The following is a 69,993-nucleotide window of genomic DNA, read 5'->3' as shown; positions in this document are numbered from 1 at the left end:
AAACAGAAGCAATAAATGTTAAAGCGTAATATTTATGATGTTTTAGGCAGCAATCGTGTAATAACATCCTCGAATTATATACATTCTGCTTAAAAGAGGTCACGTGATGTTACCAGTTGTGCTGGACAGCATTTTCTTAAACTTCGATTTTGAGTACTTTTACCTTCATTGAGTCCTAATAACGGACGTTTTTAGTTATAAAATGAAGCAATGAATCTATTGAGGGCAAAATTTAATCATATTTGCACTTTCAAGCCGGGCATCCTGGCATGAACTTCGGCCGGTTTGTGTGTGAAGCCTATGGTGAAGGGAAAACTTCACGCCCGGCTGACGTCACAGACCTCGGCTACCAAATCGTGTCCGGTGGGGGTCGGTGCAAAAATCGACTAGGATCTTCCGTCCTGAAGATTGGCTTTCTTTTATCATACCGATAGCAAACTCGGCTATTGGGAAAATCTTCCAAACTCTCTACAATAACTAATTTTTCAGTTCGATTCATGTTAAAAAATAAAAATAAACAAATAAATTTACATAGCAATTCGTCCGTCTTTCATTACTTCAGAAAACGTTTCGGGCGACCCCGAGTTTCGAACCCGAGACCTTTGGCTCAAAAAGCGAAAACCATACCGCTGCGCCACCGCGGCACTCTGCCGCCATTGTCCTAAACTTATATATGAAAATAGTTGACAGGCAAATGATGCAACATCGAGAAAGTCTACATTTGTGCTGTAAGGGATTACACGGGTAATGAAAAAATGCTGGAAAAGATTGCAAAATTGATTTGCCATCTAACACCAACAAATAGATTAAGAATATTGGCACAATAGACCTTAGCTAAGCAAGATAACTGATGGGTGGATGCTGTTGCGCAACGGAATGCTTGGACAGTGGACACCGTGCAGGAGGAATGCACAAACAAATATCTCCAATGGTTTAAATCTTAAATAATATAGCCCAAATTTTGAAACATATCATTTTAGTAATAGTATAATTTAAATAAAATATTTCTAATGCGATATATGCATCCAGGCCCATTAAAACAATTAACATGAAAATAAGAAAATTAAAAAGTCAAACATTAATCCCTATCGTAACGGCTCAGCTTCTTTCGAGGCTGGATTAGAATCCGGATCAGCGGTAAGGGATTACGGGTGTTTCCATGGGCAGCCTAATCCCTTACGAGGCACTGATCCGGATCAGTGATGCCCATGGAAACGGGGTCAATGAATCACTTGATATCCCCAACTCAGACGGCATACATTAAGGGACGATATATCGGGGAAAACACGCGACTAGTGTACGATGTAATTGAACACGTGAATGCTTCATCCTCCTCCGGTATCATAATGGCAGTTGACTTCGAAGCCGCTTTCGACACGGTGTCGTGGGAGTTCCTAGCAGAAGCTCTCAATTATTATAATTTCGGGCCACATTTTGCTCATATGATCCAAACATTTTACCTAAACTCTCGCAACTTTTCTAGGATTCTTTTGGATGGATATTTAGGTCCCAAAATTAACATGGAAAGAGGTATACGACAAGGAGACCCCGTATCTGGATATTTATTTAATATGATAATGCAGCCCCTAACAAATCAACTAATGCAGTCGAGGGAGATGAAGGGGATACCCATAGACGTAGGATTAGAAGTACGATTATCGCAATACGCTGACGATTTAATAGTATTTTCAAGCGCGGAACCGGAATCTATAAATGCGGTAATAAATGAACTAGACATATTTCATTAAGTATCTGGATTACGTGTTAATATAGATAAAACAAAATGTCTTCAAATCGGCAAAACAGTTGACTGTTCGTTTTTGAATATGTCAGGGTTGCAGAAAGTAAGCGAACTGAAAGTATTGGGAATAATCTTTTGCAATACAACCAACACCATCGTGGAAAAAAATATGTCTGAGGTATTACCTAAAGTGAGACAGGAAATAGCCCAATGGAGGCGACGAAATCTCACCCTGATAGGAAAAATAACAGTCGTAAAATCAATGGTTATTTCTAAACTAGTACATATTGTATCGTCATTGCCAACCCCAAACGAAAAGGACATTTCTTACATTAATAATATATTGTTCAAATATATCTGGAACGATGGTCCTGATAAAGTTAAAAGAAAAAAGTTGGTACAAGATTATGATCACGGGGGTTTGAAAATGGTTGATATTAGGTCGTTTATAAAAAGCCTAAAAGTTAACTGGATAAAAAGACTATACTGGTCAACATCTGATGTTGTATGGGCTAACATAATCAAGAAAACTTTACCTCCTATTTGTGAACTAGTTTGCTACGGCACGGAAAAGTTGAGAAACATCTCGAATCATAGATTACGTAATACATTTTGGAAAGATGTGCTGAACGCCTGGGCGGATTTTTGTGCGGTCTTCCGAACAACACCAGAAAACGTTCTGACGGACAAACTGTGGTATTCAGATCACAGCAAATTCCAAACGAGCATTGTAAAAGATTGGGATAGAAAGGGTTTGAGATTTGTTGCAGATTTGTATTCTAAGGATAGCGGATCATTTTTAGAACAACGAACTCTAAGTGAAACCTATAACATCAAAATGTCGTTTCTATGCTATGAATCTTTAACCAGAAGTATACCGCATCATGTGGATAATACTGTTGTTGCCTGTAAAATCATTTACCCAATAATACCTCATAAAATAGCGCTACTCTCTCAGAAAACAAACACTTCACGCTTAGCATATAATGAATTCGTTTCTGCCCTGTTAAAACGAGAAACAAACCAGTCAACGCAAAATCATATTAAGCGTAAATGGAATAAAGATATAGGGTGTACGTATGAGGGCACGATGCATGATATTCGCCATGCGACAAGAAACACATACTTACAAACGTTCCATTATCGTATAATAAATAGAATAATATCTACCAACACTTTTTTGTATCGTATTGGAAAAGCAGAAAGTGCAGTTTGTACTTTTTGCAACGAGCGCGATGAAACGTTATGTCATATACTTTGGGAATGTAGAATAGTAAAAGACTTTATAAAAGATATAGTAGCATACTTTCGAAAAGAATACAATTTTATAGTAAATATCTCAACGCAGTCGTGGATATTTCCAAGGCTAGCGGATGAAAGCGAAATAAATATATTAATATTCACATTAGCAAAACAAGTAATATTTAGGGCAAGACATAACACTCAGTTTCCCAGCATACATCATTTTCATCACATACTTAAAAGAGAGGCTGAAAATGAAAGCAACTTCTTTTTAAGGCATAAGTCTACTGACAAGTTTTTGTCCAAGTGGGGCAACGTCTCGAATATTCTGTCACAGAATCTTCCCTCCGCACACAACCAACCTACATCCTAGACTTTTTTACCTATCCTTATTGGCCGGCCAATCTCTCCAGCACTCTCTGGGTCGGCCTGCGCTCGCGGGACGTCTCGGTCGCTGCGGGTCGTCGGCGGGGGGCCGGTGGTTGGCGCTGGGTGGCAGCCGCTGCCTGGTGGGCCGTGTGCCCTGGCCGCCCTTCGCGGGGCGCCCGCTGGCGCGTCTGCCGCCGCCGCCGCCCGTGCTGGCTTGAGCTGTCGTTCTTGTTTTTCGTGTTTACCCCGCGTGTCATGAGAACTGGGACGGCGTTTTAAACGTTCAAGTGTCACCGGGACAGTTTTTTTTTACCCGCCTCTGTCTCCATTGTGCGTCGCGAGGACAGGGAACTTTCGCTGATGTGTCAGTTGTGTGTTCCCTGTGGGACTCGTCTGATTGAATAAATATACGTAAAAAAAAAATTATAAAAAAAAACTCGAGATATAAGCCATGACGTGCTAGAATAGCGAAATCGCCTACTGTGGGCCGGCTGGAGTGCGCCATTCGCCTGCGACAGTGCCCCACCGCGCCGGGGCTGTTTGACAGGTCACCCGCACCGTGACCTCGCCACCAGCCTGGCGCGGGTTAACAAAAATGCTTATTGGATACGCTTATCTCTGTTCTATCGATCGGTGGCAACCCCGTGTCGCTGCAGCCCTCGGCGTTGCCGTGATGTAAGCACGGGAAGCGAGGAATGTCGGATCAATATTCGGTCGGTCGCCGTTTTTTCCGCGCCCATGTTTCTCTATGCCCTGCTCCGCGCCCCATCGCAGCATTCATACACACGGCTACAACTCCGTATAGGAAAGGTAGGGAGACGTTGGCTCATCTACACAGTCCATTCGGTACTAACTCCATCTCGACGGAAGTGGCGCAAGACGTGGGTATATTCGTAAATATTGAATGTGTTTGGGGCTCAGGCACATGGGAACGTTTGTGGTCAACGCCTGCAGTCAACAAAAAAGGTAAAACAAAACAATCAAAACTCGGGCATTTTGCAAAATGCCCGAGTTTTCACTTTGCCTGTAACAATGCATGTAACATGTAATACATGTAACAATAATGCCTGTACAATGCGTCTAGTAAAGATCTCCAGACGTAACTAGATGGCGTTGAGCCTTAATGTCAAATTCAAGGAGAGGTCACTACCGAGCTGGGCCCGATGGGGAGGTGGGTGAGGGCAGGGGCGCAGCCAAGGGGGCGCACAATGGGCTTTAGCCCCCCCCCCCCCAAATCTAGCAGGCGCCCTCATCCAGGGCGCCGGAGGCGCCCTGGATGGCGCCTTTCACGATCATTTCGGGGCGCCGAAGGCGCCTTTCTAATGTCCAGCACTCTAGGCGCCCTCGACGGTTAGCCATTGCGGTACACCATGCGGCACTGGCGCCCAGGTTTACAATTTTATATCTCTTTGTGGGTGAAGATGCACCCACAATCCTGAACTGCCAGACATCCACCCCCAATCTCCTGACCATCTAGTGCCCTCATCATCTTCAGCGCCCTTCTGATCTGTCGGCGCCCTTCTCGCCATTCAGCGCTCTTAAGGCCTGCCGGCGCCCTTTTCACATTCGGCGCCCTCTGGGCTGACCAGTCGGCGCCTTCATGGTCCTTACCACACAGCATCCTCCTGATCTGTCTGCGCCCTCCACACTTGTCGGCGCCCTCCTCACCTGTCAGCGCCCTCCTTATCGTATTATAGCGCCCTCCTCACCGTACAGCGCCCTCCTGACCTGTCGCCGGCCTCCTCACTGTATAAGTGTATAGCGGCCTCACCTAACCATACAAAGCCCTCCAGACCGGCGCCCTATGCGTTTAGCGCCCTCCTGACAAGTCGGTGCCCTTTTCACCGAAGAGGGCCCTCCTGAGCTGTAGGCGGCCTCCTGACCGTACATCGCCTTCCTCACCTGTCCGCGCCCTCCTCTTTAACCCTATTCCTGGCGGGCTCCGCCGGGACAAGAAACTGGCGGGGGGGGCCGATTCGGCCCCCCCTTCAGATCTCAAAAACTACACATCGCAGCGACAAACGGTAAACGGCATTGGATACGCACGGTCAAGATCTACAATTTTTACAAAGGTCATTTTCAGGTCAGGTCAAAGATGACGTCACAGGGGTCGAAAAAGTCAAAATGGCGGCGCTAGATATGGAGAGTTTTTCTCGAATAACTTTCGAATTAGTCAAGAAAGGAACAAACTAAGGACATCATCGTGATCCTCTCGTCAATCCGCATCGAATGATATATATGTTGACCTCGAAAGGTCAAGGTCAAAGGTTGACCTCAGGTCACGTGACCTCGAGGTCATCATGTATATCATTCGATGCGTCTTGACGAGCTGAACACAATGAGACCATCCACGCGTCTGTATCTTGTTCCTGTACGGAGTTATTGGCCAAAAGCCTTTGGTGACCTTTGATGACGTCACATGACCTCACAGCTGCCCAACAGCAAAACAGACCTCAAGGTAGGGAAGGTTGATCGTATATGAAGTCATGTATGGTATATGGGGCCATTCCGACCCGTTTTAGTGGTAAAAACAGGGAGTTGATTTTTTCCCCATTGACTTATAATGGGGAGGTCGCGAAACTGACCTGACCTTAAGTCACCGATATCAAAATTCCGAGATATACAAATTGCACATACTGGTACCCTAACTAAAGCCTGAAGAGAAGAAATTGATCGGTCAAAAACTCCAGCTCTGGCGTGATTGCAAACTTTTCTGAGGTAGGGTCACCAAACCGCCTCTGCCCTCTGGTGACCTGACCACAGAGGTCAGATCAACTCAAAATTTACAGGCATGTTGCGTAGAAGCCTTTTAGGAAAAGTCAGAAAATTTGAGCTTCCTAGCTTAACGCGTTTGGGAGAAATAACCAAAAAACCTCAGGGGGGGCTCCTGAGGCCCCCCCCCCGCCAGGAATAGGGTTAAGCAGTACCCTCTTGACTTGTCAGCGCCATCTTCACTCGTAGTGCCCTCCTCATCGTATAGCATCATCCTCACCATACGGCGCCCCCCTGACCTGCCGGCGCTCTCCTCATTATACAGCGCCCTGCAGACTTGTCGGTGCCCTCTTCACGTAGCGCCCTCCAGATCTGTCGCAGCCCTCATCACCGTGCAGTGCCCTTCTCACCTGTCGGCGACATCTTCGCGTTCAGCGCCCTCCTGACCAGTCAGCACCCTCCGCAATGTATAGCGTCCTCATCACCATACAGCGCCTTCCTGACCTGCTGACGCTCTCCTCACCATACATCGTCCTCCTGACCTGTCGGCGCCCTTTTCACCGTAAAGCGCCCTCCTGATCGGCGCCCTCCTCACATTACAGTGTCCTCCTCACCGATTATCGTTCTTCTCACCATACACTCCGGACCTGTCAGCGCCCTCTTCACGTTACCTATGTTGGTTACTGACCGTGGTAAGCTCTGACCACTATGTTATGCGTTTAGTTGTGTATTATGGTTTTCCATGATCCGTCATATTTTGTGAACTGCCGTAGAAGCTTGAGCTTGAGAGAAGGTGAGCTTGACAGCAAACCAAGCTCAGTTTAAACTCATTTTGTTTAAAGTTTTGTTTAAAATTTTGGCTTCACACAATAACAAATGTTGCCTCGCACGTAAAATATCCAGTTTCTTTACAACTATTTACAATTAGAAAAGCGTTAGGCGCCAACGATTTAGGCGCCAACTAGAAATAGAGCAATTTCCGGAAAATAAAGGCATGACAACGTATCCAAAGCCTTATTTTGGAGCTTACTGCATCTAATTTGGCAAACATCCATCGAGCACGTCAGTGCCACTGGCCCGACCGGCAAACTATTCACTCATCTTATTCACTCTCATTCAACTCATTCACTTATCACTTTCGTCCGTTAGGCGGCACGGGCGGACATCGATAGCAGCGCCTCTATCGGTCACTAGGGAAAGCTTGGCTGTAGGCGACGAAATACCGGCTGAGTTGTCACACGTTGAATAGGTTTATAGACATCCGTCTTGTGAAAAAGTTGAACTTTTGCCTTCAATATTTCTACAGGCAATTTTAGAAGTGTCTTCACATAGATTACAAAACCATTTAGATTATTCTATTCACTTCAAGCCTTTCCTATTGTTCTTGACGAGATGCGGGAACTATTTCTAATTAGTGTTTCTAGCTTAGTAAAAGAACATCTTATGCAAACGATGAAAAAAGCATAAATGGAAGATTTTATATGCAATTTTCTCTAACAATTAATGGTAAATTATCTACATATCAAGGAAAAGATGCATGCTAACTGATAATTTAAAGTTTTTGGGGCCAGTTGTCTTCCTCTTTTCTTACGTCGCCCCAATGGCCGCGAATACACTAGTGATAACGCCTATCGCCTTTTTGGGTCGGTCGTAAGCCAGACGACGCTTGACACTAGAATTTGAGATCTAAATTGGAACCGAAGGACAGAGGAACTGAGCCAGGCCCATGGGGTCGAAAAATACACCAGTAATGCAGACATTCGCAGTCCGTTTGTGTTTGCATGCAAGGCTGCAAGAATGCCGAGCCTCGCTTCCGTTTGAAATGCGCAAAATGTAAAGGCAGTTTTCATCTGGAATACCTAGAATAAACCGTAATTTGAGAGGAATAAGGTCGAGTGACAATGTAAGGGAAATACGAGAGTGTACATTTTGTCGTCTTTGCTCGGCATTGATAGCGTCCTCCAGAGCCGAAATTGGCGCCCTTCTGACCCGAAGTTGGCGCCCTCCTGACCCAAAATTGGCGCCCTCACCAATTCTAGCCCCCGAAATTTTTTCCTGGCGGCGCCCCTGCGGAACCTACCACCCGTAGGGGGGGGGGGCGTTTCGCCCCCCCCCCCTAAGATCTCGGAAATTTACCGGCCGATTTTCAAAATTCAAACGGCGTTCGATAGCCCAATCCGGGAACTACCATGTGATCAAATTTCATTGACCTAGGTCAAACCGATGACGTCACAGGTCAGGTCAAAGGTCGGATTTTCACCGTTCACAGGCAATTCAAGAAATGTGTTGTGAAATCGAGTAAATTGGTAATTTATTGAAAACCATCGGTGGTATATTGTTCGTCAAACACATACTTTGCTATCTGAGGTCACTGATACCAGGTCAGGACACAGCGAGGTCAGGTCACCGGGGTCACAATATGAAAGTGTCGTGTGATACATGTTTTATGGTCCATTTTACATGACAAATGCGATTTTGTGGGTTAGGCAGCCTTTGGGGCCAGCCTAGGTCACGTTTTGGTAAAGGTCAGGTGAAGGTCAGGTCAAATTAGGTCAAATTTCAAAGTTGATATTTTTGCATAAAATGGGTATCAATTCGATGCAACTCGTCACGGGGAGTCTAATGGTGATCATTGTTTTGCTCTACGAGGTCTAGAATTGCCAAAACTTGAGTTTGAAAATTTGGCGTTATCATTTTTGAGCAGTTTTTGGCTATAACTTGGCCAAAAAACGAGGCATCGATCTGAAATTTGGTATGTAGATAGAAGACGGTAGGTGCTATCACATATATTCCGGGTTTTTCGAAACTCAAATTCTTTTTTGGATTTTTTGGCTAATATATCCAAAAATGCTTTTTTGGATTTTGGGGGTCAAAACTTTAAAAAATAAAAATCAGAGATAATAGTTTTGTAGCCCTGTCAATTTTACATCTTTTATGTTTGATCATTTTTCTGTAGCTTCAAAGCTGTAGGCCTGACAGGTCTTCTCGCGAAGGTCTTTTTTCGGTCGAAAATGACAGAACATGACGTCATTCTGACGTCATTTGTGGCCAACCTATCATAGCCTCTGGAAAAATGTTTGGTGACAATGTGTAAAATTGATGCCCGGAGGGGTCCTGAAAGTTTGATACCTAGCGATATCTCCAGCCGTTCAGGAGATATCGACGGAAAAGGACAGTGGGGCTATTTCGGCCCCCCCCCCTACGGGGCGTGGGCTAATCACGTGTCACGTGGAAAGAAAAAGTCTCTATAACTTGAGAAATCGGCAATTTTTGGTACATTTCAGGAAAAGCATTGTCATTTAAAAACAATGCATTGTAATGTGATGAGATGAAATGCATTCCATGGACTTCAAGAGCATGCGACTTTTCAAGAAATGAAGTTTGTGGTCGTCCATGACCCACGTGCACACCTTTATAATGAAAAGACGCTTACATATTACAAGTTTTACATGCAATGGGCATGTTCATCATTACACGGTCATTATGCATTGATAATGCAGACGTGTGGCCCGCCAATCAATCTACCATACATCGGAAGCACATTTTTTTCTGATCAATATCAACCCAAAGTATTTTCAAAAAGCCATCAAGGCTCTTAGAAACATTGTAACGTGTTTAACGCGTGTTTACCGATAAAACCGCGCCGGGCGCCCGGCAGCCGGCGCGGAGGCCGGGACGCTGCCTGGGGCTCAGTGACCTTGAACTCGGCAGCGCTACCCGGAGAATGTCTCACTGTGTGTCCTCCCACTTGGTGTGCCAGTGCATCGCTTGTGATTAACCTCTGTAGGCGGCACTTACAATATGTTTACGTATTGTCGCTGGTGTGAGTTCGATGTCAAGTTTTTTTCAAACTGCCTGGGAAAATAATTTCAGGCAGTTTGCAAAATGCCTGGTGGGCCAGGCAGTTTGCAAACTGCCCAGGCATTTTACAAAATGCCTGGCGGGTCAGCCATTTTGCAAATTGCCTAGGCATTTTGCAAAATGTCTGGTTTTTCACTTTGCCTGTAACATATACATAATATTTCTGTTATCAATCGCTGAAAGATTCAAAGCGATTGGTCATTCGGTGTAGATATGACAGGCATTGAAACTTGTTAGGAGATGAGGTCACTTGACGTGACTTGGTGACCTGACCTTGAGTGAAATTGGTCTGAAATTTTCACTGAAAGATCAATAATGAGGTGTGGCAAAAACAGCGGCGCTTTTGAGATACCGAAAAAACGCACAGGGGCATTCAACTGTTCACCCCCCCCCCCCCCCCCCATCAGGGAGCGGGTCACGCAACGCCTTTTCACGCAACATAATCAAGAAGCTAGCTGACAAGTGTTTGGCAGGTGCTTTGAAGCACGTGAACACGTGAGATGGCAGATCTGTAGCGCATTGGGGGTCAAATCACCCTCTCCGAGCTTTTGGGGATGGGGCCATGACCCTGTGGACTCTCCTCCCCCCCCCCGCCAGGATCCGCCACTGGAAGAGCTGGAGCGATCATTGGGCGGTGGTGCTGCTGCGATGGGCCCCCGTGCCGGCTAGGTAGACCGGTGGGTAGCTCCAGGGGCGCGGCCGCCGCCGCCGGCCGGCCGGGCAGGCATCCGTCGATCGCTGGCAGCGTGCCCGAGGGCTGCCTGCCGCCGCCTGGCGGCCCCTCAGGCAATCAGCGCTCTGACGTCACAGCTCTCGTCTCGTCTGTCCTGCCGCCCCCGCTGGTTCACTTCTCCTTCTGTCGAGCTCCAGGTAACGTCCGCGCCGGCGGCTAGTGCGCCTGTTCCCCCGTTGGTTCACTTCTCCTTCTGTCGAGCTCCAGGTAACGTCCGCGCCGGCGGCTAGTGCGCCTGTTCCCCCGCTGGTTCACTTCTCCTTCTGTCGAGCTCCAGGTAACGTCCGCGCCGGCGGCTAGTGCGCCTGTTCCCCCGCTGGTTCACTTCTCCTTCTGTCGAGCTCCAGGTAACGTCCGCGCCGGCGGCTAGTGCGCCTGTTCCCCCGCTGGTTCACTTCTCCTTCTGTCGAGCTCCAGGTAACGTCCGCGCCGGCGGCTAGTGCGCCTGTTCCCCCGCTGGTTCACTTCTCCTTCTGTCGAGCTCCAGGTAACGTCCGCGCCGGCGGCTAGTGCGCCTGTTCCCCCGTTGGTTCACTTCTCCTTCTGTCGAGCTCCAGGTAACGTCCGCGCCGGCGGCTAGTGCGCCTGTTCCCCCGCTGGTTCACTTCTCCTTCTGTCGAGCTCCAGGTAACGTCCGCGCCGGCGGCTAGTGCGCCTGTTCCCCCGCTGGTTCACTTCTCCTTCTGTCGAGCTCCAGGTAACGTCCGCGCCGGCGGCTAGTGCGCCTGTTCCCCCGTTGGTTCACTTCTCCTTCTGTCGAGCTCCAGGTAACGTCCGCGCCGGCGGCTAGTGCGCCTGTTCCCCCGCTGGTTCACTTCTCCTTCTGTCGAGCTCCAGGTAACGTCCGCGCCGGCGGCTAGTGCGCCTGTTCCCCCGCTGGTTCACTTCTCCTTCTGTCGAGCTCCAGGTAACGTCCGCGCCGGCGGCTAGTGCGCCTGTTCCCCCGCTGGTTCACTTCTCCTTCTGTCGAGCTCCAGGTAACGTCCGCGCCGGCGGCTAGTGCGCCTGTTCCCCCGCTGGTTCACTTCTCCTTCTGTCGAGCTCCAGGTAACGTCCGCGCCGGCGGCTAGTGCGCCTGTTCCCCCGCTGGTTCACTTCTCCTTCTGTCGAGCTCCAGGTAACGTCCGCGCCGGCGGCTAGTGCGCCTGTTCCCCCGCTGGTTCACTTCTCCTTCTGTCGAGCTCCAGGTAACGTCCGCGCCGGCGGCTAGTGCGCCTGTTCCCCCGTTGGTTCACTTCTCCTTCTGTCGAGCTCCAGGTAACGTCCGCGCCGGCGGCTAGTGCGCCTGTTCCCCCGCTGGTTCACTTCTCCTTCTGTCGAGCTCCAGGTAACGTCCGCGCCGGCGGCTAGTGCGCCTGTTCCCCCGCTGGTTCACTTCTCCTTCTGTCGAGCTCCAGGTAACGTCCGCGCCGGCGGCTAGTGCGCCTGTTCCCCCGCTGGTTCACTTCTCCTTCTGTCGAGCTCCAGGTAACGTCCGCGCCGGCGGCTAGTGCGCCTGTTCCCCCGCTGGTTCACTTCTCCTTCTGTCGAGCTCCAGGTAACGTCCGCGCCGGCGGCTAGTGCGCCTGTTCCCCCGTTGGTTCACTTCTCCTTCTGTCGAGCTCCAGGTAACGTCCGCGCCGGCGGCTAGTGCGCCTGTTCCCCCGCTGGTTCACTTCTCCTTCTGTCGAGCTCCAGGTAACGTCCGCGCCGGCGGCTAGTGCGCCTGTTCCCCCGTTGGTTCACTTCTCCTTCTGTCGAGCTCCAGGTAACGTCCGCGCCGGCGGCTAGTGCGCCTGTTCCCCCGCTGGTTCACTTCTCCTTCTGTCGAGCTCCAGGTAACGTCCGCGCCGGCGGCTAGTGCGCCTGTTCCCCCGCTGGTTCACTTCTCCTTCTGTCGAGCTCCAGGTAACGTCCGCGCCGGCGGCTAGTGCGCCTGTTCCCCCGCTGGTTCACTTCTCCTTCTGTCGAGCTCCAGGTAACGTCCGCGCCGGCGGCTAGTGCGCCTGTTCCCCCGCTGGTTCACTTCTCCTTCTGTCGAGCTCCAGGTAACGTCCGCGCCGGCGGCTAGTGCGCCTGTTCCCCCGTTGGTTCACTTCTCCTTCTGTCGAGCTCCAGGTAACGTCCGCGCCGGCGGCTAGTGCGCCTGTTCCCCCGCTGGTTCACTTCTCCTTCTGTCGAGCTCCAGGTAACGTCCGCGCCGGCGGCTAGTGCGCCTGTTCCCCCGCTGGTTCACTTCTCCTTCTGTCGAGCTCCAGGTAACGTCCGCGCCGGCGGCTAGTGCGCCTGTTCCCCCGTTGGTTCACTTCTCCTTCTGTCGAGCTCCAGGTAACGTCCGCGCCGGCGGCTAGTGCGCCTGTTCCCCCGCTGGTTCACTTCTCCTTCTGTCGAGCTCCAGGTAACGTCCGCGCCGGCGGCTAGTGCGCCTGTTCCCCCGCTGGTTCACTTCTCCTTCTGTCGAGCTCCAGGTAACGTCCGCGCCGGCGGCTAGTGCGCCTGTTCCCCCGCTGGTTCACTTCTCCTTCTGTCGAGCTCCAGGTAACGTCCGCGCCGGCGGCTAGTGCGCCTGTTCCCCCGCTGGTTCACTTCTCCTTCTGTCGAGCTCCAGGTAACGTCCGCGCCGGCGGCTAGTGCGCCTGTTCCCCCGCTGGTTCACTTCTCCTTCTGTCGAGCTCCAGGTAACGTCCGCGCCGGCGGCTAGTGCGCCTGTTCCCCCGCTGGTTCACTTCTCCTTCTGTCGAGCTCCAGGTAACGTCCGCGCCGGCGGCTAGTGCGCCTGTTCCCCCGTTGGTTCACTTCTCCTTCTGTCGAGCTCCAGGTAACGTCCGCGCCGGCGGCTAGTGCGCCTGTTCCCCCGCTGGTTCACTTCTCCTTCTGTCGAGCTCCAGGTAACGTCCGCGCCGGCGGCTAGTGCGCCTGTTCCCCCGCTGGTTCACTTCTCCTTCTGTCGAGCTCCAGGTAACGTCCGCGCCGGCGGCTAGTGCGCCTGTTCCCCCGCTGGTTCACTTCTCCTTCTGTCGAGCTCCAGGTAACGTCCGCGCCGGCGGCTAGTGCGCCTGTTCCCCCGCTGGTTCACTTCTCCTTCTGTCGAGCTCCAGGTAACGTCCGCGCCGGCGGCTAGTGCGCCTGTTCCCCCGTTGGTTCACTTCTCCTTCTGTCGAGCTCCAGGTAACGTCCGCGCCGGCGGCTAGTGCGCCTGTTCCCCCGCTGGTTTACTTCTCCTTCTGTCGAGCTCCAGGTAACGTCCGCGCCGGCGGCTAGTGCGCCTGTTCCCCCGCTGGTTCACTTCTCCTTCTGTCGAGCTCCAGGTAACGTCCGCGCCGGCGGCTAGTGCGCCTGTTCCCCCGTTGGTTCACTTCTCCTTCTGTCGAGCTCCAGGTAACGTCCGCGCCGGCGGCTAGTGCGCCTGTTCCCCCGCTGGTTCACTTCTCCTTCTGTCGAGCTCCAGGTAACGTCCGCGCCGGCGGCTAGTGCGCCTGTTCCCCCGCTGGTTCACTTCTCCTTCTGTCGAGCTCCAGGTAACGTCCGCGCCGGCGGCTAGTGCGCCTGTTCCCCCGCTGGTTCACTTCTCCTTCTGTCGAGCTCCAGGTAACGTCCGCGCCGGCGGCTAGTGCGCCGTGTAGCGCGCCGCCGCCTGCTCAGTGTATGTACGGGGTGACGGGCGACAGACTCTGCCCGGTTTGTAGTGGTGCTCTGCCCGCTGCTCTGCCCGCTGCTCTGCCCGGGCAGAGCAATGCAGCCTGCTCCACCAGTCACCAGTCACTAATACAGCCCCCTCCACCAATACCGCGGCCCCTCTGACAGTCACCGGTCACTAATACAGCCCTCCCCCTCCACCAATACCGCGGCCCCTCTGACAGTCACCGGTCACTAATACAGCCCCCCCCCCCTCCACCAATACCGCGGCCCCTCTGACAGTCACCGGTCACTAATACAGCCCCCCCCCCCACCAATACTGCGGCCCCTCTGACAGTCACCAGTCACTAATACAGCCCCCTCCACCAATACTGAGGCCCCTCTGACAGTCACCGGTCACTAATACAGCCCCCTCCACCAATACCGCGGCCCCTCTGACAGTCACCGGTCACTAATACAGCCCCCTCCACCAATACCGCGGCCCCTCTGACAGTCACCGGTCACTAATACAGCCCCCTCCACCAATACCTCTGACAGTCACCGGTCACTAATGGCGCTCCTATCGGGTGCAGTTGTTCCCAGCTCAGCCGGACACGATGGTTGACGCCGCCACTCTGGAGAAGCTGGAGGCCGGCTTCCAGAAGCTGCAGGCCGCCACCGACTGCAAGTCGCTGCTGAAGAAATACCTCACCAAAGAGGTGTTCGACAGCCTCAAGACCAAGAAGACCTCGTTCGGCTCGACCCTGCTCGATGTCATCCAGTCCGGTGAGTTCACTGGCCGCTGTGCTGTCCGTCCCCGCCCGTCGTCCGGTCCCTGTCTTGGCATCCTATGAAAACAAGATGGTTTCGGATCATGAGTATTGTTACCGAGATGAGTGTTTCCGCACTTCTTTATCACTAATTAGCAATGCTCGCATCTGTGATCGAGAAGTGCTTCACTTAATTTTGTACCTGGAAGTTAGGCATCAGAAGTGCCCGACATGGGGCACGCGAGTGATAAAAATGACTGATCAGTAAGAAAACTGTGAAAAAGAGATCATCAAGAAGCGAAGTAGAACAAATATGTAATTAAGTAGCACATATTGAATCATATTGCGTTAAGATCAAACTTTGTGATATCATCATTTAGATATGAAGGCATAGTCCTAATGTGAGTTTAAAGACAATGCAAAGTCTATGTGAGCAAAGCAATCTTTTTCCTAAAGATTTCTCATTAAGAAACACAACGCGAGGAAACTATCACAACAAGTATGATAACCAGTAAAACGCCTTTTGGGCGAAGAACGAACGAGCGAGATAGTGAGCCCTGCACGTGCGGAAGGGCGAGAGGGCTTTTTCAACGGGCTTGTGCAAAGCACCCTTCTAACCGGTCGCTAGCGGTGTACCGAATTTGAACGCAATTGGCCCAGCCGTTCCTGAGATCTCGAAGCGGCATTCTGCACGTGCGCACGTGGGAACGGAGTCCAAACTGACTTTTGCACGGCACCCTACTAACTGGTCCCCAACCGTGTACCAAATTTGAGCGCAATCGGCCCAGCCGTTCTCGAGATCTGGAAGCGCCCCCTGCACGTGCGCACGTGCAATAGCACCTTAACCCGCGCACCGACGGGGGGGGGGGCGGATATCCGCTCCCTGAGGTTTTTCGTAGATAGCGAGAAAACCGAAATTTGGTACGACTATTCTCTCATCAATTTTACACATGGTGGGCAAGTTTGAACCTCCTAACTTTTAAGGTCAGGTCACCAGGTCACTTTGAATGATCCAACCTCAAGTCACCTTTTTGCACCTTTGTCACCGTGCCAGAGCTACAGTAGATGTCGGAGACCTTTGAAAGTCGCAGGATGTTATAAGGTCATTAGTGGCTACAATTTGTATATCTCGAAATTTTGATATCGATGACCTAAGGTCAGGTCAATTTCTCTACCTCCCCATTATAAGTCAATGGAGAAATCAACTCCCTGTTTTTACCACTAAAACGGGTCGGAATGGCCCCATAAACCATATATGACTTCACACACGATCGACCGTCACTACCTTGAGGTCTGTTTTGCTGTTGGGCAGCTGTAAGGTCATGTGACGTTATCAAAGGTCACCAAAGGGTTTTTTTGCCAATAACTCCGTACAGGAACAAGATACAACCACGCAGATGGTCTCATTGTGTTCAGCTCGTCAAGGCGCATCGAATGATATACATGATGACCTCGAGAGTCGCGGTCACGTGACCTGAGGTCAACCTTTGACCTTGACCTTTCGAGGTCAACATATATGTTGACGAGAGGATCACGATGATGCCTCTAGTTTGTTCTTATCTTGACTAGTTCGAAAGTTATTCGAGAAAAACTCTCTCCATATCTAGCGCCGCCATTTTGACTTTTTTGACCCCTGTGACGTCATCTTTAACCTGACCTGAAAATGACCTCATAAAAATTGTAGACCTTGTCCGTGCGTATCCCATGCCGTTTGCCGCTTGTCGCTATCTTGCTTTGTTCTCGAGATCTCAGGGGGGTGGTCATCCGCCCCCCCGTCGGTTCTAAGTTGGCGCAGATCCCCGTCGGTGCGCGGGTTAACCGCAACACATGGTCCGTGTTATGGAAAACCCTCGCCGTCTGTGTTATGGAAAAGGCCCTCGCCTGGCGAGGTTTAAACGTTTACCTTAGGTCAAATCTGAGATAATTAATCAGAAAGAGTTATCGAATGCGCTATGCTGCGGCGCTGTAGCTCAATCTCTTTCTGAATCCTGACTTATCGAAATACACTTGCTTTATCGAAAAAAAAAATATCAAAATCGGCGAAATTTGATTTTCGGTTGGCTCTGGTGACCTGATTTTCGACCAGTTCGACCTAACCTTAAAAATAATCTAAGTACTTTTGTCATAGTTTTTGACGCTCTTTCGAACGCTGCCTACTGCGTGTCTCGACGTGGCCCACAAGCTGAGTTAGAAGTGGGTGTTCAAACACCTCCAGCAGGTTCAATTAAAAAACGCGTACGCTGAGGGTGGCATCGCACTGCTAGGCGGGGGCGGCATCGCAATAATAAGCGGCACTGCGCTGGAGGGCACCACTTGCATTGAGGAGTGGCATTGTACGGTGAAGGGGCGGCGTCGCATTGAGGGGCGGTATCGCAACGAGGGGTGGCACTAACGAGGCTGCCTTATAAGAAACGCCTGGCACATCCTAGCCCAGCTCGACGCCGCCTGGATACTGCATCTTGAAACGGGCCCTTGGTGTCGATGAGAAAGCCCCATTGTAAAATGATTACCTACTGTCAGTGGTTTCAGGGGGTGGGGGAGGGGCGCTATCGATTTTGAATGGGGCGGGGCGACTGAAGCCTCCATTCAGATGGGCGTCAATGACTACTGGAGTGCGCCAACGACCTCGGATAGGGCGAATGTGATCTTCAGAAGGGCACCGGGTGCTCTAGAGGCGTGCAATGCTTGGACGGGGTCACTGCTGCCTTCAGTAGGGTGTCGCGGACTCGGAGGGGCGCCATTGATCTCGGATGGTCTGACTGTTATTTTCAGAGGGGCATCAGTGGTTTCAGAGGGGCGGCATTGATCTAGGATAGGCCGACTGAAATCCCGGTTCAGATGTGCGCCAGTGACTCTTGAGGGGCGCCAGCGACCTCGGATTGATGGGACGACTGTGATCTATAGAAGGGCGTTGAGAGACGCCATTGGGCATGGATGGGGCCACTGTTGCCTTCAGCAGGGCGCCGGACGCTCTGGAGAGGCGCCTTGAGCATGGGTGGGGCGACTGTAGTCTCAAAGGTCGTTGTCTCGGATGGGGCGAAAGTGATTCAGAGGGGCGCCGAGTGCTCTAGAAGGGCGCACATTAGTTTCAAAGGGTTACCATCGATCTCAAGATGGGGCAGCTGTGATCTCCGTTTAGATGGGCGCCAGTGACTTTTGAGGGGCGCCAGCGACCTCGGATGACGACGACTGTGATCTTCAGAAGCGCGCCGGAAGCTCTGCAGGTGCGTCATTGAGCTTGAAAGGGGCGACTTTAGTCTCAAGCGGGACGACTTAAGTCTCAAGGGAGGGGGCGCTAATGGCTCTTGAGGGCGCTATTGATCTTGGATGGGGCGACTGTGATCTTGAGAAGAATGCGGGTGCTTTAGAGGGGCGCCATCGATCTTGGATGGGTCCGATTGGGGCAGCTGTGAACTTAAGAGAGGCGCCGGATGCTCTAGAGGGGTGCCAACAACCTTTAACCCGGCAGTTGCTGGGGTATTTCGCCACCCACCGTTTGCTGGGGGGGGGGGGGGCGTTAAACGCCCCCAGCCGATAACTCGAGAACCAATAGGCGCAGCGAAACGCACGAGGCGGCAAACGAAAGAACGCGACGAGACGCTTCAGATGAGTACTTTAAAGTTGAATTTTGAGGTCACAGGTCGGGTCAAGGTCAGGTCAAACACCTGAAATCGGGCTTTCAGTAGCATGGACTTCAGGACTTCGAAATGGGCGCCTCTCGTCATAAACTCTGTCAAAACGGTGCACAATCCATCATATAAGGCCTACAAGAGTGTCAGCTCCATGTAGGGGTCAGTCAAGCATAGGTCAGGGTCAAGGTCAGGTCAACCGGGCAGGCACATATCCCCGAAAATCAAAACTGATATTCGCAGCCTGTGACACATGTTTTATGGGTAATTTGGGGCATAGAACACGATGGTGGCATTCATTTTATCATATGTGTACGTGTTTGGCTAAAAAAGTTCAATTTGAGAAATACATGTATCATGATTCATGGTCGTGAAGTAGTCACGAGAAATTGCCAAGATTCAGTTCAAGATTTTGGAAAATGCGGAACGCTAATCAATAATCGAAGATAGCCATTTGATTGTTCATGGTATTGGCAGTGTAATGGCGGTTACGGCATGTCTGTATGTCTATTCTGTGATTTTATATGATTTTTGGAACATATGCCGTTTTTGGTCGAAAACTCAGAAATCATGACGTCACTAAAACCTCGATATCTCAAAACTTTTCAGGCCGATTTTTTTGAAACTTTGTCACAATAAACTTTAATCAATTCCCTACAGGTACCCAAAATTTGGCGCGCCCGTTTTTATGCTATGGCCCGGCGAAAAAGTGGGGGCGTTTAACGCCCCCCCCCCCAGCAACTCGCGGGTTAATGGGTTGGCTCTTCCATTCAGGTGGGTGCCAGCGGCTTTTAACCCGCGCCCGGCTGGGGGTCCTGGATTTCCACGCCCTGCTGGGGGGAGGGGGGGTGTTTGAACACCCCTCCTTCTAACTCGGCTCCTGGGCCACGTAGCGATACGCAGAAGGCGGCGTTCGAAAGAGCGTCAAAAATAATGAGGAAATCACTTCGGTCAATTTTTTGGTCAGGTCAAAGGTCAGGTCACCAGAGGTCATTGAAGACAAAATTTCGCCGATTTCCAGGTCGAATGTCGACAATTTCCAAGAAGCCAACGCATAACTCGGGAACCAATAGAGCTACAGCGCCGCGAAAAAGCGCATTCGATAGCCCTATTAACGCCCTTTCTGAGCAATTCTCTCAGATTTGACCTAACGTCAACGGTTTTGCCTGCAGGGGGCAAAAACTGCAAAAATAACCGATTTTTTCGGAAACAGTTTTTCTGCAATAACTTTTGACCCAAGCCTTGTATGAGCTTACTTTTACCGGCATCGTGTTCCTCTCGTCAAGACGCATCGAATGAACTATAACTTGACCTTGAAAGGTCAACTTGGAAATTTGACCTCAGGTCAAGGTCATGACCTGACCGGAAAGGGTCATGTTGCATATCAGTCGATCCGTATCGTCGAGCTGGACACATCTAAGGCGTTTTCATCGCTCTAGCATGCCTCTATCAAAAGTTATTTGCGAAAAACTGTTAGATACCATTCGTGACCTAAGATGACCTCAGGGCATAAACAGGGGTCACGGACACCATTTCCATGTTCAGTGTGTCTAAACCACTTGTAATTCAGTGTTTGGGAGTGTTTATAATGTCTTTCGTCCAAAAGAGGCGCATTTCAATTTTCTCCCATTGACTTATAATGGGGAGGTCGCAAAATTGACCTGACCTTAGGTCATCGATATCAAAATTTTGAGATATACATTTTGTACATGCTATTGCTCTTAGCAATCACTGAAAGTTTCAAAGCGATCGGTCACTCGGTGTAGCTATGACAGACATTGAAACTTTTTTATGAGGTGAGGTCACTTCAAGTGACCTGGTGACCTGACCTTGAATGACCTTGGTCTGAAATTTTCACAACATGTGTAGAATTGATGTATGATAAGGTGTACCAAAAACGGTGGCGCTCCGCGCCGCAGTTTTTGAGATATTCGCGAAAAACCACAAGGGGGTGTTCAAACACCCCCCAGCAGGGCGCGGGTTAAGGGGCGCCATCGACCCTGGGGGTTCGAAATATTCTGGTTTCCGGAGGGGCACCCTTCAACATTGGGGGGCTCAGGTCCTATGGGTGCCTCGTAGAACATTGGGGTGTACAGGCACCCCAAAAGAGGTAGAGTTCGATCTCTGCCTGCACATCGCTTTTTAATTCATGTTCACTCTGTAAAACAGCATCAGCCTTGTCGGCGCTTATTGGGGCGCCATCTGGGCGGCTGGGCGGAAAGGGGGGCCATGGCGCCTATGACCCCCCTTGTCTACGCCACTGGGCCCGCCGCCCACTCGCGGCCAAACACAACAGGCTGCGGCCCGGCCGGGCGCCGACCGCCACCACTGCCAACGGCGCCGTCTCGGCCACACTGCAGCCGCGAGAGAGAGAGAGAGAGAGAGAGAGAGAGAGAGAGAGAGAGAGAGAGAGAGAGAGAGAGAGAGAGAGACAGACAGACAGACAGAGACAGAGACAGAGACAGAGACAGAGACAGAGACAGAGACAGAGACAGAGACAGAGACAGAGACAGAGACAGAGACAGAGACAGAGACAGAGACAGAGACAGAGACAGAGACAGAGACAGAGACAGAGACAGAGACAGAGACAGATAGATAGAGAGAGAGAGAGAGAGAGAGAGAGAGAGAGCCAGAGAGAGAGAGAGAGAGAGAGAGAGAGAGAGAGAGAGAGAGAGAGAAAGAGAGAGAGAGAGAGCCAGAGAGAGGGGGGCAACCTTTGTGCACATCTTTCTTGAAAATTTAAAGTCCCAATCTTTTTAGGTCAGGTCACCAAGTCACAAAAACCGGTACAAGGTTAGGGGAAAATTGGACTAGCTTAGCGGCAACTGAATTCCAAAGTCCACTTAAATTGGTGACAAAGTATATCATTCGATTCGCACGGACGTCCTGAGCTCACTGGTGCTTTTATTTTTGCTCTATCTTTACTAGGTAAAAAGTTAGAGGCGAAAAACGTTTGACATGATTTAGCAAAATTTTTGCACTCATACCCCCCAAAAACCCCCTAAATATTGACTTAGAGTCACCAAACTTTGACAGAAGCGAGATCTCCTAAGGACCCACCTACCCTGTGAATTTGGTGTTTCTAAGTGCCATAGGAGCCAATCGCGAGGGGGTCGTAACAACCCCCCCTCGCCGTCCGTGTTATGGAAAAGGCCCTCGCTTGGCGAGGGTTAAAGGGCAATTTGAGAATTTGACCTAAGGTAAAGGTCATCACCTCACCGGGAAAGGTCATATTGCATATAAGTCGATCCGTATTGTCGAGAAGGAAAATAGTTATATAAGGTGTTCCATTGCTCTACCTGTTGAATATTGCTCAGTACCGTATCGTATCGTTTAGCGCCTGTACCGTACAGTGATTGACCGCTAGCGACATCTATTAGTTGGATTGGGTTGTGCGGATTGTGGCCGCTGCCGACTGTGGCTCTGTTAGCTGCGACTTTGGTATGTGGCGCGCGGTGATTGGCCTTGACCCCGAGCAGCTGTGCCACGCCCGCGCACAGACAGCTGTTTTCGTTTTTTGTGTGGCATTGTGTTTTTTTCTGTTGGCACGGTTGGAGGCGTTTCCCCAATACAGTGCATCGGATTTTTGATTCTGCTTGGTCTTCTTCGCCTGCTACGGCCCGGCCCGACCCTGCGATTCAGCGGTCGACTTTATTCGGAAACATTGGTGCCGAAACTGTCGGGATGGCGGAGGAGAGGAGCAGAATAGCGGCTAAGGGCTGGCTGACCCGCGCTGGGTCCAAGATGGAGGCGTTGTTATGCCGAGAAGACGCGGGTTCCGACGAGTGGCGTTTGGAGGCGCAGATCGTGGAATCTGAATTCCTGAAGCGGCTCGATGCGTTTGATGCTGCTCAGGCCGCGTTTGAAGCCAGCCTGAACGACGAGGAAGAGCTCATGAAAGATATCGAGCGGAGTGCAGCGTTCCGTGACACCTTCACCAGTCTGCGCGCTCGCTTCCGTAAGGCTCTGACGGCTGATCAGGAGCCGGCTCTCAGCTCGTCCTCACATGGACAGGCAATGAAGCTCCCCAAGTTATCACTGCCGACCTTTGATGGTGATGTGAGGGGCTGGCCTATGTTTTGGGAATCATTCTGTGCTTGTGTGGATCAAGCTGAACTTCCTGACGTGTCTAAGTTTTCTTACCTTCGGTCACTACTGAAGGGGGAGGCCTTGAAGGCTATCAGTGGCTTGGTGCTCACTGGCTCAAGCTACAAGGCGGCCTGTGACATCCTCCGTCAGAGGTATGGCCGCCCAGAGAGACTCGTCTTTCTTCACATTGAGGCGTTGCTGAATGTGAGCCTGAACCAATGTGATCTGCAACGTCTGCAGGATGAACTGATGTCCCACATCAGAAGTTTGGAGGGCCTTGGTGTTGAAGGGGAGAAGTTCGGAGTATTCCTCACCCCCTTGGTGCTCTCTAAGCTCCCTGAAGAGGTCCGACTGGAGTGGGCAAGAGGTTCGGAGGGAAGAGAGAGTGATCTGGAGTACCTCCTCCAGTTCCTTGCCTCGGAGATTCAGAGGAGGGAGCGCTCTGGCAACTACTGCCACCTGGAGCGGGTGGATCACTCTGCTGCTGCTGCTGCTCCTGCTGAGGGTGGCCGCCGATCGTCTTCTGGACAGCCTGGTGGTCGGCTGGGTGGCCGCCCTGCTCGGGCTCCCGGCCGCCTCAGGCAGTTCACTGGGAAGCCATCACCTGCTGGTTCTACAGCTGCTGCTCTGCAGGCCTCATCTGAGACCACCTGTGGCTTCTGTCAGGGACCTCACCTATCAGATAAGTGCAAAGATTGGCTTAAGTTATCGCGTGAAGAAAGATTTGAGAGGGTCAGAGGGGCTAGACTGTGTTTTAGCTGTCTGTCATCTAGCCACATGGCTAGATCTTGCTCTGTTAGATGTAAGGAGTGTGGTCGTAGACATCACACCATGTGCTGTCTCAGAAGGGAGGGTGTCCGGGACTCTGATCAGAGTAGGGCTGGACCTGAGGCACCCACTGAGAGGCAGCCCCGTGACGCTGACACAGCCTCTGCCTCTCTGTCTTCTCATACGGGAGGGGATCATGTGTTGCTTCCCACTGCTACTGTGCGGGTGATTGGGAATGATGGGAAACCTGTGTTTGCTAAACTGATCATGGATTCTGGGGCTGATCGCTCCTTTGTGTCCGAGGGGCTACTGAAAAGGGTCAAGGGGACATGGAAGGGCTCTGTCGAGATGGCATATGCTGCCTTTGGTGGTGGGAAACAGGACGGTGTTTATGATAAGTTCGAGTTACAGCTTGCTGCTGCAAATGAGTCTGTGTCATCTGTTCACAGGATTGAGGCAGTGCGCGTACCAGTGATATGCGCACCTCTGAGACGCCCTGTTGTGCCAGCTCAGCTCCTGAGTGCCTTCTCACACCTGCCGCTAGCTGATACGTACTCAGACGACCAGGACCAGCAGATACGAGTAGACATCCTGGTGGGACAGGACCAGTACTGGGATCTGGTGAGAGCTGGCCTGTTCCGCAGTCCGGATGGCCTGGTAGCTCAGGAGACTGTCTTTGGGTGGGTGTTGTCTGGCAGGGCTGAGGGTCCCCCTGGGAGCCCGTCTGTTGGAGGTGGGGCCTCATGCCAGCTGCTGACCATGACAGATGTGCCTGTGGGTAGAAACCTGTGGTCTATGGGTGGCTCTGGGGACACTGTAGGCCTGGGGGATGCCACTGGTCTGGAGGACACTGCTGAGCCTGATTTGATACAGGAGTTTAAGGAGTCTGTGACCTATGATGATGGCAGGTACGTTGTGAAACTGCCCTGGAGATCTGATGGTTTGGTGTCAAAGCTGAGTGACAACAGAGAGGCCGCTGAGGCTCGTCTTTCCAGTTTGTCCAGGAAGTTAGATGGGAACCCCCTGCTGAGGGAGAGATATGATTGTGCCTTGAGGGAAATGGAGACCTCTGGTGTGATTTGTGAGGTCCCAACTGAGGAGATGTGCTCTGAATTCCCAGTCTATTACATGCCACATCGCCCAGTGGTGAAAGAGACTAGTAGGGGGATGAAAGTGCGCCCTGTCTTTGATGCATCTGCCCGAGGCTACAATGGTTTGTCATTGAATGACTGCGTGGAGCTAGGGCCGGCGTTGATTCCCAGTCTGCCGGAGGTTCTCCTGCGGTTCAGGAGATGGCGATTCGGCTTCTCCGCCGACATCGTCAAGGCTTTTTTGCAAGTCAGGCTTGCACGTGAGGACCAGGACGTGCACAGGTTCTTATGGCTCTGTGAGGGCAGAGTTAGGGTGATGCGCTTCCAGCGCGTGACGTTTGGTGTTGCTTGCAGTCCCTTTTTGCTTAATGCAACTGTTCAACACCATCTGTCCCAGTATGGTGATGAGCCTGTGGTGCAGGAGATGAAAGAGAACTTCTACATGGACGACCTGCTTTCAGGAGCGGACTCGGAGGCAGAGGTTGTAGCCATGTTCAGGGAAGCGCGCTCCATCATGGGAGCTGCTGGGATGGAGCTGTCAAAGTGTTCGTCCAACTCTGCTGTTCTCTTCGGTGAGCTCGAAGGTGGCTCAGTCAGTGACAGCGTGAAGGTGCTTGGTGTGACTTGGTGGCCCGACGACGACACTTTCTCCTTTGTAGGTCAACTCCTCCCTGATGATGTTGTCCCAACGAAACGTGTCCTGCTTAGTCTGATTGCTAGACTGTTTGACCCTCTCGGGTTCCTGACTCCGTTCACAATGCTCGCTAAATGCCTTTTCCAGGACCTGTGGGAGCAGGGTTCTGGGTGGGACGAGCCGCTTCGGGGCGGCGATGCTGAGTTGTTCAGGAGCTGGGTGGACGGTCTTCAGCTGCTGCAGCGGCACCGGATCCCACGCTGCTACTCAGCTGGCGGTGGACCTGACTGGTCCTCTGATGCACGTAAGGAGTTGCACGTTTTCGCTGACGCGTCGCCTAAGGGCTATGGTGCAGTGGTGTACATTCGCCTCTCACTGCCTGATGGGTCCAGTTCTGTGTCAATGGTGATGTCAAAGGCCAGAGTGGCTCCTCTGAAGAGGCAGACGTTACCTCGGCTGGAGCTGATGGCTTGCCTGATGGCCAGTCAGCTGGTTGAGTTGGTACGAAAGGCTCTGCGTTTGCCTGACGGTGCCTTGTGTACATGCTGGTCTGACTCGATGATCGCCCTCGGATGGCTGACAGGTGATCCTCGGAGGTGGAAGCCCTTCGTGGCCAGCCGAGTGCGCCAGATCCAGTCTCTGACGCCTGTGGCGTGCTGGCGTCATTGCAGCTCATCCGACAACCCCGCAGACCTGCTGACGCGTGGCATGTTGGCCGATGATTTGCTCGTGTCTCGGCTGTGGCGCTCTGGTCCTGACTGGCTTCGTGTAGCCGCCCAGCCGCTCCAGGTCAGCGACGGGACGGCGTCCTGGGTGGACGCCTCGGAATCGGCGCAGCTTCTGATCCGAGAAGAGATGGTGGCTGTTTCTGGTGAGCCGGCGCGTGAGGTCGGTGACCTCCGCGGCGTCCTGTGTGACGCGAGAGTGCAAACAGTCCTTTCGGAGGATGCTGCTGCACCATGTGCCCCCACTGATGTCGGAGAGGGGAAGTTGCTGTGTTCTGACGACGCAGTGGCGGCTGATGGGGCACCAGATCCGCGGGTGAGCCCGCCACCTGACGGAGGAGTCGGTGCGGCGGCGCCGCCCCGTGCCGATGGTCCAAGTGACCGTGCTTCTGTCCAGACGAGGTTGTTAGACCTCGACAGATTTGGATCACTGAACAAGGCCACCCGAGTGATGGGTTGGGTTCAGAGATTTGTCCGGAACGCTCGTGGTGTGAACCGCTGCAGCGAGCAAGACCTGACGTGTGCTGAGATGACTGATGCGCGGAACGCTCTGTTTCGCCTTGTACAGGTTGAGAGTTTTCATGCTGAGATGACAGCTCTGAGGATGGGTGGTAGAGTTCCAGCCAGCTCGCCACTTCACAGGCTCTCGCCCTTCTTGTCTGATGGTCTGCTGCGTGTTCAAGGGCGACTCCAGTTTAGTCAGCTATCTTATGAGGAAAAGCATCCTATTATTTTGCCCAAGGGGCACTTGTCGTACTTGCTCGTTCGTGAGCAGCACCACCTCATGCATCATGCTGGTGTAGCCACCCTGCTGACTGCTGTGAGATCTGAGTTTTGGGTGCTGGGGCTCAGAGCCATTGCTCGCCGCGTTGTTCGTAGCTGTCTGGCGTGCCGTTGGCAGGATGCCAGGGCCGGTTCGCAGCAGACCGCCCCTCTGCCGCGGGATAGGGTGTCTCCTGCCCCGCCATTTTCAGTCACTGGCGTGGACTTCGCAGGGCCACTGTTTTCTGTTGATTTCCCACGGAAGAAGTTATACGTTTGTCTATTTACCTGCGCGGTCACTCGTGCCGTGCATTTGGAGCTGACCGAATCGCTGTCGCTGCCGCATTTCATGCTGGCGTTCCGCAGGTTTGCTGCTCGGAGAGGTGTGCCGTCCACTGTCTATTCCGACAACGCGACCACCTTCAAAGGCGCCGACGTTCAGCTTCGCAAGTACTTTGGGCGGCTCTCTCCTTGTTGGAAATTCATCGCCCCCCTCTCCCCGTGGTGGGGGGGTTGGTGGGAACGTCTGATACGTTCAGTCAAGGTCGCGCTTCGTAAGTCACTGGGAAAGCGCTGTCTGACGCGCATTGAATTGGAAACCGTGCTGAGTGAGGTCGAGGCTTGCATTAACTCGCGACCACTCACCTTTCAGGGTGACACTCCAGATTGTCCGGGACCTCTGACGCCAAACCATTTTTTGACTGGGCGCAGTGTAGGGTTTCAGGCCAGGGCGGCCGAGGATCCGTCTGCCGTGACTGCGCGGGCGTTGAGTGACAGGGCACGGGTCTGTGAGATGCGCCTGTCCAAGTTTTGGGCTGCCTGGAGGAATGAATACTTGAGGACTCTACCGCCCGCAGTGAGCGGTAAGGGACAGGGTAAGCTAGAGGTGGGCTCACCTGTTCTGGTGCACGAGGAGGGGACCCCCCGGCTTAAGTGGGATATGGGGGTGGTTACTCGCGTGTTCTCTGGGAGGGACGGCTTGGTCCGGTCTGCTGAGGTGAGAACCCCTGGTGGTCTGAGAACGAGGTCTGTACAGCGGCTTCATAACCTTGAAGTCCTTCCATCCTCTCTTCCTTCACCCGGGTGTCCTGCCTGAGTGCCTCTTGCAGGTCCCTCGCGCACTGCCTCAGTGGTAGGCATTTTAAATATCAAGTCGTGTTACGTTTCAGTGGTGTGTCTGTATGAAATGTTTGCACTTTATTTGATGTAGGTAGTGAACATATGCATTGTTCACGGCTCTGTTTCTGTTATTCATTGGCTCTGCCAAGAGTCGGCGGGAGGGTGTTGAATATTGCTCAGTACCGTACCGTATCGTTTAGCGCCTGTACCGTACAGTGATTGACCGCTAGCGACATCTATTAGTTGGATTGGGTTGTGCGGATTGTGGCCGCTGCCGACTGGGGCTCTGTTAGCTGCGACTTTGGTATGTGGCGCGCGGTGATTGGCCTTGACCCCGAGCAGCTGTGCCACGCCCGCGCACAGACAGCTGTTTTCGTTTTTTGTGTGGCATTGTGGTTTTTTCTGTTGGCACGGTTGGAGGCGTTTCCCCAATACAGTGCATCGGATTTTTGATTCTGCTTGGTCTTCTTCGCCTGCTACGGCCCGGCCCGACCCTGCGATTCAGCGGTCGACTTTATTCGGAAACACTACCATATATCTCTATCAAAAGTCATTGTCTAAAAACTACTGGAGACCGTTTATGACCCGAAATGACCTCAGTAGCATAGAAGCGTCACATCACGAGTGAAATTTCCCGATGAAATGTGTCAAAAAACGTGGAGGCGCCCGGTATATGTTACAGACCGTATGAAAACCCAGTCCGTTTGCAAACGGCCTGGCCCAGTCAGTCCGTTTGAAAACGGCCTGAAAAAGCCGGCCGTTTGCAAACCGCCTGAAATATCAGGCCGTATGAAAACGGCCTAGGCAGTTTGAAACGGCCTAGCCCTAGACAGTTTAAAACGGCCTAGTCAGTTTTCAAACGGTCTGACGAAGTACAACAACCTCTGAAGATGACTTAATGGATCCAAGTTGGTCGATGATCAGGTTGTATCCATGAACGCTTGCTCTTATACGGCCTTGAACGCTTGCGCATTCTGCCGAATGACTCGTCTACGTCCAACATTTTCTTACTGTGCAGCTGCTTGGCCCGGCCGTTTTCCTCGACAATATTACTACCTACTAATACAATTTCTCGGTCCGCCTGTTTATCGGCCATCCAGTTGATGGAGCGTGAAGCCACCACAGGCAGTACGTAGGGCGACGTAAGCAAATTGTGTTGCTGATGCACTTCTGCTTTTTGTTTGAGGATGCCGTTTCGTATTTATTGGTGTGTGGGGAAGGGGAGGTGGAGGGAAAACTTCAGGCCCGTTTGGAGAGGGAAAAGGGAACCCTGATTATAAACGATAGAGTGGTTTAGTCGGGGTAGAACCAAGACAAATTAAAGTATGGTGGTGTTGGTACTGTGTTGGTAGGTAGCGTTGGTAGTGTTGGTACGTTACTATGGTAGTGATGTATGAAAACTTCATCATATCCCGGTCCTCACCGCGCCCGGTCGACCGTCGGGGGCTGGCCGGTGGCGTACGCCGGCAATACACCATTGCGGTGGAAGGCGAAACTTTGAAGTCCGGGGGGAAGCCCGGATCGACCGGGCGCTATACGGGCCGGGCCTCAGTTCTGCTAATCTCTTCCTGACAATGATTTCATTGTGCCATGTAATGTCATGAATTGGTCGCGCTTAAACAAACTCAACATTGTCCAGCTATCTTCATGCAGACCAGATTGTTTTCAAAGTGCCTAGACCGTTTGCAAACGGCCTGGTGTCTCGAAAGTTGTCATACGGCCTAGACGGTTTCCAAACAGCCTGAAATTTCAGGCGGTTTGCATACAGCCTGGAATTTCAGCCCGTATTCAAACGGCCTGACTTTTCAGTCCGTTTGCATACTGACTGGGCTGTCCAGGCCGTTTGCAAACGGCCTGAATCGGACCAGGCCGTTTGCAAACGGACTGAGTTTTCATACGGCCTGTAACATATATGTTACGGGGAGTTTGAGAAATCCGTGAGTTTGCAAACTCCCTAGGGAGTTTGCAAACTCCCTGACCCATCAGTGAGTTTGCAAACTCACTTGGGAGTTTACAAATTCACTAGGGAGTTTGCAAACTCACTGACCGGTCAGGGAGTTTGAGAAATTTCAGAGCGATTGGGCCAAATAAAAACAAGTGTGCAGCATATGGATGGCATACGTGCCGTCCATGATGTTAAAACAAAGGAGGCTAGTTGTAGGGCCTCGCACGCTGACAAAAAGCTTATAGATCATATGCACATTGCACACCATAAATACTTTTTATTTTAAACTGCTCAATGATCTATCCATGCATTATTTTTTATTATCCACGCCGCTTTATTTAGTCATACATTTATTTAGTTCACGTCCCAATTAGATCTGTTCCACTCAAATGTGGCTATTCTACAGTCAGGCTCAATATATCAAAGTAGAAACAGCTCACTGTTGGTCACTTATCCTAAAGTACAGGCACACGCACCAATTCACCGCACGCTATAACGGTCGCACGCTGACAAAAAGCTTACAGATCCTTAATTGTTTTACCGCCAAAAAATGCTACTCGCGGCTATGTAAAGGGGATGTTCGGTGCAACGTGCTCCTCCGTTCCGTCGTTTCCATCCTCAGGAATCAGGATACTGAAATCCTTCTCCACGCCGAAACCCCCACTCCGGGCTGGACAGGCACCTTTATCTCATGCGGGCTGCTCCCTTGAAGCGGCACCGCTGCTCCCGAGGGAGCGAGCGCACCCCGTAGCCGGGTGCAGAGAGTGCTTGGGGGGCTGGTCGGACTGTCCATTCGGACGGGCTAAGCCCCGGCGACTCTCTAGGGTGTCTGCCCAGACCAATGTCTCCCCCTAATTCCTATCATTCTTCCGGCTCTGAAATGGTCTTGTCAGACCGAAAGGGGCTAACCCAACAAAACAAAAACAAACAAGCAGCGTGCGCCAGTCGCAGCTGGGCTGGCTCATGGCTGCCAGCAGCGCCGGCTCTCGATGTCACGTCTGTTGTCTATGGCGGAGTGGGAATGGGCGTGAATTGGTGCATGTGCCTGTACTTTAGCATAGATGACCAACTGAACTGTTTCTACTTTAATATATTGAGCCTGACTCTGGAACAGCCACACTTGAGTGGAATGGATCTAATTGGGACGTGAACTAAATAAATGTATGACTAAATACAGCGGCGGTACATGCTTGGATAGATCACTGAGCAGTTCAAAATAAAAAGGTATTTATGGTGTGCATATGATCTATCAGCTTTTTGTCAGCGTGCGAGGCACTACAACTAGCCGCCTTTGGTTTAACATCACGGACGGTACTTATGCCACCCACATGCTGCACACTTGTTTTTATTTGGCCCAATCGCTCTGTAATTTCTCAAACTCCTTGACCGGTCAGTGAGTTTGCAAACTCCCTAGTGAGTTTGCAAACTCACTGATGGGTCAGGGAGTTTGCAAACTCACGGATTTCTCAAACTCCCTGTAACATGTATAGTATACTGATGTGTGCACCGATTGTTTATGTGTCCATATTACATGAAATCATGATCTGAGAAGCTTTTGCCAAAAATGCAGTCAAAAAACTTCACAAAAAGTAAATTCCGGTTGCCTAAAACACAATTATCTTAGATGACCTATGTTGACCTTGACCTTGACCTTGACATCTGTACATCGTCGATCAACATGTTCCATGATAGGTGGGAGGTAAGACTGGTAAAAAAGGCCGAAATCAAGGTGTCGAAAGCTCACAAGGCAGTGGCGCAGCCAGGGTGGGGTCAGAGGGTCAGCTGACCCCCCCGAAATTTATGTCAGGGGCCCGCTCTGGTCTGAAACCTTCGATAAAAAAGTATGCATCGCGCGCGCGCGCGCGCGCGAGAGAGAGAGAGAGAGAGAGAGAGAGAGAGAGAGAGAGAGAGAGAGAGAGAGAGAGAGAGAGAGAGAGAGAGAGAGAGAGAGAGAGAGAGAGAGAGAGAGAGAGAGAGAGAGAGAGAGAGAGAGAGAGAGAGAGAGAGAGAGAGAGAGAGAGAGAGAGAGAGAGAGAGAGAGAGAGAGAGAGAGAGAGAGAGAGAGAGAGAGAGAGAGAGAGAGAGAGAGAGAGAGAGAGAGAGAGAGAGAGAGAGAGAGAGAGAGAGAGAGAGAGAGAGAGAGAGAGAGAGAGAGAGAGAGAGAGAGAGAGAGAGAGAGAGAGAGAGAGAGAGAGAGAGAGAGAGAGAGAGAGAGAGAGAGAGAGAGAGAGAGAGAGAGAGAGAGAGAGAGAGAGAGAGAGAGAGAGAGAGAGAGAGAGAGAGAGAGAGAGAGAGAGAGAGAGAGAGAGAGAGAGAGAGAGAGAGAGAGAGAGAGAGAGAGAGAGAGAGAGAGAGAGAGAGAGAGAGAGAGAGAGAGAGAGAGAGAGAGAGAGAGAGAGAGAGAGAGAGAGAGAGAGAGAGAGAGAGAGAGAGAGAGAGAGAGAGAGAGAGAGAGAGAGAGAGAGAGAGAGAGAGAGAGAGAGAGAGAGAGAGAGAGAGAGAGAGAGAGAGAGAGAGAGAGAGAGAGAGAGAGAGAGAGAGAGAGAGAGAGAGAGAGAGAGAGAGAGAGAGAGAGAGAGAGAGAGAGAGAGAGAGAGAGAGAGAGAGAGAGAGGCCTAATCTCATCGGATCCGAGTCCGCTTTGATAAATGCCTACTGGGACACGGGTGAGGGGCCCGGTACCCCAGGTGGACGGGGCCCGGGGCCCGGGTGGATGGGCCCGGGCCTCCAGGTGGATGGGGCCCGGGCCCCCGGGTGGACGGGGCCCGGGCCCCGGGTGGATGGGCCTGGGCTCCCGGCTGGACGGGGCCCGGGCCTCCGGGTGGACGGGGCCCGGGCCTCCGGGTGGACGGGGCCCGGGCCTCCGGGTGGACGGGGCCCGGGCCCCCGGGTGAATGAGGCCCGGACCCCCTGGTGAACGGGGCCCGGGCCCCGGGTGGATGGGCTCGGGCCCCCGGGTGGATGGGTCCGGGCCCCCGGTTGGACGGGCACCGGACTCCCGGGTAGACGGTGCCCGGGCCCCCGGGTGGATGGGGCCCGGGCCCCCAGGTGAACGGGCCTGAGACTCTCAGGTCTAGGGTCCTAGGCACAGGAGCCCAGTTCTCTGAAGTGATTAGGTACTGAGCTGGCAATGTTTGAAAGGGCCCGGCTCTAAGAAATAGCGAGGAACAGGGGTCCGGTTGAAACAGGGCACGGATCTGAAAAATGTAAGAATACAAAGGCCTGGTTAAACGGGGCGGCTGGTTTTTAGATATGCCTGGGCACAGACCTAGAAAACAGGGGCCAGTTCTAACAAATTCGTGGTCTTTGGACCTCCTCGAAAGGGGCGCGGATGTAGGTATCAAACTCTTACCAGAGGGGCATATTGGGATAGGGTTCAGTTCAATTCTGCTAAAACCTCAGTCAAAAGGGCCCGGTCTGAGGGGCGAGCCCCTACCGAGACACAAGGCCCCTGGTGGACGCGGCCCAGTTCTAGGGCCAAAAATCTACGCAAGGGGCCCGGTCGGACGGGGTGCAGTTCTCCGAAATGTCTAGACACAGGGCCCCAGTTGAAAAGGGATCAGTTGTAAGAAATGGTTATGAACAGGACAGGGGCCCGGCTAAAACAAGACCTAGCTCTGAAAAAAATGTGCGAACTTAACCCGCGCACCGACGGGGGTCTGCGCCAACTTAGTACCGACGGGGGGGGGCGGATGACCGCCCCCCCCTGAGATCTCGAGAACGAAGCAAGATAGCGACAAGCGGTAAACGGCATCGGATACGCACGGTCAAGATCTACAATTTTTACAAAGGTCATTTTCAGGTCAGGTCAAAGATGACGTCACAGAGAGAGAGAGAGAGAGAGAGAGAGAGAGAGAGAGAGAGAGAGAGAGAGAGAGAGAGAGAGAGAGAGAGAGAGAGAGAGAGAGAGAGAGAGAGAGAGAGAGAGAGAGAGAGAGAGAGAGAGAGAGAGAGAGAGAGAGAGAGAGAGAGAGAGAGAGAGAGAGAGAGAGAGAGAGAGAGAGAGAGAGAGAGAGAGAGAGAGAGAGAGAGAGAGAGAGAGAGAGAGAGAGAGAGAGAGAGAGAGAGAGAGAGAGAGAGAGAGAGAGAGAGAGAGAGAGAGAGAGAGAGAGAGAGAGAGAGAGAGAGAGAGAGAGAGAGAGAGAGAGAGAGAGAGAGAGAGAGAGAGAGAGAGAGAGAGAGAGAGAGAGAGAGAGAGAGAGAGAGAGAGAGAGAGAGAGAGAGAGAGAGAGAGAGAGAGAGAGAGAGAGAGAGAGAGAGAGAGAGAGAGAGAGAGAGAGAGAGAGAGAGAGAGAGAGAGGCCTAATCTCATCGGATCCGAGTCCGCTTTGATAAATGCCTACTGGGACACGGGTGAGGGGCCCGGTACCCCAGGTGGACGGGGCCCGGGGCCCGGGTGGATGGGCCCGGGCCTCCAGGTGGATGGGGCCCGGGCCCCCGGGTGGACGGGACCCGGGCCCCCGGGTGGACGGGGCCCGGGCCCCGGGTGGATGGGCCTGGGCTCCCGGCTGGACGGGGCCCGGGCCTCCGGGTGGACGGGGCCCGGGCCTCCGGGTGGACGGGGCCCGGGCCCCCGGGTGAATGAGGCCCGGACCCCCTGGTGAACGGGGCCCGGGCCCCGGGTGGATGGGCTCGGGCCCCCGGGTGGATGGGTCCGGGCCCCCGGTTGGACGGGCACCGGACTCCCGGGTAGACGGTGCCCGGGCCCCCGGGTGGATGGGGCCCGGGCCCCCAGGTGAACGGGCCTGAGACCCTCAGGTCTAGGGTCCTAGGCACAGGAGCCCAGTTCTCTGAAGTGATTAGGTACTGAGCTGGCAATGTTTGAAAGGGCCCGGCTCTAAGAAATAGCGAGGAACAGGGGTCCGGTTGAAACAGGGCACGGATCTGAAAAATGTAAGAATACAAAGGCCTGGTTAAACGGGGCGGCTGGTTTTTAGATATGCCTTGGCACAGACCTAGAAAACAGGGGCCAGTTCTAACAAATTCGTGGTCTTTGGACCTCCTCGAAAGGGGCGCGGATGTAGGTATCAAACTCTTACCAGAGGGGCATATTGGGATAGGGTTCAGTTCAATTCTGCTAAAACCTCAGTCAAAAGGGCCCGGTCTGAGGGGCGAGCCCCTACCGAGACACAAGGCCCCTGGTGGACGCGGCCCAGTTCTAGGGCCAAAAATCTACGCAAGGGGCCCGGTCGGACGGGGTGCAGTTCTCCGAAATGTCTAGACACAGGGCCCCAGTTGAAAAGGGATCAGTTGTAAGAAATGGTTATGAACAGGACAGGGGCCCGGCTAAAACAAGACCTAGCTCTGAAAAAAATGTGCGAACTTAACCCGCGCACCGACGGGGGTCTGCGCCAACTTAGTACCGACGGGGGGGGGGGGCGGATGACCGCCCCCCCCCCCCTGAGATCTCGAGAACGAAGCAAGATAGCGACAAGCGGTAAACGGCATCGGATACGCACGGTCAAGATCTACAATTTTTACAAAGGTCATTTTCAGGTCAGGTCAAAGATGACGTCACAGGGGTCGAAAAAGTCAAAATGGCGGCGCTAAATATGGAGAGAGTTTTTTCTCGAATAACTTTCGAATTAGTCAAGATAGGAACAAACTAAGGGCATCATCGTGATCCTCTCGTCAATCCGCATCGAATGATATATATGTTGACCTCGAAAGGTCAAGGTCAAAGGTTGACCTCAGGTCACGTGACCTCGAGGTCATCATGTATATCATTCGATGCGTCTTGACGAGCTGAACACAATGAGACCATCCACGCGTCTGTATCTTGTTCCTGTACGGAGTTATTGGCCAAAAACCTTTGGTGACCTTTGATGACGTCACATGACCTCACAGCTGCCCAACAGCAAAACAGACCTCAAGGTAGTGAAGGTTGATCGTATATGAAGTCATGTATGGTATATGGGGCCATTCCGACCCGTTTTAGTGGTAAAAACAGGGAGTTGATTTTTCCCCCATTGACTTATAATGGGGAGGTCGCGAAATTGACCTGACCTTAGGTCACCGATATCAAAATTCCGAGATATACAAATTGTAGCTACTAATGACCTAATAACATCCTGCGACTTTCAAAGGCCTCCGACATCTACTGTAGCTCTGGCACGGTGACAAAGTTGCAAAAAAGTGACTTGAGGTTGGGTCATTCAAAGTGACCTGGTGACCTGACCTTGAAAGGTAGGAGGTTCAAACTTGCACACCATGTGTAAAATTGATAAGGGAATAGTCATACCAAATTTCGCGGCGCTACGCGCCGCGGTTTTCCCGCTATTCGCGAAAAACCTCAGGGGGGGCGGATATCCGCCCCCCCCGTCGGTGCGCGGGTTAAGGGCTTGACGGGGCCCGGTTCCTAGAAATGCTTGAACACAGAGACCCTGCAAACAAGAGCCAATTTTAAGAAGTTCGTAGATTTTGGGCCATCTCATGTGGAGCCCGCCGCCCGGCTATGTGAAATTTTTGACAGATGGTCCCGTTGGGAAAGGGTCCAGTTAAGTTCTACTAGAAATCGGTCACAGAGCCCAGTATAGTTTGTCCCATAGCTCAGTTGGTAGAGCACCGGACTCCCGGTAGTGAGAGCCCGGGTTCGAGTCCCTCCGGCGCTCGATATTTGAGACTCCTGGCGGGGATGGTCTGCGGTTGGGGGGAGCAGCCGCAGCCGGTTGAAGTCAGTTGAGTGGAACAGGCCGTGTCCGGCTTTGAATGGCACGCTAAAGTTTGGCATCTAAATTCTCCCGTTACCCGGAATTGCGCGATCGGACGGTAGGGGTCGGGGTCTACGCAACAAGCTCTGCTTAGCGTGGGCCCCGGCTCTGTCAATCCGTCCATTCAAACATTCGAGCTAAATTTATAAAAAAAGTATGACGGGCACGGGGTCCAGTTCAGATGCATGTCATATTACAGCTGGGCCGGTGAGACCGGCCCCAAAATTTAAAAATAAATGCAAAATGCATAGACTCGGATGACAGGGCTAGGGGCCCGTTCGGACGGGGCCCGGTTCTGACAAGTGGCACGGGTGCCGTTGCTGGGTGGGACAGTACACTGATAAGCATGTCTTCAGTGATCACATTAGAGCCCGAGGGAGGAAATGAAAGGATGAGCACAGGGGCCTCGGACGGGCTGCTCCCGCTCTGAGAAACGCCACCTTAGACACAGACGACAGGGCGCAAAAAAAAAAACGGGACCCAGTCGGACGGGACCCATTTGGCTCTCCGGCGGTTGTAAGCAATGCCTTTAATGGGCCCGGTACTTAGAAGTGCCAAGACCTAGGTGCCTGGTCGGACGGTCGCACACGTCTTGGTTCTCAGTCAGCTCCCATACTCCGATGCACTATGCAGAGTCCTGGCTGGAACCGTTTAGATAGGCCCACTTCAGACTTCTATTCTCATGTGCAGTCACGGGGACAGGGCCCGGTTCATCCGAGGCCACATTCTGAAAATGTCTTTACATCCTAGCTATAATTGGTAGCATTTTACGGCCTTGATGTGGACGCCTTTTTCATGAATCATGTGCGCCTTTGTCTCTTGACGTCATGAACTCATACCGAATGTGCCAGACTATAAGGATTAGGAAACGTTACACCTGTAATCTTGCATTACGACCCTATTTAGGAGGCATGCTCACAGGGCTCAATATCACAGGGCTGGTGATCGCCGATCGGTTTGCGTAGAAATTGAACGCCGGGTGATTACCGAGCTTCAATCAAAATTTTCCGATTCAAACTCTCTCAGGGTTATCGTGCAGGTAAAGGGGGCCCGCTCAGCAGGATGCGTATGAAATATGGAGATATTTTGAAAATGGGTGGGGGGCCCGCACACCAGGGGGCCCGCTTTGAAGGCGATGACCCCCCCCCCCCCCGAAATGAAATCCTGGCTGCGCCACTGTCACAAGGCCCATAGCCAACGCAAGATATTGAGAATTGGCCATTTGGGTCATGACATGATCTGAAAAACAAGGTCATATCTCCAAAACCAAATACCACAGAAACTTGAAATTTTCAGTGGACATCAAGAAAGGATAGTGGAGCAGCTATACGAACAATCAGCCTTCTAGCTCTAAAAATGTTGAGTGCAGAGCAGAAAGACTACCTGGGGGGGGGGGGGGGGTGGCAACCAGGGCTGCGGAGTCGACAGATTTTCGGTGACTCCGACTCCGACTCCGGCTCGGGTTTCTAAAATCGACTCCGACTCCGACTCCGACTCCGGTCACAACTGTCGACTCCGACCGACTCCGACTCCGACTCCGACTCCGCAGACTTAGCAGGGCTGCGGAGTCGACAGATTTTCGGTGACTCCGACTCCGACTCCGGCTCGGGTTTCTAAAATCGACTCCGACTCCGACTCCGACTCCGGTCACAACTGTCGACTCCGACCGACTCCGACTCCGACTCCGACTCCGACTCCGCAGCCCTGGTGGCAACCCCCCCTCCCATGTGCGGGCGAGGGTTAAAGGGACCCTCCCACCTTAACCCTCGCCCGCACATGCCATTTTCCCATCCTAGAACGCACATGGGGGGGGGGTGGTTGCCACCCCCCCCGCGCCATTTCGTTCCTGTTGGAGATAGAGCTTAGCAGTAAAGACCAAAAAGATTCTTTGGGAAGAGACGAATCCAATGATACCCAGTTTTACCTTCTCAGGTCAGTCACTGACCTTCCAGGTCAGGTCAAACTAAAAAATGTTGCTGTTTTGGGTCACCGTTGGATATCAAGTGCGCTGCTTATCAAATACCGATGACGATGCTGTTTTCTGGTGCCAAGCCAGCTAGAACCTCTTTGTCACACTACCCGACCAGAATTTTGTGGCTGAGGTCATTTCAGGTCAAGTTAGGTCAAGGTCAATTATATGTGTTTGTATGTCTGTGTGTGTCTGTGTGTATACTGGTGTGGTGCACCGATTGTTTTTGGGTCCATATTACATGAAATCATGATCTGAGAAGCTTTTACCAACAATGCAGTCAAAAAACTTCACAAAAAGTAAATTCAGCTTGCCTAAAACGCAATTATCTTAGATGACCTAGGTTGACCTTGACCTTGACCTTGACATCTGTACATCGTCGAACAACATGTTCCATGATAGGTGGGAGGTAAGACTGGCAAAAAAGGCCGAAATCAGGGTGTCAAAAGCTCACAAGGCCCATAGCACACGCAAGATGTTGAGAATTGGCCATTTGGGTCATGACATGACCTGAAAAACAAGGTCATATCTCCGAAACCAAACATCACAGAAACTTGAAATTTTCAGTGAACATCAAGAAAGGATAGACGAGCAGCTATACGAAAAATCAGCCTTCCAGCCCTAAAAATGATGAGTGCAGAGCAGAAAGACTACCTGGGGGGGGGGGTGGCAACCACCCCCCCCCCCCATGTGCGGGCGAGGGTTAACATTAGATTTGAGTTGAGATAGCCAAAATGGGGTCCCTGGCTCACAATTACCGGTTTCGGCACTCACAACATCGAGAAATGCCTTAAATCGGAAATATTGAATTTCAAAATTGCAGCATTTTGATTCAGAGGGGCTAATGCATAGGAATACCCCTCTGAATGTGTGACGTCAGCGCAGATTTCTAGCGATTTTTAAATGTTTGACTAAAACGTTTTGTAGCACGCGGTGGTATATGCTGCTTTGCGCGCAACAAGTGCCGCACTTTCAGCTGCCAAGCTATTGCTTCCAAATAAAGTCGCTAGGAACAGCGGAGATCCCAAAAAGTAAACAAAAGTAAAAGTCTAATATCTTGAAAACCGGTGAATATTTTTCGGTGAAATTTGGTAGATATTCGTTTTCGCTCTTTCTGAACAGAGCGACATCACTTTCATGCCAATTCATAAACTTTTTTGAAGGTGGGAGGGTCACTTTAACTATTGGTCAGCTTACAAGTTCGATGCTCGCACGGAAGTGGAAAATAATGATGGAAGGTCATTTTCGAAGGTGCTTGAAGAAATGCTGGAAGGAGAGAGGAAATCATCGGACTCAAGATTTTAAATAAGTATGTCACTGTGTTCACACATTCAGTTACATTTGACATGGCCAGGCAGCAGCTGCTGATAGTTAATACCAACTACTTTTCAAGGCCTCCTCTAACATACCCACTGGGTGGGCAAATGCCTACCCAGTCACCACAATTGCCCACCCAGTGGCGTCGATTTGCCCACCCAGAAGCAAATGCAAAAATAAAGGTCCGGCCAGACGTCCGGTAGGAACTACCACTTCGGTTTCCCGGGAAAAAAAACTTGCTAGCAGCCAGTGCCCCAGCCCCCAATCACTGCAGTGCAGGTTATTTTTTACAATGGATGCATCTGAATGCAGGGGCGGTAGCAGACTTGGCGTTTGGGGGTGGGGGCAACTTGGCAACTTTGCCAACTCTCGGAGGGGGGGGGGGCGGTGCTAGCTTAAGGGGCCCATGGCCATAGCGGCCTAAAAGGCCCGTATGGAACCCCAGAGGCCGATGTGGGCTCTCAGAGGCCAGTGCGTGACGCCTAAGGGTGTAAGCCATGGGTCCCCAGCCACACAACAAAATAGGGCCATCAGAGACCTTATAGGCTGATTGGGGACTAAAAAGGGCCTCAATTTGGAGCCATCAGAGGTTAATGTGGGCCTCAGATGTCAGTGTGAGGCCCTTATAAGACTGACATTGGTCCTCAGAGACCGGCATCGATCCTTCAGAAGCCAGTACGGGGCCCTCAGAGGCACAAAAGGGTCAGTCTTGGATCTCAGAGGCAGAAAATGGGCCATCAGAAACCGGAATGGGACCTTCAAAGGTCGGTTTGTGCCCTCAGAGGCCAGTTTAAGGCCCTCAGAGACCAGTACAGGGCCTGAAAATGGCAGTTAGAGGCCATCAGAGGCCGACTTAGGCTCTCAAAGGCTAATGCGGTTCCTTGAGGCAAGGATGGGACCCTCAGGGTCCCATCCACCCTAAAAGACAGGCTTGGGCTGGTGTTGGACCCCAGAGTCCAGAAAAGGCCAAGTTGAGCCCTCAGAGCCGATGCAGGTCCTTAACCCGGCAGTTGCTGGGGTATTTAGCCACCCACCGTTTGCTGGGGGGGGGGGGGGCGTTAAACGCCCCCAGCCGATAACTCGAGAACCAATAGGCGCAGCGAAACGCACTAGGCGGCAAACGAAAGAACGCGACGAGACGCTTCAGATGAGTACTTTAAAGTTGAATTTTGAGGTCACAGGTCTGGTCAAGGTCAGGTCAAACACCTGAAATCGGACTTTCAGTAGCATGGACTTCAGGACTTCACAATGGGCGCCTCTCGTCATAAACTCTGTCAAAACGGTGCACAATCCATCATATAAGGCCTACAAGAGTGACAGCTCCATGTAGGGGTCAGTCAAGCATAGGTCAGGGTCAAGGTCAGGTCAACCGGGTAGGCACATATCCCCGAAAATCAAAACTGATATTCGCAGCCTGTGACACATGTTTTATGGGTAATTTGGGGCGTAGAACACGATGGTGACATTCATTTTATCATATGTGTACGTGTTTGGCTCAAAAAGTTCAATTTAAGAAATGCATGTATCATGGTCGTGAAGTAGTCATGAGAAATTGCCAAGATTCAGTTCAAGATTTTGGAAAATGAGGAACGATAATCAATAATCGAAGATAGCCATTTGATTGTTCATGGTATTGTCAGTCTAATGGCGGCATGTCTGTATGTCTATTCTGTGATTTTTATGATTTTTTTTAACACATTAAGTTTTTGGTCGAAAACCAAGAAATCATGACGTCACTGAAACCTCTATATCTCAAAAAATTTCCAGCCGATTTTTTGAAATTTTGTCACAATAAACGTCAATCAATTCCCTACAGGTACCCAAAATTTTGCGCGCCGCGTCGTTTTTTTTTTTTTGCTATGGCCCAGCGAAAAAAGTGGGGGCGTTGAACGCCCCCCAGCAACTCGGGGGTAACCCTCGCCCGTATAGGGGGAGTCGAACGGACCCCCTCGATTTTTTGCGAATAACACGCGTAAAAAGCGGCCGATCGCGACGAAACATTCAGTACCCTCGCGTTGATCAATTATACACCTACCCTGCAAATTTCATGACCTTGACCTTAATGACCTTTGACCTGTGACCTACTTTTTGAGACCATGTTTGGCCGGAATCGCGATTCGGTGTGTCGGCTCGCATTAGCCACGCGTATGCAGTCTTTTCTGGTTTCAAACGTTCAAACATGGGATATGATGTTGCCCCCATGCATTAGGGTGGGTGTCAAGGTCACTTGAATTTTAGGTCAGGTCATGTACCTTTGATGACCTCGGTTCACTTTTTCGAGTTTTACATGTTTCTAGGCTTTTTTTAGCTGAAATCGAATTTAGCAGCCATTTGAACATTTACGAAGTATTTTTGGTGCCTTCGTAACATGTTACGAAGCTGTCAGAGGAGGTTGCCACCTACTACGAATACCCGGCAAAACCCTTACTGGTTGACCTGACCTGACCTGACCCGACCTGATCTAAATGCATGAAGACATCATTCATGATCATAACTAACATGATATTCGTGATCAGCACCCCGAAAAACCATAGCCACCCTTTACGACGTTCTAACAGCCAACGTCCCGATTTTCCCAACTTTTGGGTCCATGACCTGACCTGGAAGGTCAGCCGATGACCTAGGACCTTAACCCTCGCCGGCACAGGGGGGTTGATGCAACCCCACTAAGGTTTTTCGCGAATAACTCGCGTAAAAAGCGGCCGATCGCTATGAAACTTTCAGTACCCTCGCATTGATCAATTTTACACCTACCCTGAAAATTTCATCACCCTGACCCCAATGACCTTTGCCCTGTGACCTCTTTTCCGTGACCATGTTTGGCCGAAATCGCGATTCGGCATATGTCGGCTCGCATTAGCAGCGCGTTTGCAAGCTTTTCGTGGTTTCAAACGTTCAAACATGTGATTTGATGTTGCTCCCATACATAAGGGTGGGTGTCAAGCTCACCTGAAGGTCAGGTCAGGTCATTGACCTTTGGTGACCTCGGGTGACCTCGGTTCACTTTTTCGAGTTTTTTCATGTTCTAGGCTAGTTTTTTAGCTGAATTCGAATTTAGCAGCCATTTGAACATTTACGAAGTAGTTTTGGTGCCTTCGTAACATGTTACGAAGCTGTCAGAGGCGGTTGACACGTAATACGAATACCCGTTACAACCCCTACCGGTTGACCTGACCTGACCTGACCCGACCTGGTCTAAATTCTTAAAACATCATCTCTGATCAAAACTAACACTATATTCGTGATCAGCACCCCGGAAAACCACATAGCAGCCACACTTTACGACTTTCTAACAGGTCCCGATTTTCCCGGTTTTCGGGTCATTGACCTGACCTGGAAGGTCACCAGATGACCTAGGACCTTAAAATTGGGTATCATCGGCTTCCTCTCGTGACGGGGAACACGCTCGTTTTTTCCGTGAAGCTCTAGGTTGATCAGGGGCCAAACGCGAGGGGGGGGGGGGTCGTGCCGCCGAAGGACGCAATGGCCTGTGCCGGCGAGGGTTAAAATTGGGTATCATCGGCTTCCTCTCGTCACGGGTAACACGCTTGTTTTTTTCCGCGAAGCTCTAGCTCGATCAGGAGCGAAACGGCAAGGGAGGTGCAACGCCCCCCCCCCCCCTCCTATACGTTTGCGGCTGGAAAAACACCAATACAGGGGATGGTTAAAGGCCGGCATCAGGTCTTCAGAATCCAGTGCGGGGCCCTCAGAGGCTAATATGGGCCTTTACAGGCCAGCATGGGGCCTCAGAGGTCAGTGTGGGACCCTCAAAGACCGGCATGGGCCAGCAGGGTAGCGCACTACAAGGCGAAGGATGTATTACAAGTAGATTAAGGTCAATAAAAGACGTATTTAGATCAAGAGGACGCGCCAAGAGTAAGCTGACCATGCCTCCTAAAAAGAGGCAGCGAGCATCACCTACCTATTCGTTTTCTGGTTCAAGGAGCAATCATAGTAAGTTTAACTCTGCACATTTAATTTTAAAAATTTAAATGTATGTAGACTAGAGATGTCAATCGGATACCAACTTTTTGGTATACCGATACCAAACCGATACCAACTTGGTATTTGGTATTTTGATCCTAATGTTGTTGGTATTTTGTTGGTATTACGAATCCGGCTAATGTATAAGAGGATACGAATTCGGTAATAAGTTGGTATTTCCCTCATGTTCCCAAGTTGGTTTGGTTTCGGTATTTTTCATGGTTTTGGTTGACATTTGGTTTGGTATCGGTATCCTGATTTTCCGTTATTGACATCACTAATGTAGACAATAGGCATACCTTTAAGGTGAAATACACACGAAATACCATATCACACACGACAAACGTTAAACTATAAATGGCACAGTTGGTTGACTGTGAAAGTGACATAGGCCTAAAGGGACTGTCCCACAAGTTCTGAGTTGAGATAGCCAAGTTGGCGGCCAGGTTCAGAAACCACTATAATCCTGGTCGCAATATCCTCAGTTTCGTGGTGTTAAAGAAATCCGTTCCCTTCATTTGAAAAGTGGGCCTTCGCTAAGGCCCTATCTCTTAACTATTAACGGCCATTTGATGACGTCATCAGCCGTTCACGCGTTCGACCTGCTTTACGAATAAGTTGAAATCGGCGCCGGGGAAATCTTGTTACTTGTTATTGTATGAGCCGCGTCATATTTGAGAGCAAATACCTATATTTGCTGCCAAATTTCCTCCACATTGACATGAAGTAAATCCTTCATTACGTCACGGATCCGATCTAAATGACGTCACGATGAAATATAAAAGTCGCAATATCTCAAAAAGTATACAATGAAAACGCGTAAAAACTTGCAGAATTCGTCACAATATCATGAGTAACATTTCCGAATCCTAAATGGTACTTTTTTGAAGGTGGGATAGTCCCTTTAACCCCCCCCCCCAGTCGCAGGTGAAAATGGTTGCACCCCAACACAAGTGACTGGATCTGCCCTTGGGCAGGGGAGCGGCGAAAAATTTTGCCCACCCAGTGAAAAATCCTGAGAGGAGGCCCTGCTACTTTTGGGTGGATCTTGAGTTGTGCGGCTAACAGCGAAGGTACATTGACAATGCTAAGACCAAAATGACAAGATTTTCCAGAGCAATGACGACTTGCCTTTGAAGTATGAAGACTTGCCTTTGAAATAAAAACTACGAAGCACTACCTAGTCATGCTTGTTAACCCCAACAAATGTATTTAATTTAATTTCAAAGTTCTTTTTTTCTTTCCTTCAAACCTTCGGTCCGGCGATGCTAGGTATTGCATTGCCACTTCGTATATAGGAGCGACTGTGATTGCCTAGCAAGGTCCAGCAACGTTGTTGCACGCCCTGTGCAGTGCACCGGCACATACTCGGCCTTGCCGTGGCCCCGGTCGGTGAGAGGGTGGCTGGACTCTGTGGTGCTCGGGCGTGCTCGGACCGCTCGCCGCCGCCCGCCGCCGGGGTGCTCGGGCGTGCTCGGATCGCTCGCTGACGCCCGCCCCGCCGGGGTGCTCGCCCACAGGTGTGGAGAATCTCGACTCCGGTGTGGGCGTGTACGCGCCAGACGCAGAGGCGTACACGCTGTTCGCCGATCTGTTCGACCCCATTATCGAGGACTACCACGCCGGCTTCAAGAAGACCGACAAACACCCCAACAAGGTCCGTGTCCACCCATATGCCGTGCATCCAGATCAATGACAGTTCCTGCATTTAAAAAGTTTAAGAAAAAAAAGCTTTAGATTCAAAAAATTTGCTTGCCGGAGCCCTTGCTGTATGTAAGACATATCATATAGCCATAATTAGTTCAGCAGGTTAACTCAATTCATGTATTTTATTTATTGCCTTTGTCCGGGTGGGGGCGTTTTTGGCCACGCCTACCTTGGCCACGTTTTGTGCGTAAAAAAAACTGCAGCGCACAGTGTCGCAACCTTGGCTTTGCTTATAATACGACAATTCTGCATTGTGTGTCAAATTTGTTTACCTCAGGTCATATAAGGACAGGCCATCAGAGGCCTGTTTCACTAAAAACTTGTGATTGCAAGTGTTTGAACTTCACCATTCATAAGTATTTTTGCAAACTATGTAAAATCGGTTTTCACTAAACTTCACCACCAGCGACACCTCCGATAAAAGAGTTTGCAAATAAACTTGTAAACAGTAAAATTGTTTTAAGTCAAAAACTATTACATGTTACAGATATTGCTTCTTTTAATCAAATTATGTCTAGTATTCATGTAAAAAAATGAATAATTAAATTATAAATAATGATGCTGTTGCAAAATGATATGAATGATAGTTCACAATATCCTATTATTGAAAGAAAATACCAGGGTATAATATAATAATATAATAATATAATAATAATAATACCAGGGAACAACGAAAATAACACGCATAACATTTGACAGCAGAAGGCTGTTGAATGCAATTATGGCGCGCAAATGACAAAACATGACGATTTTTAAATATTGCTCTTAGCTGGTTCGTAGGGATTGTTCTAAGTAAAAAAACAGCATATAATGACTCAGCATAACATATTTGTTTAAAATAATTGATGACTTTGCATTATTGCGCAAAAAGTAACAAAATTCCAAACGTAAGGGCCACTGGAATTTCGGGTTTGTAAGTACAACGTTTTTTTTTAAGTTTTTGGTCTTCGTGAAACAGAAAGTTTGCGATTTCGATGTTTCTTACAACCTTTTTTCATGTAAAAAAGTTGGTAAATTGTAAACTCAAAATTCATGCTCGGAGGTTTCATATGAAATCCATATTTCACATGTTGGTAATTATTTATTTTAAACTGAAGTTTTTTCTCTGTAATTACAAAGTTTATTTGTTAGCGAAACAGGCCTCTGGTTAAGTTAAGTGACAATACCTCTACAAAAAATTGTGCTCCTGTCATTCTTACAGTTGATATCCAAGACCTACTGTTAACGCCAGACGCTTTGAGACCCTAATTTTTCGCGATTATTTTTAAATGCGTGGAATAATTTCAACCATATTTAGGAAATAGCGGTTTCAAGACCTGCCGAAACTTTTTCTTCAAATACATTTTGTTGTCACTTAAATATTTGTGGCACTTGTCATTGACTCGTAATGTTAACTGTTTTTCCATCCTAGATAGAGGCTTTCATACGTCATATGACATTAGGCTCCGCCCACGACTGCAGCATTGACCCGTGCCCATCAGCGACCTCTGTACAAACGACACCCCTGCCATCTGTAAAGGACTATGAATTTCGCTGACGTTTCACGTGCAATTGCAATTTTTGCTTGTCTGCGGACCCCTTTTCCTAAAAATGTCATATTGGGGTAAATTGGCCGCCCCATACGGGGCGAATTGGCCGCCCAGCGACTCCGTTGATTTTTTGCCTAGTCTGCGAGCGACGCGCTGCGCTGGCTAAGTTCTGCCGCTGAGGATGGTAATGCGGCGCAGTCTAAATGCAAGGGACAACCTAGCCAAGGTGTCCGCTGATTGGCTTACGGCACCCGGCGGCAGATGGTAAATCCGGGACGTCACATCGACCTCCACCAGGTCACAGGTGGCGCCGATTTTTCGTCGTGCCTAAGACGCCACAGCTTCACGCGGAAGAACATCCTTAATTAAAGGGAGATAATGACCTTTTTCCACAAAATCTGAGTTAGGACCATTTTCTGACAAACCACAACAAGTTATAATGTAAATTAAAACCATTTTGCTCAATTCGGTACCTTGCCGCAAATATCTCAACTTGAAGTCACGTTAGCGGGGAGCGCTGAAAATGACCGTTGAATAAGTACTTACATCACTTTTTGGTACTTGCATGTAATTTTGTAAAATGAGCGTATTCCTTACATTTGATCTTCATCACATCTAGTTAGTTAACCCGCGAGTTGCTGGGGGGGGGCGTTAAACGCCCCCACTTTTTTCGCCGGGCCATAGCATAAAAACGGCGCGCCGCAGGCGCGCCATATTTTGGGTACCTGTAGGGAATTGATTGAAGTTTATTGTGACAAAGTTTCAAAAAAATCGGTCGGAAAATTTTTGAGATATCGAGGTTTTAGTGACGTCATGATTTCTGACTTTTCGACCAAAAACGGCATATGTTCAAAAAATCATATAAAATCACAGAATAGACATACAGACATGCCGTAAACGCCATTAGACTGCCAATACCATGATCAATCAAATGGCTATCTTCGATTATTGATTATCGTTCCGCATTTTCCAAAATCTTGAGCTGAATCTTGGCAATTTTTCGTGACTTCTTCACGACCATGATACATGAATTTCTTAAATTGAACTTTTTGAGCCAAACACGTACACATATGATAAAATGAATATCACCATCGTGTTCTACGCCCCAAATTACCTATAAAACATGTGTCACATGCTGCGAATATCAGTTTTGATTTTCGGGGATATGTGCCTACCCGGTTGACCTGACCTTGACCCTGACCTATGCTTGACTGATCCCTATATGAAGCTGACACTCTTGTAGGCCTTATAAGATGGATTGTGCACCGTTTTGACAGAGTTTATGGCGAGAGGCGCCCATTGCGAAGTCCTGAAGTCCATGCTACTGAAAGCCCGATTTCAGGTGTTTGACCTGACCTTGACCCGACCTGTGACCTCAAAATTCAACTTTAAAGTACTCATCTGAAGCGTCTCGTCGCGCTCTTTCGTTTGCCGCCTCGTGCGTTTCGCTGCGCCTATTGGTTCTCGAGTTATCGGCTGGGGGCGTTTAACGCCCCCCCCCAGCAAACGGTGGGTGGCGAAATACCCCAGCAACTGCCGGGTTAATGGTCGTCTATAGTGCCTTCAAAAGATATTCATGGTTTGGGGGTGGTTTATGTCTAAATTTACGCAACTACTCGTATTTTTCCTGTTCACCATCTGACGCCATATGCTGCTATTTTAGTAGCAACGACTCAATTTTGAATCGGTCCCGCCGACTGCACAATAAAAGAAGATAGATACAACACTTTTGCGGCATCACTGAAAAACTTATGCAGTACTGTTATCAAAATTCTCATAACACCGTTCCACAAACCTGAAGTCTTTTTGAAATAAATATGCTTGTATTTTTCGCTTCAGGCTCTGACGCCAAAATAATGAATTTCGTAGTCGCAATCGCAAGATTTGGCTGCGTTTCTGGCGCATGCCGTTCATTTGTGGCGCAAAATAATACTTGGAAACAAAGAAGAGTAGGCACTATGTACCCCCGAATTAGAATCTAATTACCTAATTCTAAACCGAATTAACTCTAATTCAAATTAGAATCCTTACAACCAAGCAACGACAAGGCGATAACATAAGCAAAAACCCAAGCGTCGCTGTTTGAAACAAAAGCGCCATATACTGCGACTTTTTTATAGAGAAGGACAACGCATTTCGGTGGGTGTTATATACAAGTACTGCAAGTAGGTACTGCTTCTTTTTTGCAAAAATAAAAACCTCTTTCACATACGAAAATGTGCTAGGAAATTTTCATATTTTATAAAAACTGCAGTAGAAATAGTATAGATGTCGAGTAATTTTTATTTAAGAAAAAAGAAAGCTCATTATCTCCCTTTAAGGATTCGAAGCGGCCGGGATATCGCCGCTCAACCGGGATACCTTCGACGACGAAGACTTTGCGCCGACGGCGGTCTTCGTACCGGTCGTCGCCCCAGAGACGGCAGATCAGCACGCCGCGGCCCCGGCCGTGCTCCAGCCGCCAGCCTCGGCCGTGCTCCAGCCGCCAGCCTCGGCCGTGCTCCAGCCGCCAGCCTCGGCCGTGCTCCAGCCGCCTGCCGGGGCCGTGCTCCAGCTGCCTGCCGCGGCCGTGCTCCAGCTGCCTGCCGCTTGTCGGAAGCCGAGTCCATCCGACCACTTCCGGACCGCAGCTGCGCATCAACGTTCGAAAAGCCGGTCGGAAGAAAGGGCGTTCTAAAATCTTGACTAGCAGCCCGGAGCGGACGGCTTTGGAGGACGAGCAACAGGCACATGGCGAGGAGCAAAAAGCGGGGTCCACAAGCTGGACCGTCGAACCATCCTGGTCGAACCATCGAACGTCGGCAGCTGGACCGTCGAAGAAACAGCAAAAGTCAAAAACAGTGAAGCGCAGTGATGACTGGACATGTGTCCATGCCGTCGGACCGTCTTTTACAGTGGATGTGTTTAAGTGCTGGGTCGAAGACGGGGCCTGCTGGAATCGTTTTGATTCCATGTTTACGACAGAATTTGAAATAAACAAACAACTCGTGCACAAAAGACTTTTTTTGCAGGGCGATTGCCGTCTAAAGCAATCTACGATTTGGCAGCCATTACGGTTGGCTGTTGTTATCACTGGGCACTTACTGCTCAACTCATGAGTCGTAAGCTCGTAAATCAAATGTGGCTCCTCACTTGCACTGATTCAAATGAATCAAGTGTAAGCCTAGTCCTTTGGAAAATTAAGGATTTTAGGCGAATCAAAGATGAGTCACGATGTTCATCATTTGTGTCAGCATTGGGGCATCTGGATCGTCACATCAGTCATGCGTCGACGAGTCAATCCAGAATTCATGAGTTAAGCACAATCTTGGGCGTCAATATTTCAGGTTGTCTCAGCTCTGTAATGGGTATATCTCTGAATCACATGCCCGGCCAAATGACCCCACTCCCCCGGCCAAATGACCCCACTCCCCCGGCCAAATGACCCCGGTACCGGGGTCATTTGGCCGCCGTGCAGTCTTTGAAAAAACGTTTAATTACTACCGAAACGAGATGTCCCGGCATGATGCAAGTAATAGGCCGGAACAACAATTGAACGCCCCACACCCCTCCATGGAGAAATCGACCAAACGCGCACTGGTTTTCTCAAAATATCGTTTTTACAAAAGAGCGGCCAAATCGCCCCGTTCTCCCCTATATGGGACCAAGAGGCCCATCAATCATCAATCTTTTACTCACACATGCTTCGAACAAACGTTAACGATTCCTAACAAATACGATTTTCGATGTAGGATATATGTTTGGTGAAATACGAGCGAGCCTTATGATGTGAAGCGAAGGCAATTAGCTAATTATTGCGCTGGTCGATAGGTGCATAGCGATGTACAAATCAGGAGCTACTTGATGACATTCGACATCCCATTATCGCATAATCTACAACGCCATAGGCTTTAAATACGGGTGAATATTTCCTAACCCTATGTCAGTTATATGCCATCTGCCCGTCATTTGCAGCTGGGGCATTCCACGATAGATCGTACCACTTTTTCCAATTTGACACCCTCATCTCTCGGAATTTGACGAGAATTGGTCTCAGGGGTAATCAGGGGCTCTGAATCCACCTGTAACAATTTCAGACTTATCAGATAAGTATTTTTTGAATTATGGTGTATAACATTTTTTGGATCTTGCTTTGCAGCGCTAAGTTCGGCGGGCTGTAACTCTAAGACGGATTATTCAAATGCCAAATGTTATATAACATTTAACTTGCAATGAAACAGAGATTAATATTTATTTTTGAAATTTCGAAAAATACGCTATTTTTGATATATGACAGATCGAGTTTTCTTTCATTTGTATTTTTTGGACTTTGGGACCAATTTTTTTTGAATTTTTATTGCTTTAAAAAAAATATTTGGCTCATTGTTAAGCAGTATGCAAAAAATTAGGAAGGTGTTCTTTCTATAAATGTATTTATTTTACGTCACGATAACGGTTTCGAATAGTGATTTCGGGAGGGGAGCTTACAGATGGCGTGGTAAAGCTGCCTAGTGACATCATGGGTCACTGAAATTTCAATTGAAGTCTGAGTCATCTGAAAAAAGTGAAAAGAGGGTTCATCCAACCTTCTTTCCTATAAGCGCGAGGGTGAAAAAGACTGTTTGGTTCTGACATTGTTTTGGACGCCAATGACCATAGCTGTCCGAGATGAAAGTTACAGGACGCATACATGGTGTCCTCCAGAGGTCTCACAACTTGAATATCTGGGGATTTTTTAAGGTTACATGAGGTCAGGTCGGTCACGTGACATCACTGTTAAAAATCAATGGGGAAATATAAAAACTGTTATTTTGGCGCCGAAAATGATCTAAAACTATCTCACGACATGGTATCGTGATTTCATGCACTCCTTGCAAAGTTCAATGCTTCACTTTTGCATTAACCTTACGTGACGTCATTTATGACGTCACTAGGGTCGTACGAGTTTTTCGTCAATAACTCCCGATCAAATGGAGCTAGAGAGTCGGGAAAGCCACCAATGGACTTGGGAAGACCTTCCGAATCGAATGATATGCCATATGATACCCTTTGCCCAGCTTCGTGACCTGAGGGGCTCTGACCTGACCTTGACCCGAGGTCAACTACTTAAGTTGACCTCACCCTAGCAAAAAGTATACCATTCGATGCACCTGAGCTAGGCGAACACAATGATGCCAAAATCGCGGCTCTGCGGCCATTTTTTGCGAAGTTATTTACTAAAAACCGAACCCGTAACTTCAGTCACTTGACCTGACCTCAGACGCTACCGGTTAACCTGAAACCTTAAAATCGGGTACCAATCGCTGCGACTTGTAACGGCACACACGCTCGTTTTTTCCGCGAGGCTCTAGCTCTATTAGAAGCGAAACGGCGTGCTGGGGTCGTATCAACCCCTCCGAAACCCATTTTGTTTGCGGGAAAATGAGGAACTAATAGAAAGAACACCTTTCTAATTTTTTGCATGTCGATTTGCAATGACATGAAGTTTATTTGGAAAAAATAAAAATGTGAAAAATTTTTGTCCCAAAAGTCATTAGAGGCAAATGAAAAAAGCTTAAAGGTAGTGTACCAGCTTTCCTGGACCGTATGGAGTTAATGGCCCAGATAAGGAGAACCGGATTTTTATAACTTATCCATACCTTCAAAACTCATGGAAACGTCTTAAATTCTTCAAATTTTGAGTACCCCAGTGCGAAATTCGCCCCGACGGGTTGTCGGTCGTACCCCAACCACATTTCACACCACTATGAACAATAAATGCACACACTGAAATCGCTATTACCGATAGGCTCATCCAATCAAGTTTCGAATTACCCGTTCATCATCATCTCCTGCGGTTTCGAACACGCCTGTTAGGTGGTGCGGTAGACCGCGCCCAAAGCCAGGGCCCCGGTAACGTGAGGTAGCCGAGTCGGGGCAGCGTGCGCTGACCCAAGCCGGGGCCGCGCGTCCTCCCGGTGTCATGTGATAGCCCGCGGGGCTGCCCGGGGATGCGGTAGACCGCGCCCAAAGCCGCGGCCCCGGCTTGGGTCAGCGCACGCTGCCCCGACTCGGCTACCTCACGTTACCGGAGCCCTAGCTTTGGGCGCGGTCTACCGCAGGTGGCTTCTGCTCATACTTTGTGGCACGGTGGTGGTGCGTCGGGCCGCGCGCTCTGACTTCGGCCAAGAAAAATGCGTCAGCTGATCATTGTCATTTCTGCCACTTTCATGTGGTGAGATGGGGTCATAACTTTAGAGACGGCTGTTTCATATCAATTGTTTTACATAAAATAATATTTCAAACCATAAATTAATGCTCGACAGCCAAAATAAAGAAACAATACCAGTACAGGCCATATAATGTACAATGTACAATGTACAATACCATACAATGTCTGCTTTTTTGGCTCGGCGGGTTTCGGGCGGGGTCGACGCTTAATGTTATAGAGCCCTATTAGAACATTAGATGTCCCAAATTTCAACTTTCTATTTTGATTTTTGACCCCGAAATTGTAAAAAAATAGCTCCAACATGCATAGGGCATGGTGACGTCATGAGCATTTTCGTGAATTAGAGGCACTTCTGAACATCGCATGTGAAAACAAATGGCACTACTAGATTCCTGGAACAAAGTTCGACTAGAAAAGTGCATTTTGATGTCAAAAATAAAAAGTTGAAAATTTGACCTTTTTTCTTAGCCCTCGTTTAGTTAGTATGGTATAAACGATTTTTTATGCTTTCAATGCACACTTATCACCAGCACAGTGAATTGGGGTCACATATAACCATTACCATCGGATTCGGTGTGAAAAAATAAGCCATAAAACATGTGTCGCACGCCCATGTAGTAGAAAGTGAAAACCGTGACCTTTCGTGACCTAACCTGACCTTGACCCGTACTTAGTATGACCCCTACACGCACATGGTACCTTCACTAGGTCTTTGAGGTCATTTGTGGTGAGTTTCGAGCAGCAGCTATCGATTCCGCTGTCCGTAAGCCTTATCATGCAAAACCCCAGAAATTGACCTTTGACCTGACCTTGACCCGAAAGTTGACCTCAATCCTAAAATTTTAAGAGTGATTTTGGAAGGTCTCGTAGAGACCTTTCGAACGCCGCCTCGCGGGGCTCGATGCGACCATTGGTTCTCGAGATAACAGGGGGGGGTCGGATCCGACCCCCCCCCCAGGCTGTCGTGGGTACGGAAATAGCCCAGGCAATGCTGGGTTAAAGGTCAGGTCACCAGAGGTCATCAAAGGTTTAATTTAGTCCATTGCAGTAATTTTGGAAACTGCCACCGCCTAAATCGGGAACCAATACAGCTACAGCGCCGCGGAAAAGCGCATTCGATAGCTCTTTTACAGACCTTTCTTGATAATGCTCTCAGATCTGACATCAGGTCAACGGTTTAGTCTCCAGAGGACAACAACTGTAAAAATAGCCGTTTACCCGAACAATGTTTTTCGGCAATAACTTTTGACTCAAGGGAGTCACGACGTTACTTTTGGCAGCATCGTGTTCCTCTCGTCGACACACGTCGAATGAACTATTCGTTGACCTTGAAAGGTCATTTTTTATTTGACCTTAGGTCAAGGTCATGGCCTGCCCGGAAAGGGTCATGCTGCATATCAGTTGATCCGTATCGTCGAGCTGAACACATCTGACGTGTTTTCACCGCTCTAGCACGTCTCTATCAAAAGTTATGGCCACAAAACTGCTGGTGACCGTTCACGACCTGAGATGATCTCAGGGGCATACAAAGGGGTCACAGGTGCAGTTTTCCGATTCAGTGTGCTATGTTAACGTATGCACCGATGTTTGAGAGCGTTTTGAACGACACTCGTCCAAAAGAGGCACATTTCAATTTTCTCCCATTGACTTCTGGTCAATTGACGTGACCTGGTGACCTGACCTTGAAGACCCGGGTCTGAGATTTTCACATGTGCGGAAATGATGTATGAACAGGTGCGCCGCCGTTTTTGAGATATTCGCAAAAAGCCTGACGGGGGGCCGTAAACTCCCCCCCCCCCAGTACAGCGCGGGTTACGCCATGTAAATGTATGGGTCCTTTTCACCGTGCAAGGGCCCTTTTCACCATGGGCTCCTTTCACAATGCATGGGCCCTTTTCACCCTAGTACCCCACAGTCAAAAATTCGTGGCGCCGCCCCTGGTGGGAGGGTCCCTTTAAACAATGTTGAATGCTGACTTAACTGGTGGAGAGGTGTCGGCTGACCGTTACGGGTGACGGTATGTACATGGTGACCGATGGCACTAATTCACGGCATCACCGTATTTCAGGACTTTGGCGATGTCAACTCGGTGGGCAACGTGGACCCGGAGGGCCAGTTCGTCATCTCTACGCGCGTGCGGTGCGGCCGCTCCATGGAGGGCTACCCGTTCAACCCGTGCCTGACGGAGGCCCAGTACAAGGAGATGGAGGAGAAGGTCTCCTCCACGCTCAGCGGTCTGGAAGGCGAGCTGAAGGGCACCTTCTACCCGCTGACCGGCATGGCCAAGGATGTGCAGCAGAAGCTCATCGACGACCACTTCCTCTTCAAGGAGGGTGACCGCTTCCTGCAGGCGGCCAACGCGTGCCGCTTCTGGCCCACCGGCCGCGGCATCTACCACAACAACGACAAGACCTTCCTGGTCTGGTGCAACGAGGAGGACCACCTGCGCATCATCAGCATGCAGATGGGCGGCGACCTGGGCCAGGTGTACCGGCGGCTGGTCAACGCTGCCACCGACATCGAGAAGCGCATCCCGTTCTCGCACCATGGCCGGCTGGGCTTCCTGACCTTCTGCCCGACCAACCTGGGCACCACCATCCGCGCCTCGGTGCACATCAAACTCCCCAAGCTGGCCGCCGACAAGAAGAAGCTGGAGGAAGTGGCGGCCAAGTACAGTCTGCAGGTGCGCGGCACGCGCGGTGAGCATACCGAGGCCGAGGGCGGCATCTACGACATCTCCAACAAGCGCCGCATGGGCCTGACCGAGTACGAGGCCGTCAAGGAGATGCACGACGGCATCCTGGAGCTGATCAAGATCGAGAAGTCGCTGTAAGAGGTTGGGCGTGGCTGCCACGCTAGCGGGCTGCTGCGATACCTATACCAAAACGGCAGCGACCGCCATCAGCGCCCAGCACCTAGCAGAGATCGCACATCGACTTAAACCAGGTCTCCACTTCTCATGGGTGCAAACATGTGTCCACACTAGCTGGACGTGTAAATATATTGCAGTCGTCGAAGGCACCTGTTTTGACTGTTCTGTAGTATTTTAAGCAGCGCTTATGGACGAAAACACAGGGTGTCCCACAATAATGTACCACGTTGTAAATGGCAATAGTTTCATGGATAATTGAGATATCTCGAAGCAAACGGCATTTAACCCGCGCGGGGCTGGGGTCTCCAGCCGAACGCGCGGGGCTGGGGGGGGGGGTAAATTTTACCCCCCCCTGTTATCTCCCGAACTAATGGTCCGATTTGGAAAATTCAAACGCCAATCGAAAGCTCTCATCACGAACTACTAAAAACATGTACTTAATTTAAAGTTTGAGGTCAAGGTCAAGGTCAGGTCAAGGGTACAAATTGCAAGTTTCTACAGTATCGGCCTTGCACCGTAGTTGCCGAAGAATGGAGTCATGGACTGAGACTGATCGCTCAAAACGTGTTCTTAGGCTACCAAGACAATATTCGTTGCATACGATATCATTCAGAGGTCAAGGTCAAGGTCAGGTCAGGTCAGGTCAGGTCACCAAAAAACAAAATATAGAAAAGGGCATGTGCGACACATGTTTTATGGGTCATTTTACTCATAGAATTCAATAGGCACACTCAATAAGTGATATGGACCACCTCTGGATGAATTTCAGGTCGAGGTCAGGTCAAGGTCAGGTCAAGTGAGGTCAAATTTTGAAGTTGGTTGTTAAGGCCTAAAAAGGTGTCTATCTGATGCAGTTTTTCACGGCGAATCGAATGGTGCTATTTTTGTTTCCGTACGAGGTCTAGAACTTCCAAAAAAGTCATTTTTCAAAAAATTTGTGTGTCGTGACGTCATAAAATTTTGAATAACTCCCACATTTTTGAACCGATTCTTCTAAAATTTGGTATGTAGGTGCACATAGACCACTTCTCTGACATATATTCCGGTTTTTTTTTCGATAGACTCAAAATTTTGGATTTTATAATGATTTTCCCAAAAAAGTCAGTTTTTTGAAAAAATTTAGGCCAAAATCCAAAATTTTCAAAAAACCGAGATAGCCATTTGATAGACAACGTAAAATTACGCATAACCTTTTTTGTTACGTCTTGATTCCTTTAAAAATGAAGATGTTAGCGGCGTTTGAACTTTTGCCGTTTTTGAGGCGAAAATGGCGAACATGACGTCACTAAAACGTCAATTTCTCAAAAATTTTCCGACGGATTTCGCTCAAATTTTCAGGGAACGTGTCAAATTGATGTAAGAAAAGGTACTGAAAGTTTGGCGGCGCTGCGCGCCGCCGTTTTTGAGATATCGCAAAAATTCGCGAGGGGGGGTAAAATTTACCCCCCCAGCCCCGCGCGGGTTAAAGCAAAACACGTTTTATGCTACTTTGTTCTTCACGCCAGAGCAAAGTGACGAATGCTTGACCTTCCATCTGCAGCGTGTGCTCGATATGTCCCATTTTTCGCCCCACGCGTTTGTACCCTCGGCTCCAAAGTGATGTCTTTTTTTTTTAATTTATTTGCATGCACACACAGGCATACACCACATATACTGCTAACACTAAATCAGACTTTCTACGCCCCTCCCCCGTTCCACTTACACATCCACACGCATGCGCGCACGCACACGCACACACCCACACACACCACATACATACACCCACACACATCCCTGGCGAAAACATGCATGCAAGCATACACAGTACATACAGCACATCTTCGATCCGCTGCTGGAAAAAATGGGTTATTTTCGAAACTTTTCGCCGGCGCCAAGGGAGACCCGCAGCTAAGCAGAGCTTGTTGCTGCGAGTCATCCCCCGGCTTCAACAATCCAGCTGTTTTAACCCGCGCCCTGATGGGGGGGGGGCATTTTGGCCCCCCTGTGATTTTTCTAAAATAGCGAAAAAACGGCGGAGCCCAGCGTCGCCAAATTTTGGGTACCTTACCGGGCATCAATTGGACACCTTCACACAAAATTTTAAGTCACAGGTCACCTCGGGTCAGGAGTTATTGAGGTCAAACTGAGGTCATGTTCGAGTAAAAATGAGCAAAAAATATGACATCTTGAAACGGTCACCAATTCTACAGTTAACAAGAAATTTTAAAGTTCTTTATGTGGTTGTGTAGAGAAAAGACGGCGCTACAAAACTGCTATCTCGGATTTTCGAAATTTTGGGATTTTGAACCCCAAAAATAAAAAAATGATTTTTTAGAAAAACTAAAAAAAATCCATTTTTTCGAATTAAAAAAAACGGAATATGTGTGATAGTCCCTGCACTTTTCGATATACATACCAAATTTTAGATCGATACCTCTTTTTCTGGCCAAGTTATAGCGAAAAAAACTGTTCAAAATTTATGACGTCAAATTTTAACTCAATTTTTTAGCAATTCTAGACCATGTAGCGCAAAACGCAGACCACATTGAACTCCCCGTGACGAGCTGCATCAAATTGATACCCATTTTATGCAAAATATCAACTTTGAAATTTGACCTAATTTGACCTGACCTTCAGCAAAACATAATCTCAACTGACCCCAAGGGCTGCCTGTCCCACATAATCGCATTTGGCATATAAAATGGACATGCATCACATGATATTTTTAATTTGTGACCCTTGCAGTGACCTGACCTCTGTGACCTGACCTGGTATCAGTGACCTCAAATAGCAAAATATGTGTTTGACGAACATTTCCCCATCGATGATTTTCAATGAAATGCATTTTACTCGATTTTACAACGCATTTCTTGAAATGGCTGTAAACGGTGAAAATTCGACCTTTGACCTGACCTGTGACGTCATCGGTTTGACCGAGGTCAATGAAATTGGGTCACAAGGTAGTTCCCCGTTGGGGCTATCTAACGCCGTTTGCCGTTTGTCGCTATGTTGCGTGGTTCTCGAGATCTTAGGGGGGGGGGGGCAAAATGGCGCGCCCCATCAGACCGCGTTGCTCGGCCGACCCCATCAGGGCGCGGGTTAATCAGCAGTCATGATTATCCTGCATGCGTGCCCTCATTTCTCATACAATCGTCCGCAGCATCCTGTCCACAGCCCAGCGTAACTATTTATATGGAATCAGTATTCGGCTATCATAAGCTGCTTCGAAGTTTCTGTTATTGTTCTTTATCCGCCGTCTCGCTCCCGAAGGAAAAGGCTGGCGCGTGTTCAGGGATTGTATTCGTCAGGCAACACAATGGTCAGTCACAAAGCCAGCCTTTGTGAGGTGACCCGCCCAGAAGATACAACACTCTGCCTTGGCGAATACCTTCCGAAAATGACTGACCAAACAGGGATCCATTTTCAGCAAATGACAGATAACGCTGAAATCGCTGAAACGTATGCAGACGAGCGTATCCGCATGGGACTACATACCATAGACAGATACAGTCTTCATAAAACATGGCATAACGTACATTTACAGCATCGCGCTATACATTATATCATTATATACAGTATACACAAGTGGCAGTCGGGGTGGGGGTGGGATGCTGGTCGCGACCGCTCGGCGTGCCGTCCAGTGAGCGAAAGAGCCTCGGGCCTCGCCCCGGCCGCCGCGGTCGCGCGCCTGACGTCACGAGGTCAATCCTCGGAGCTAGAGCGTCCGATAAATGAGTGTTCGGGTACGGTGCCTGCCCGTCCCGAAAACTAGCATTTATCCGCCGTCTCAATCCCGAGGAAAAGGCTGGCGTGTGTTCAGGGATTGTATTCGTCAGGCAACACAATGGTCAGTCACAAAGCCAGCCTTTGTGAGGTGACCCGCCCATCCCCCTCACACCGAACACCGAGGGAGCGGGAGTTAAAACACGTGTATGCGCACGAAGAAGCGCCGGTGAGTTTGCAGAGCGAAGGCGAAGTCCTAGGACGTGCGTGCATTACACCCAGAACATAACGCGCAAATATGATGACAGCCAACACAAACATAAGCGCAGTATACCCATATGGACAAATGATACCGCTGGTAGAATAGGCCAGTGTCGGTATCACGCTGGGTACTAATATGGAGCGAAAAAGGACAATAGCCGTTTTCACGACGGCCATCTGGTACACATTTGGTGCACATCTGGTACAGATTAGGTGCAGATCTGGTCAAATCAGGTTCAGCGTATCTCTTAGCAGCTATCGGCTAGGGTTGCACTAATTGCTTATATGCCTGCTTTGTCATATTATCAGAGAGAATCATCGATTAAAACACTGAAATAAATTCATAAAACCAGTAAAACGCCTTTTGGGCGAAGAACCAGCGAACGAGATAGTGAGCCCTGCACGTGCGGAAGGGCGAGAGGGTACTTCCAACGGGCTTGTGCAAAGCACCCTTCTAACCGGTCGCTAGCGGTGTGCCAAATTTGAACGCAATCGGCCCCGCCGTTCCTGAGATCTGGAAGCGGCATTCTGCACGTGCGCACGTGCAAACGGGGTCCAAAATGACTTTTGCACGGCACCCTACTAACCGGTCCCCAACCGTGTACCAAATTTTAGCGCAATCGGCCCAGCCGTTCTCGAGATCTGGAAACGCCCCCTGCACGTGCGCACGTGCAGTAGCACCCTAACCTCAACACATGGGATTTCATTGCCTGGTGGGTGCCTACCTGTATGCCAAGTTTCAGCGAAATCGCCCCAGTAATTACCGAGTTCCTGAAATGGGAAAAAAATTTGGCACCTCTTCTTTTTGTATTTTGCACGTGCAGTGGGGGTCACTCACATAGATCAAGAGTATCAAACCTTTAGTAGAAGGGATGCAGCTACCCTATAAAAATTACCGCAAGACAATCGCTCAAGCCGCTGCTGAGATATGGGCCTCTCAAAATCATTACTTTTGCAAAACTGCTTGAACACCCTTGACTTTTCACGTGGCACGTGCCACGACGGTCACTGAAATGTATCAAAAGTAGTCAATTACGGGGTAGAAGGGATGGGGCTACCCAGCAAAAAAGACCGCAGGCCAATCGGTCCAGCGGTTGCTGAGATATAAGCCTCTCAAAAGCGTTACAGGCCGGGCCGGGCCGCTCATACTGAGATTTTCCCGTTATATTGAAAAGACTTCGCTTCGCTCGCTGCGCTCGCTCGCTCGTAATGAAGATATTTGCTGTAAAAGAAATTAGGTGCAGATTTGGTCAAATCAGGTGCATTCGCCGGATAGCCCGTCGTGAAAACGGCTAATAAAAAGGCATCCGAGTACCCATTGGAAAGATGCGTTGGGGAGCAGGATCATTGGCGATCAAAACGACTGCAGTTCTTTGCAGCCCAGCCGCCCCACAGCCTTGTATCTACCGTCTTTAGAGTAAAGACACAGCCCCCACGACCCTTGATAACTGTTGGCAGCCAGCCGACAGTCGGACGTGGGTGTTTTTCCAAAAGTGAAACAACTGACATATAATATGTGTTCTCAGGGGCGGATCCAGGAAAACTCCAAGGGGAGGGTCATGAATCGAAGTGGTGCCCCTACCTATACCCAAAATTAAAAACTCAACGGATTTCGTCCACTTCATTTTGGTGGTGCCCCCATTTTCAGTTTTTTATTTTTATTTTTTATTTTTAGTCAGTATCTTACCTCTTAGCCACAACCACATTTACCAATTGTAAGCAAGTATATATGAATGTGCTATGTGTATATATGTTGTGGACGCTGAGTAATGAGTACTTACCAGGAACGTTATCAGGTAAGCAAATCGTTGTCAGTCCGACGAACTTGACCCTGGCGTCTAAAGGGTCTGTCCTTGACACTTCAGGCTTGTCAGGGGCACCAAAGTCCTTCCAGGGACACCACAAACCTGTCAGGGGCACCTAGGCCTTGTAGGGGCGCCACAGGCCCGCCAGGGGCACCACAGGCCTGCCAGGAAGCAGGGGTACCACAGGTCTAGCAAGTATACACGACAGGCCTGTCAGGGGCACAACGGGCCTGTTGGGCCCATGAGCACCCCTAGGGGCAGGGGCACCACAGTCCTTCCAGGGGCACCGCAGGCCTGTGAGGGGCACCAGCGGCCTAGCAGGGGCACCAGTCAACACAGGCCTGCCAGGGGCACCACAGACCTGCCAGGGGCACCAGAGGTCTGCCAGGAGCACCACCGACCTCGCAGGGGTAACTTGGGCCTGTCAGGGCCCAGGGGCACCACGGGCCTGTCGAGAGGCACTTCAGGCTTTTCAGGGGCACCATAGTCCTCTCAGGGCGCAGGGGTAGCAGGGGCACCAGAGGCCTGCCAGGGGCACTACAGGCCTAGCAAGGGCACCACTGGTCTATCAGGGGCACCACGAGCCTGTCATAGCCAGGCATCTCAGGCTTGTCAAGGCCCAGCGGCACCACAGGTCTGTGAGGGGCACCAGCGACCTAGCAGGGGCACCAGTCAACACAGGTCTGCCAGGGGCGCCACAGACCTGCCAGGGGCACCACAGACCTGCCAGGGGCACCAGAGGCCTGCCAGGGGCACCACCGGCCTCGCAGGGGCACCTTGGGCCTGTCAGGGGCACGACGGGCCTGCCGAGGGGCACTTCAGACTTTTCAGGGGCACCAGTCCTCTCCGGGCGCAGGGGCACCAGAGGCCTGCCAGGGGCACCAGCGGCCTAGCAAGGGCACCAGAGGCCTGCCAGGGGCACCACAGGCCTAACAAGGGCACCACGGGCCTGTCAGGGGCACCTCAGGCTTGTCAGGGCCCAGGGACACCACAGTCCTTCCAAGGGCACCGCAAGCCTGTCAGGGGCACCAGAGGCCTGCCAGGGGCACCACAGGCCTAGCAAGGGCACCTCTGGCCTGTCAGGGGCACCTCAGGCTTGTCAGGGCCCAGGGGCACCACAGTCCTTCCAGGGGCATTACAAGCCTGTCAGGGGCACCAGAGGCCTAGCAAGGGCACCACAGGCCTGCCATGGACACCACAGGCCTGCCAGGGGCACCACCGGCCTTGCAGGGGCGCCTCAGGCCTGTCAGGGGCACCATGTGCCTGCCGGGGACACTTCAGGCTTGTCAGGGGCGTTACAGTCCTGTCAGGGCCCAGGGGCACCAGGCCCGTGGTGTCCCTGCTAGGCCTGTGGTGCCCCTGTCAGGACTGTGATACCCCTGATAGGCCGGTGGTGCCCCTGGAAGGTCTTTGGGCCCCCGGGCCTCAAGGGGGGGGCCATGACCCATGTGACCCCCCCCCCCTTGGATCCGCCCCTGTGTGTTCTGTCCGAACAAGGTGTATGCTAAAGCGATAGCGCGAGAGCAACAGTCCATGAAAAATGAAATGTGTTATATTCATGAAAAAAACATAGAAATGTAGAACTTTTGGAAAGGAATTTGAAATTTGGCTCAAACTCGGTTCATTATGGTGTTGTAATTGTTTTGGCTCGACGAATGAATGAAAATGTTTGCTTGCGTTTCCGTTTTTTTTTTCTTGATTGGAAAGTTCCGGCACTTTTGTTTAATGTTGCAGACACAATGTAGGAATTTGATTAGATTTATCGTCCTTTGTTCTCTTCGACACCAAAACTGTCCGATAAGTTATCTTTCGTATTAATGAACAAACAAGATCAGTAATCACAATTGACACTAAGAATCACCGGATCACCAAAGCCGGCCTACGCCTTTTCCACACGAGTCTTCCACATAATCACTTTTACTCATAAGTCATACTCCTCCCAGACGCCCCTAAGCCCCAAGCAATCTTCCCTTCTTGCCAGGGCCTCACCCCACCTGACCCAAAAAACAGAACATTCAATTCACTTAACAAATAAATGACCAGTTCACGTGCACTTTTGAAACAACGCCCTTTCAAGCGGTAACATTAAATCACACTCCTCCCCGATCCTGATCGAAACCGTACCGCATGGGAGCCCGCACCTGCCGCTGGGACCGCCGGCACTGTCCCTCTCCTTGACCCATCTCCTCCCGGTTCTCCTCTGGGAGGCGCACAAGGAGCGGCCCTTCGTCATCTGCGGTATCACTCTGAGGCTGTTCCACGTGCGCCTCACGGGGCTGCAGGTGGCGCACATGTCTTGGCACCCCATCCACTTCCACAGTCTGCAGTGACACTCGCCCAGTCACCACTCCCTTGTTGTACCGATCGTCACATCGCCCCCGCGCCGATTTCACCCACACCGCATCTCCCACGCTGTACCTGCATGTATCTGGCTCGGGCTCTTCAGCGGGCTGAACCGGATCCACTGCCTTGACTCTCACTGTGTACTTGTACACCATGCTGACAGGGGTTGCTGCGTCGGTCGAGTCGTCCCTCGGAGTCGCATTGTACAAATACACCGCCTCCGGCACGCCACATCCCTTCCTCGCAGCAATCACCTTCACGGAGCGGTGATTTCGTTCGACGATGCCATTACCCGATGGTGCGTACGCTGCTCGGTACCGCACCCGGGTGCCCCATTCACGGACGAATGCCTGAAATGCGCGGCTGCGGAATACGGTAGCATTATCGGCCAGCAGCTCTGAAGGTGCTCCCCTCTCGTAGAAAATCGATGACATCTCCCCTGTAACGTACGCCGCGCTCTCACATCGCAGCTGTCGCCAAATCGCGAACCTTGATGGTCCGCAGTCCACCATCGTCAGATAGAGGCGCCCCTGGAAGTGCGTGACATCAACTGCGACTCGCTCCCAGACAATGTCTACCGACAGCTGTCCGCCAGTCCACTTCTCCGGTGCCGGGTCGATCGACCGGCACGTCTGACAAGCTGATACAACAGACCGTGCCATACGCTTGGTGACCCGCAAGTTTGCCCTCTTGGAAAAGTACAAAGTTCTTCTGACACCTGGGTGTCCAGCGGCATGATGCACCCGCTCCACCTCCTTCACTAGCCCGGCTTCATCTTCGTCTCCTTCTGCACCCGCCATGATGCAAGCCGGACCGCTGCCTGCACGCGTGTCTCGCCACCGCTCCGGCACTCTGGTGAGCTTATCAGCTTTGTTGTCAGCAGAGGCCACGCTGTGAACGCTGATCTCCAGGCTGTACTCGTCGGCCAGCATCTTCAGTGTACTCAGCCTTCGCCTGATAAGCATTTCCGAGACGGCCTTCGTCTTTAACCGTGCTTTGCCGCTCAGGAGGTCAGTGATCCAATGGTACACAGTACGCGAATCCGTCATCAGTCGAACTCTCTTAGCACCCCAGAGGATGGCCATGTTGACGCCCTTCAGCGCGGCATCAAGTTCTGCCATGTTGATATGTGTTCCGTCGGTTGGTCGCAGCCAGCATCCGTCCTCCACCACCTCGCCCTCGATCTCGAGGACCACTCCCAAGGCCAACATGCTGGCGTCCGCCCAGACCGTCACCTCGTTCCCTTTGACGTCCCACTGACCTCTCGCTGGGTCATCTGTGTTAATTTGCGTCATTATCTCTTCGATCAGCCCATTCACTAAACTGTCCTCGATGACGTCGTCCCAAGCGTCCGCCGCTTCATTAGCCTTTCGCTTCAAGAACGACACCGCTGGCCGCAGCCAGCCACACACCGGAAGGTGTCCAGTCAAACGGCCGCAAAGCGAGAACACCTTGCGTTTCGTCACCGGCCCGTCGATCTCTCGGACGTCGTTGTCCCTCTTCCATTTGAGGTTGCCATGCTCTTCCTGAACTCGGAGACCGAGAATTCGAGCGCCTTCTTTTGGTCTTACTGGTTCCTTGCACTGGAGCCCAAAGGCTCGAAGATGTTTGCTCACATTTTCCGCGGACATCACATCCTCATTGACCAAGACATCGTCGACATATGATGACACTGCCTTTGCCACGTCCTCGTCTTGATTCACCACTGCCTCGAGGACTGTCTTCATCACCCTTGGTGCGATGTTCAGGCCAAATCCAAGTCGACTCAGACAGTATCTTGTCCCTTTGTACTCGACAGTCTGGTAAGGCCACAGAGATTCGTCTACATGTATCTGAAGGTATGCTTTCTGGAGGTCCAGAAGCGCTACGTTCGCTCCCATCTGACGCCATTCGCGGAGCTTCTCGTCACACACATCAACATCTGCCGTGTACGTGTCGACAAATGTGTTGATCTCGCGGAAGTCAAGCACGGGTCGCACCTTCCCTTTATTCTCTTGGACCACTGCCATGAGTGGAATCAGGCCTTTCGGGGGACCGTGTTCTTCTTCATCGTATTCTAGTAGCCATCCGTTCTTGATCCAGGTATCAATCTCCTCTTCATAGTCCTTTCTGACCTCATCCGGCACAGTATACTCGCTCACTCCATTCTTGAGGCGAACTGGTGGCTCCTCACCGGACCACTTCCATTCCACTGTCCAGCGCTGCAGCTCCGCAGCGAAAACGACACGGAAGTCTTCCTTATCAACAGTCAGATCTTGCGGGTCCCCCACACAGCCACATGCTTCGTTCTCGCCGGCGAACTTTACCTCAGAGGGCGATCGCACCGCTACTCCCCCGAGAGCCCTCACTCCATCCATGCCGAGAATCGCACTGAATCCCAGCGGCTTCTTAGCAACCACAAGTGCATCAACAACTACTGGTGCCATCCCCGGAACCTGCACACGAACACCAGCCGTACCCGCACATTCCAGCCTCTCCCCGTTGGCCGTCAGTACGTACACGTCCCGCTTCTCCCAAACAGCGCAGAGTGACGAATGAATCACAGTGCGAGTACATCCCGTGTCAATTAAGACATCACAGTCTACTCCGTTCATCGATAGCTCCCTCACCGGCAGCGCGCCGTTCCATCTCAGTCCCGAGAGGAGGCCGGCGCATGGACCGCCTCTCGCTCCTCGTTTTCCGGGCACTGAGCCGCGATATGCCCACGCTTGCTGCACCGGAAACATCTCACCATGCTTGGACCGTTTCCTTCACGCGCCTGACATTCACGCGCGATATGTCCCAGACGACCGCACGCGTAACACGGCCCTCGCTCCTTCCTCCCACCATTGAAGCGCTGGTCTTGGCCGTCTCTTCCCCGTCGCACCACCATAGCCGTTATATCGGGTACCTTGCAGTCTTCCCGTAGGATGGCTCTGGCCCTATCCACGACTTCAGATAGAGTCAATGACTCCATGCGAGCGCCGGCCCGTAGCATTTGCTTCACAGATTCGGGTAGGCCGGCAACGAACGCGCATCCCATCCCTTCTTCGGAGAGCCCTCCAAAGAGGGTTGACAGCCGTTGCAAGTCTGCCAAATACACATCTACCGATTCTCCCGTGCCCAGCCGACGCGCGCTGAACATTTCATACGCAGTGTATTTATCAGCGGCAAAGGCGCGTCGCAGAGCCGCCTTTACCTTAACCGCCTCTCTCCTGTCCACTTCAGGCAGCTGCCGATAAACAGCAGAAGCGCCACCCTTCAATCGCAGTGGTATGACTACCACTTGATCTGCAGCCGGTTGCTGAAGATTGCATACCATTTCCACCTTCTCGATCCAGTCGACAACATCCCCAGTACCGTCGAATTCTGGGATCAATCTCACATCGAAACTTGCCATAGTTGAATTGAAATAATGACTAAAACGAAAAGGAATGCCGAAATAGCTTGTAGGAATTTGATTAGATTTATCGTCCTTTGTTCTCTTCGACACCAAAACTGTCCGATAAGTTATCTTTCGTATTAATGAACAAACAAGATCAGTAATCACAATTGACACTAAGAATCACCGGATCACCAAAGCCGGCCTACGCCTTTTCCACACGAGTCTTCCACATAATCACTTTTACTCATAAGTCATACTCCTCCCAGACGCCCCTAAGCCCCAAGCAATCTTCCCTTCTTGCCAGGGCCTCACCCCACCTGACCCAAAAAACAGAACATTCAATTCACTTAACAAATAAATGACCAGTTCACGTGCACTTTTGAAACAACGCCCTTTCAAGCGGTAACATTAAATCACACACAACATTATGGTCCTCCGGGCCGGATGCAGAATTAACGTAACGCATTCAATCATTTGAACTTTGAGCTTGCATTAGTATCATATTTTGGAACATATGAGCCTAATACTGTGATGAATTAACGTAGGGAACACTGAATTGGTTCATTACGCTCTGAGACCTTAAACAATTTTCATGCTTTCGTAACTTAAGGTATTTAACGTAAAGATGAGCGGTGATCAGTCGGAGGCCAGCCTGAAGACAAGAAGTGAGGCTGAAACCAGCGCATCACTAGCCAGCGCCAAGCGCAGGAACACTCAGAAACAGTTTTTAGAACATTCGATGATTGGTTTACTCCGAGGTATCCGGCCAGTCTTAATTTCCGATAAATGCTCTTGACACGGAGACATTAGATGCCGAAATTTCCGGTTTAGTATGCCTACTATCTCAATCAATCTCAACATCGATACAGCGACCTTCTTTGAGATAACATTGGAAGTTTTTAAGACCGTGCCGTTGTCCAGAAGACCCCCCAGGTGTCTCCATGAACGAATGTCTTGACGGTCCGCGGATTCGATCCGCGCGCTGCACATCAAAAGAAATTCTTGCAAGCGATCCCCCGTCCAGGAGATTTCCCAACAACTGCGCATTTGAACGCATTTGAACGGCAAAATGCCATCAAAGGCAAGATTATTACAGATAAGGTTGGGACGCGAGTCACGTGATCCTTTTTCTGCTTTTCCCATCCCTACTCACAATTTTCATAACCCTTGATTTATTCCTTGAACAGAGGAGTTTGTAGTTATTTTATATACAAAAACTAATTCAAGGATATTTGAAATTAACAAACAGATTTAACTCACAATCTCAAACAAAAATTGAAATAATTCGCGTTTCATTAATTTAATCAGCTGGCAACCATCACCCATCGTCCTCGATGTAGTCGAACTTGGCGCACTCAGAAAGTGTTCGAAATTTGTGACGCTTACTTGTTGCTATGGCGACCGAGCAGTACCTACGATTTTCATTAGTCAACAAGTGCTTGCGGAGCTGCCGCTCACACTTTTGAACACAGTCTTTATGCGTCAGTTTGTTTTACTCGTCATATCTGAAACATGTTTCGTGAGGCTCCAAAACCATTCAATTCATCTCCTTCAAAAGAAGTGTTTTGTAACATTTTCGATATGTTTTTTTTTTTTTGGGGGGGGGGGGTTAATTGCTAGCTCCATTCATCCTATCTTGCGTGAGGATAGTCATCACTCGGGGACCAGTCGTTGAAAGCAAGAAACGTCGACGAGGAGAAGGTCTTGTAAAAAGTCGCAGCGATTGCATTGAGCATTAAATGACGAAAATATTTTAACCCCCCACCGCCTCAGGCGATCACGTGCCGTCACCCACCTGATCAAAGGTGAACAAACATCCACTCTATCGCTGCACATCATCCACACTTGGCCAACGTCACCACAAACGCTGCCAATCTCTAAAAAAAAAAACACGACCGAAGTCGTTACGACAGCCTGTCAGCCGCCGCCGCCGCCGCTGGTACAGAATGCCGTTTGTGGCCTCTACGACAAGGCGCCTCGGTAGCTCAATCGATAGAGTTGCGGTTAATCATTCGAAAGATTGCTGGTTCGATTCCGGGCGCGCCGCGACTTTTCCCATGTACACCAACGTATGGTCTCCAAAGAGACCAATGTACATACACCAGCGTATGGTCTCCAACGCATTATCTCCAAAGAGATAAAAATGTTGGTGGTTTCACTGGAGCCCAAATAAAAAAACAAAATTGTCTAAAAAAGGGTGGCTCTTTGCAAAGTCGTGCCAGGTGCCTCAGATACAACCTAATGGACTTTTCTATTTCTGAGTGAAGGCTCAGGACCACCAGTTGAAGGCGCTGCAGGCCAAACGAGCGGCTGATGAAGCTGAACGAGCGCTGGAGTCAAGAAGACGGGCGGCCGCCGCTGCCGCCGCCGCTGCTGAGGCTGAGGCTGATCGGCCCAACTCGTGGTACAGGTCACAGGAGGCCCGGGCAGAGGCTCAGAGGGCTGCTGACGCTGCC

At 50.5% G+C, this 69,993-nt stretch overlaps 2 protein-coding genes across 5 annotated transcripts; both read left to right on the top strand.

Annotated features, from left to right (window-relative positions):
* The first annotated feature begins 9,341 nt into the window (after positions 1-9,341).
* On the top strand, positions 9,342-56,207 carry LOC122391302 (arginine kinase Scy p 2.0101). 3 transcript variants are annotated; one of them, XM_043385098.1, is made up of 4 exons: positions 9,342-10,795; positions 14,846-15,038; positions 45,285-45,421; positions 55,259-56,207. In XM_043385098.1, the coding sequence occupies exons 2-4, from the start codon at positions 14,870-14,872 to the stop codon at positions 56,021-56,023; spliced, it is 1,071 nt and encodes a 356-aa protein (XP_043241033.1). In that variant the 5' UTR covers positions 9,342-10,795; positions 14,846-14,869; the 3' UTR covers positions 56,024-56,207. The 3 variants fall into 3 exon arrangements, with proteins under 3 accessions (XP_043241033.1, XP_043241034.1, XP_043241032.1); XM_043385099.1 differs by lacking the exon at positions 9,342-10,795 and adding an exon at positions 13,942-14,015; XM_043385097.1 differs by lacking the exon at positions 9,342-10,795 and adding an exon at positions 14,135-14,225.
* Positions 22,208-28,292, top strand: LOC122391301. Of its 2 annotated transcripts, none has more exons than XM_043385096.1 (2): positions 22,208-23,422; positions 23,956-28,292. In XM_043385096.1, exons 1-2 carry the CDS (start codon positions 22,336-22,338, stop codon positions 23,961-23,963), a joined length of 1,095 nt encoding a protein of 364 aa, XP_043241031.1. In that variant the 5' UTR covers positions 22,208-22,335; the 3' UTR covers positions 23,964-28,292. The 2 variants fall into 2 exon arrangements, with proteins under 2 accessions (XP_043241031.1, XP_043241030.1); XM_043385095.1 differs by having other exon boundaries at positions 22,998-23,422.
* Positions 56,208-69,993: the final 13,786 nt, after the last annotated feature.

Source organism: Amphibalanus amphitrite, unplaced genomic scaffold, assembly GCF_019059575.1.
Source record: "Amphibalanus amphitrite isolate SeventyFive unplaced genomic scaffold, NRLGWU_Aamphi_draft 000430F_arrow, whole genome shotgun sequence".
Taxonomy (NCBI): Eukaryota; Metazoa; Arthropoda; class Thecostraca; order Balanomorpha; family Balanidae; genus Amphibalanus; species Amphibalanus amphitrite.
Note: the sequence above shows the minus strand (reverse complement) of the source record. Positions and strands in the feature narration are given on the sequence as shown.

Coding starts and splice junctions, on each gene's coding strand:
- LOC122391302 (XM_043385098.1), top strand. CDS start 14,870: ATGGTTGACGCCGCCACTCTGGAGAAGCTGGAGGCCGGCTTCCAGAAG. Junction 15,039..45,284: donor GCTCGATGTCATCCAGTCCG/GTGAGTTCACTG, acceptor GCTCGCCCACAG/GTGTGGAGAATCTCGACTCC. Junction 45,422..55,258: donor CCGACAAACACCCCAACAAG/GTCCGTGTCCAC, acceptor ACCGTATTTCAG/GACTTTGGCGATGTCAACTC.
- LOC122391301 (XM_043385095.1), top strand. CDS start 24,268: ATGACAGATGTGCCTGTGGGTAGAAACCTGTGGTCTATGGGTGGCTCT.